Source organism: Aphelocoma coerulescens, chromosome 5, assembly GCF_041296385.1.
Source record: "Aphelocoma coerulescens isolate FSJ_1873_10779 chromosome 5, UR_Acoe_1.0, whole genome shotgun sequence".
NCBI lineage: Eukaryota > Metazoa > Chordata > Aves > Passeriformes > Corvidae > Aphelocoma > Aphelocoma coerulescens.
In genome coordinates this window covers 54,031,547-54,103,635 of record NC_091019.1, presented here as the reverse complement: position 1 = coordinate 54,103,635, position 72,089 = coordinate 54,031,547, and the positions used below count along the sequence as shown (strand labels likewise).

General features: G+C 39.1%; 2 long non-coding RNA genes across 2 annotated transcripts in view; both read right to left on the bottom strand.

The window, feature by feature from the left end:
* Window positions 1–4,126, bottom strand: part of LOC138110863 (uncharacterized) — a 5,278-nt gene extending 1,152 nt beyond the window's left edge. The window contains exons 1-2 of the long non-coding RNA XR_011151121.1: window positions 4,001–4,126; window positions 1–66 (exon numbers count right to left, since the gene is read on the bottom strand). The exon at window positions 1–66 is cut by the window's left edge and continues 36 nt beyond it. This is a non-coding gene — a long non-coding RNA (uncharacterized lncRNA). The remainder of the gene's footprint in view (window positions 67–4,000) is intronic.
* A 30,363-nt stretch (window positions 4,127–34,489) lies between these two features.
* LOC138110861 (uncharacterized) lies at window positions 34,490–67,089 on the bottom strand. Its single transcript, XR_011151120.1, has 3 exons — window positions 66,944–67,089; window positions 65,931–66,031; window positions 34,490–34,544 (listed from the first exon to the last, which is right to left on the bottom strand). It is a non-coding gene; the product is annotated as an uncharacterized lncRNA (long non-coding RNA).
* Window positions 67,090–72,089: the final 5,000 nt, after the last annotated feature.

Below are 72,089 nucleotides of genomic sequence, written 5' to 3'. Positions count from 1 at the left end.
TTTGTGGATCAGGTAAACTACTCATGGGACAAGTGAGTCTCTCCAAGCTTGACAGTTGTGTTTTACCTTGGTAAGAAATACAAGGAAGCTAAAGATAACCCCTCTCTACTCATTCACACACATGTGCACATACTTGCGGTTCCTACCTTAAACTGAAAAGATACCTAGGCGGGGAAGACAGACAAAAAGAGACATACAAAACTGTAATTTACAGCTGGCATACTGAGGGCACTGATGAGCCTGATAAGCTCTGGTGATTTATGGCAAGTATCAAAGAGATTATTTTTCCCACCTGCCTACCATCCTTACCATACAAAATATCGGTTCGTTAGCTACTGCCTCTGTTTTAAGGACACACACAGACTGGGAACTATGGTACTTGCAAAATAGGCACAATGACCCTTCAGCTTTCTTCTCTATGACATTGGCAACTTCAGTCCCCCCAACAAGTACCACCAGAGCTCATGAGTCGTAGCATCAAGACACAGAAAGAATTTGCTGAAGAAACACCTGCTGAGCTCATCAGTGCAGAAGTACAGCAAGACAATATCTTGCAGAACTAAAAATATAAGATTAGTTTTCTAATTCTAAGTCCAGGACCCATTAAAAATGCATATTTTCTGTTACAAGAATGAGAATGATGTATGATGACACCTCCAGAGATACAGATATGAAAGAGGCATGAAATTTATACAAGTTTCATTCTTAGAATTAAGACTAAACCTTTCCAAAATGAAGGAGGGAAAAAAACCCCAACAATCAACCACCCCCCAAGAAAAAAAAAAAAACAAGAAACAACATAAAAACAAGGCACTCCAGGACACTGAAACAGATGGAGCGTGCCAGCATTTGCTTCAGCAAGGAAAAAAAAAGTTTATAATGGAGGCGCTGAAACAAGTTTAATTATAGAAACATGAATGGCATCCCTATAATAAAGTAAACCAACAAGTCAAATGAACGTCCTTGCCCTTTATTACAGAGCTGTGGTCATTTCTTCTCTGATATGAAAGCTATGGAAGCTTGCCTCCCTACTACTGGTTCTTCTTACACTATCCTGAGGTTTAGAAAAAATGCAGAGCTCAGAGGCACAACACTCTTGTAAAATTGAAGAGCATTTATTTCTCATTTTTAAGCCTTGGTTTGCCAGGACAGCCTCACAAAATAAACAGTCTTGTTTTCATAAGGGCCTTGGTACAGCAGGAATTATATTCATTCTAAATTTCAGTGCCATTATGCTAACAGTTCACATGAAGCAAAAAGTGCTTCCTCAGATATCAGTATGAAAACGTGAAAGACACCCTGGCTTAATGCTACTTTAAGAGATCAGAATTCATCTTTCAACGTGTATCACTCTCTCAGTAGCATAACAGAGTAAAATTATATTATTGTTCTGTGCCCAGGGAAATAAAAAAGGCATCTCTTTTTTAGGATATAGAGTAAATTCTGATTGCATCTTATGATTTAGTTAGAGCATGATGCAAAATCTGATTAAATCAATGGGATCCTTTGCATTGATTTCAAAGGGTTTTCAGACCTGCACTGTGGTAGGAAGACATTTGTGAATTGTTTGCTCTTTTTTATCAAAACATTAAATCACAAGAATCTTTCAGATTTTACAAACCTCTACTTGGTTGCAAGGAATTTACATTGTTGTAAATCTCTCCACAATTTACTCAATAAACTGGATAGATGTGATCCAAGTCAGAAAGTATGTATGCTCATATTTATAACTCAAACCAAATACCCTTTTACTCTATTATCTGTTTTGCCACTTCTTTAATATAACAAAAATATTTCTGTTTCAGGTGAAACATTTGAGAAACACCTCTTCCAAATAACATGCCAAGCTTCCAAACCCAACGTCCATCACGAAGCACGGTCACTAAACGTTCATTTGTGCAGTAACTGGAAAGTGCCATTTAGGATCAGAGCTCCTTTGGTCCTCTAAGGGCAAAAAGTCTTACCTTCAGATGCTCACAGCCTCAGAAAACGGTGACTCACAAATAATTAAAGCAAGGCAGAGGTTTTGGGCTAAAATGAGAGGAGTTGGCTAGTGGCAAACAGAAAGACAAGTTGCTCCAGAGGAGTCCAAGCAGCTCATAGAACAGCCCTGGCTCCTAGAACAGCCCTGGCTCCATGCAGTGGCAGCACCCCTATGCCAATAATGTTTCTGAGGGGACAGATGTGGTCCCTATCTCATTTCTGGTAACATCCTACCTAAAGCTTTGCCCTTTAGTTCACCTTGAACATTCCTCCATGGGCCAAAAATAATATGACCCTTAGCAGAACTATTTCTTCCTGATTAAGGCTGTAACACAAATGGACCAAAGCCAGGAAATTTAAAATTAAGCTGACACTTTGTCCTTTAATTCTAGCTGCTAAAGAAAAGAAGAAGAAAAAAGAAAATCAGCTTCACAGAACAAGTTCTCCAGCCTTAAGTTTTAATGAAGTTTTGGTGTCCTGTTTTTTATGGGTTATGTCCCAAGCCTATCATTATTCAGTTTTTTTTTTTAATATTATATTTTTTGCATTTAACTTCCTCACTTTTTAAAGTAAAAAGAAGAGAGGAAGAAGTCTTTAATGGAAAGTTCTCCAATGCATATTAATTATCTAAGAGACCAGAATGACTGCTTTGGTTAAATATGTACTTACAAATCTTTTCATATGTACATTATTTACTAATAGACTAGAACTGTTCTAAAGGCATCCATTTCTGTCTGAGAAGGTGTAGTGGTTTGGTCCAAAATACTCAGAAGGTAAATATATCTTTAAAGCTTTTAATTAAGTGACATTATTTGAGAAAGAGCAACTCTTCTGATAGAAGCCCCCAGTGTGTAGTTCTGATTTCCCTGTTCAAAGAACTCACCCAGAGACACTGGGAATTGGTCCCTTTAGGTAAAATTTACACTGCTCAAGAGTCACAAAAAATGTTGCACAAAAGGCATCGCTACTTCACAAATATTTAGGAGAGAATCTCCTTTTCTCATCTGCCACAAAAGATCTGTGCCTTCAGGTTTATGACTCTCATTCAGCACTGCAACTCCTACTGGTTTCAGTTCTTAGATCAGCTGGCAACTTATAATATATACACTTCATACTCCTCAAGTTCTGCTCTGAATAGTGCCTGACCAGGACAGAAAAAAAAATCTGACTCCAGTCACTTGTATTGTGAGTGGAGAATGTTTGCAATCCAGAACTCAAATTGATCATTTGGTTTATGTCATTCCTCCATCTTGTAATCTTCCAGTTTTTGGGTTTCAAACTTTGCATTAAAAACTTGTGGATTTGTTGGTGATGTTCAAAAGTATAGGCATTGCTTCTCACTTCTTGTTTTGTTTAATCCATGTGCCTTCCATGAAAGCATATAAAACCAGGGGAGAAAACCATGGCATTAAGCATTAAAAAATAATAATAATCCTTTTAGTCTAGAGAAAAAGTTTTGAATTTTCACTCAAAAGTTTGCTAGTGAGTCAAATTCTACATAAACCTCTTCTGGATTTATTTCCACATTCAAACTGCAAACTACTAGAGGCTTTTGCATAACTTCAGATTTTGTTGTGAAGAGCTTACGCAGCTCTAATCTGCACATGAAACTCAGACTGACATCAACAGCTGGTTTATGCAGGGATCAAGGGCACAATATGCAGTCAAGATCCCCTCTGCAGATAACCCAAAAGCAGAGCTTTGACCTTATAGCTCAGCAGAGAAAGCTAGATGCCAGTTGAGATACTGGTGATCTAAAAATATTCACATTCAAACCTCAAACAAATGTTTGAAACATAGAATAAAACAAAAATTCTTGCTTGGAGTTTATATCCATTTTACTTCTTTGTGCTATCATGAAATTTTATATTTTTTATGGAGACCTGTTTAAGAGACATCATTTGTGAATTTAAAACAAACTCTCAACCTGCTTTCCATCTTCATGCTAGTGATTTCAGCCAGCAAATAATTGTGGCTACTCATTCTGTGTCTGCAGTTTTGGGAACAAGTGGGATACCTTTGTCCATGACTGCCCTGAAGCAACAGCAACATATCCGAAACAGCAGGCTCCGAAAGGCATTCTGAAGCATAACTTCACCTTACAGTGTCCACTTCCAGAAAGGGTGATTCTCTGGTTTAAGGCCCGAACACTGGAGAGAAGAAGAAGGTCTTTTAGACTAATATGCTTTGTTCAGTCTCATTTTCTTTTGTTGGAAACTGAGATAATACTTGTATGAACTTCTAAAGTTGTGCTGTTGAAATACTGTGTTTGCCTGACAGAACATGCAGCCCATTTCCCAGAAATACAGTGTCTTGTCTGCCCTTAGAAAATAGGGACCAACTGATGAGTTAATTTTAAACTGTCAGCCCCAGCCAAAATCCAAGATTCAATCGCACCTTTCCTTTGGTGAAGGCAGGAATGAGGGCCCAGGCTTAGTGATTGCTCACAGATAGTCTCTACAATAAACTGAAAGTTACATAGAAGAGGGGACCAAGGTGGGCCCGGACTGGGAAAAACTGTTATCTGCAAATTAACTTCACTGCAGGTTCTCTCTCAAACTAACCAGGCCCTGATGATGTACAAAGCAGAAGTGCTTCAGGGTTTTATTCACCAAAAACTTCAGGAGATAACTTTGTTAACACTTTTATTTTAGGGAAAATATAGTTTGCAATAAGGGAACAGTCCAAACAGATTTAAAATAATCAGTGTCCTGTGCTTTTAAAGAAAGAACAAAAAACCTGCTATGAATTTTGCATTAATTATGAATTAGGCCTTCTTGTGAAGGATTTTCACTACAAACTGGTCACTGTGGTGTCAGATTAGACTATACAGCATGATGGCTTTGAGTACAACCCATTGCACCCTTTCTATTATTTTTAGAAATATTCTTCCTGAGTCAAAATCATATTTATGAAAAGTCAAAAGGCTTTTTAGTGAGTGAGAAAGAAGTTCTCTGCTTCAGAAAAGAAAAAAATATATGAAATTATTATTAACATTAGTTTCCATTTAGTATTTTGCACTGTAATGGTTTCTTGACCAAAATAATTACATGTGGCAATGTGAACCAAAGGCTTAATATCTATTATACAACTTACATGCAAATTAGAATCTGAATCTTTGTTTGGTTTAATGCAAATGACTGCATAGGATATGGAAGGTTATTTAGAATTGACCACAAGTATTGCCATGTCTATATGCAAGAAGCAGATTTCAGGTTGTTTAACAAGGCTGAATAATGTTTGTTGTATTTTTTTCAGTTGGGTTTCTAGGATGTTTTTATTTTATTCTCAGCTGTTAAATAGTAACATTCCCCTAATTATTTCTGTCATAGTTACAAACTTCCTATCAGCATTTTACTGGAATTTTTAGAATGGAAGATTTCAGTGTATTAAAATATTGTCACAGGATGATGATCCTCTGTTAACAGATAAATTTACAGAATAGAATCATAGAATGGTTTGGAAGGGATCTGAAAGATCATCTAGTTCCAATCCCACTGCTGTGGCCAGGGAACTTTCCACTGGACCAGGTTACTCAGAGCCCCATCCCTGGCCTTCAACACTTCCAGGGATGAGAAGTTCATAACCTCTGTGGACAACCTATTCCAACTGCCTCGCCACCCTCAAAGTAAAGAATTTCATCTCAATATTGAATCTAAACCTACCCTCCTTTACATTAAGGCCATTCACCCTTGTCCTATTTTCAGTACATGCCCTTGTAAAAAGTGTCTTTCCAGCCCTCTAGCAGCCCCCTTTAGGTACTGGAAGGTGCTGCAAGGTCTCATCAGGACCTTCTCTGTTACAGCGGGGATACTGCAACACATATATCAATCGAGGCCCGTGGAAAAGAAATATATATGGACAGATTCTTGATAGATGTTTCAGAGATGTTTATTTCCCCAGCCGCATGGCCGGAGCTCTGCCGAGGAAATGAGGCAATCACGGGGACCCGAGGGTCCTTGCCCGTGCAGGGGAACACAAAACAACCACTGGGGAATGAGGCTGACCAGGGGCAGGGAAATCCCATGTGTCTGTGCCCTCAGGGCCCCTCTCCCAGGACCCCACGGCGAGGGGGGGGGGAGGGCCACAACATTTCACCCGTTTATTTTTAACAAAAAGAGATTCAGAACTTAACACTGAAAACAACTGGATAAACATGAGATAACAAGGACAGTTTCAAAACAAAACAAGCCACCCTCCTGAGTCTTTAAATGTCCAGACAGATTCTCTGGAACATCTTAAGGCTTACAGAAGTGCGACAGGACTCTCTGGGCATGCTTTGTGGGGAAACTGAGGTAGGAGAGGTTTTCTTCCATTTGTACATGTTGGAACTCTAAACAACAATAGTTAATTTCTTCCCTTCCCCTCTTCATCCCCCACTCAGCATTGGAAAGGGATTTTTGGGGAAACAATTGGCAAAGGCATGGTTTTGTGAGGGAAACCATGGGTGAAAAGATGGATTGGGAATACACTAGGGGTAATAGGATATAGGGTAAAAGGGAAAGGTGGGATTAGGAAAGGGAGACTGTAGGGGGGGCTTATAATGGAGATATTGTCTAACATGACTACGATTTTTAGCATATATACTGCCTTTTACAGGAACACCATCAGGCCCAGTGACCTCTGCTGCTTGTAACCCTTTTCTACCTTGCACAATTTTGAACTCTCCTACTTCTCTATCTTCTAAGCTTGGGATGTATTTTTCAGGGTTATTCTTTTTAATAGCAGTTCTATGAACAAATATGTCTTCTTGGTTGTCACATCTTGTTATAAAACCATAATTTTGTTTAACATTATACCATTTTACTATTCCTAAAACCTTAGCTACGGTGATTTTTTCCTTTTTCCGAGTGGCTGCTGTTTTCTGTCTCACTGAGTTTTTGCCTTCTCTTTCGTTTTCGCTCACGTTGGAACTGCCAGGGTTGTCAGTGCTTCCGGGGCCGCCGGGGCTGCTCGTGCCTACGCGCTCTTCCCGGGGTCACATTCGGGGCCGCACGGGCGGGGCCGCGCCGCTCAGCTCCCTGCACGCCGCCGCCTCTGCTCTCAGCTGTGCTGCCGCTGCCTGGGGCTGCACCCACGTCTCAGCCGGGCCCCCGAGCGACGACCCCCCCGCGCCCTGCTCCAGCGCGCGTTTTGGCTGGGCGCGGCTCCGCTCCACCACCGCCAGCCGCCGCCCGCACGCCACTCCTCTCACGGGGCTCGCTCCACCACGTGCTGCGCGGGGCTGGGCGGGCTCCCGGCGAGCCTCACTCTGCCGCCGACACTGCAGCTCACGTCGCTCCGCCCGCATGCAGGAACTACCTTGCTGCTGCTCAGAGGGGGCTCGGTCCACATGGCCTGGGTTGCACGGTCCCTAAAGCAGTTTTAACTTTGCAAGGACACAGCTGACATTGTTCAAGAGTCTCGGTAATTAAATAATATTCATGAAAATATTCTTCCATTGGCAAATATTTTGACTCAGAAATTAACTGTGCCCAAATGGCCTTCCAAAAGTCTTTGGTAAGAATCAAATCCCAAGAAACATAGAAAAAGTTCTTAAACAACCATGCCAGGAAGTGTTTCAGTTCCTTTAGAGCTTGAATTAAGCTAGAATTTACAAATCGTTGTTCAAGAATCTTTTCAAGTTTAAGATAAATGTCCATATGTGGCTGAGAGAGCCAAGAGTTTTTCCATGGTTCCTCCATAGTTTAGAGATGGAATAGCCAAACAAAAACAAGAAGAGAAATCCAGAGTCTACTCACAAATCAGTCACTGTCCTTAGGGATCGGGGATTGCTCTGCCTGCATTACCACCATTTGTTGCACTGTGGATACTGCAACACGTGGATCAGACAAAGAGGCCTGTGGAAAAGAAATATATATGGACCAGTTCTTGATAGATGTTTCAGAGATGTTTATTTCCCCAGCCGCATGGCTGAGGATCTGCTGAGCAACTGCAGCAATCACAGGGCCCGAGGGTCCTTGCCCGTGCAGGGGAACACAAAACAACCAGTGGGGAATGAGGCTGACCAGGGGCTCGGGAAACCCCGTGCCTCCCCCCCGGGCCCCTCTCCCAGGACCACATGGCAGGGGAAAGGGACCCTGAAACTTCTCCTCTCCAGGCTGAACAACCCCCACTCTCAGCCCGTTTTCACAGCAGAACTGCTCCAGCCCTCTGATCAACTCAGTGGCTTTCCTCTGGACTCATGGCAACAGGTCCACGTTTTTCTTGTGTTGAGAGCCCCAGACCTGGATGTAGCATTCCAAGTGGGGTAAGATGGATGCTGGTAATAAAATGAAGGCAGTCTGTTGGATTCATTGGAGTGGTGTTTCTCTCTGTAAGTCCTACTTCATACCAATCAGTCTTGGCCTGATCGCTTTGCTTACTTGCTTTGCAGAGAATAAGCCCAGGACTCAGCTCAGTAAGCCACTTTCCCTAACCACTTTTTCAGGTCAGAAAATCATTCATTTCACAGCAAACTTATTCTGCCCTCTCTCCCTCCCTCAATACATACACAAGCACAGAGCATGTCTCTCCCTGAGTGCACGTTTTACAAGCTTAGCAAAAAGCCCTACACAAACTGTCCAAAGCATGCAATTCCTAAAGGGTCATAATTCAGTCAACTGAAAACTGACTTTTTCACCTGCAGAAGTGCACCTCACCAGTTACAGTCTTTTTCTGTAGCTTTCCACCACTACCCTTGCTTAGAAGGCTATTCATAAAGAAAAGAGTCACGAGGCCTTCATGTGAATACACAGAAAAGTATTTCTCTCCCCACTTTTCTGAAAGAAACTCAAATTTCACCTCTGCCCCTAACCAACTTTTTTCTTTTAAACCATTTCAGTATAGGAAAATTTTGGCCCAAGTGGTGCCATTTTCAGAAACCTATGTATGACTGAAAAGAAGCAGGGACTAAGCACAGAATATCAGCATTGGTATTTTGTTAGCTGTGACTTGACCTAACTTGACAGATTTATATTTTAATGTGGATTTCCTCCCACCAGGGAGATTGTTATGCCCCATAAATCCAATATTCACAGAACTCCAGTATTAGGTAGGACTGAGGGATGTAAAATACTAGTGACAAACAGTTTGCCTGGGGTATCAAAAAGAGAAACTGAAGTCTCTAGCTTTGGAAAGGATCCAGCCATCCTCTCCACACAAGGAAACAACTGTCTCTCCCAGCCACAAATTCCCAGCACCATCTGAGGCTAAAAAGCACATTTAAAATTGACAGGGTTAAGAAATCTGGAAGCAACAGGTAGGGGTTGTTATCCACGCTTCTGTGGTTAGCAAGCTATTGCACCTCTGCATTAGCTTGAGACTGCCAGAATTGAATGCACTTGGGTTCTCCACTTCCTTGAAGATTCGAGCTTCAGTTTCCTTCTCAAGAGCAAGGTATAAAGAGATTACTAGCAACATCATCTCATACCTTCTCCTATCCAACCTTGTAAATCTGAGGCTGCCCTTAGTTTAAAAGCACTGATGTTAAAATACCAACAGTGCTTCTCTCCTTGTGTCTTTCCCACTCTTCACTCTTCTTTGCAGATTTCAAGGTGATGACAAAAGAGAGAACAGTCTTAGCATTTGTTAATACCCACTTGACCCACAAAAGAAATTCACTAGCATTCGCAGCTTCTAATTTAAAAACCATTAGACCGTTCCGCTTGGCGGACCAGATCTAAATATTCTTAAAGGGGTGGTTTAATTTAATCATTACCTTAACAAGCCCCCTTTTAAAATGATGATCCGCCAAATTCAGGGGATTTGTTTTGGAATCTGATCCAATAACTGGCTTTGTACAAAGAGAAGCATAGCCGCATCTGATTTGGTTCAGAACGGGGTGATAATCATGAAAATTACTTTGCATATTTAATCACTGTGAAAACATGAGTACAAACTACTTTCTAGAGATTACCTTAAAAAAAAAAAAGCTTCAGGCTTTGCAGCAAGCATGCCAAGTACTTTGATTTACAGAGAATTATTTGGATTTTATAGAAAGCTCAGTGTTTCAAAGACTTCAAGCTAGTCAGCCACTGGCAAAGAAAAATTACTAAATAGTAGAAGGAAAAGTTTTTCTTGGAAAAAAATTATGTTAACACCAATTGTGGAGGTTTATGTTTGTGGGATTTTTTTAAGTTTGTGTCACTTAACAACCTAGGTTTCAAGCAAATACCTTACTCAAAACCTCTCTGATCTTGTCAAGAGGGCAGAGACACAGTCTCTCCAGGTTTTACCTGGCATGTTTCCTCACGGCCAGAGGTGAGTCAGAAGCCAGCAAGTCAGGGCTGTGGTCAGGACTTTCACAAAGTTTAAGTTAGGAGAGTTTGCATCAGGACTGCTCTCTGGTATGTACACAGGGCTTATGGTGGGGAAAAAAGGTCTGGCAAGGCACAGAAGTGTCATCATCATCTAGCTTCAGATTTTTATCTGGATGTCATTAGTTGAGGTTCAGCTACACATAGAGAATTTAGAGACAAATGCCTAGAGAAATTAATTTTTCTCACCTAGATCAGACAGATAAATAAAAGTACACTGAGCAGTAGTTAGCAAAAAATACATATACATATACATGACTTGCAAATATTTCCCCAAGCTGAAGCAACTGGATGCCAGATGAGTATTCCATGGTATGTAAAACTAAATTTGCTGCTGAGATAAACAGGTATAGCTCCACTAAATCTGTCTGAGTTGCCTCTGCTTAACACTTGAAGTGAATTAGGCCCTACTTTTACTGTCAGTTGCTTTTAAATCCTTACACTGTGATACAGTAATGTTTGTAAATAACCCAGCATCTGAGAGCTACAGTGTAGGCAGAATATCTGAGGGATAATTGTCACAGGCATCTTAGATAATGAAGCCTGCTCTAACAAATATTTGTAGAAATCATCTTAGAGGTGTCTGCCTGTCTGTAGCTACCATGTGTGTACAAAATTCATGAAAAAGCATGCCTAAATTTTCTGTGGAAACTGGTGTAATATGTACATATACATATGAAATATATGTCATACAGTCTGCTCTATTATAGACACCCATTTTTATATGTTATACACACAAATATATACACGTGAATATATATATATACACACACCTGTACCTTTTTGCATACTTTTCTTATATAGTACATATTCCTCTAAGCATTATATGTTCCACAGCTTCAGCAGACTAGAGGTTAATGAACAGGCTTTTTCTCACATATGCACAGAACAGATAATTTTCTTTACTGTTCACGATAAGTTGAAGGAGCATTTGAGTGACAGACCAATTTGTCAATCAACTACAAAGTGTTGAAGAAGCTTCCTCTGCATAATTTTACACGCAGAGATCAAATGTGACCTCTGATTGTACAGTGGGTATGGACAGTCAAGGTTACGAAGTCCAAAGGAGTCATGCAAATCAGTTACCTTTTCTGAGTGCCTTGACTTTCTAAGGTTATCTGTGCACTAAAATAATCACAGGATTTTAAGAGAAAGATGAAAAATGCTTCTTTATTATTTTATGTGTGTGTATGCATGTGTGAGGAAGGCGTATGTATGAATTTATTGTGGAGCTTGACTGTATGTGTTTTTACTTTATAGCCTGAATTATTTTTTAAGGTCTCAACACAGAGCCCCTGGATCTGACATCTCACGCAGTTTCTCTTGAAAGCTATATTTTAATAGCAGCTCCGTTCATTTAATGTTAGCCACTTCAGATGATTTCTTTGCTAAAACCTGAATTATGAAAATCACTTGTCAATTACCCTGGGTAGCTGTGTAAAAGAATTATTGCACATTCACAGTGAAAAGAAAACTTTATTTTCACCACTTTCCAGTAAAAGCTAATTCAGAATAACTCCATTTAACAGTTATTTTATGCTGAAATACTGAATACCTCAGGGAGTCTTTTAGGGATTTTAAAGTCTCTTTATTTATAAATGATTCATGCTGCATTTTCAGAAAAACCTACAATTAGTGTGGGAAGCACAGAGACTCCTTTGGGAAAGGTAAAAAAACTCAACAAAATATACATGCATTATATACAGTCTTTTTATCTATTGTTGTTTTGCAGTGGACTATAAAAAGAAAAGAACTGGAAAAAATGGCTAGGAGATATTTTGTCTAACCTTTTAAATATATGCCTCAGTGGACAGTATGTTGTGAAGTAGTTACCCTTATGATTTGTACAGCCCACAAAATTCTTTTAATGCAGATTTCATTTTGGCTTGCACTTTCCAACCCCAGTTATAAATGAGCAAGCTAGCTAAGAGGAGAAGCTTTCTGTGGTAAAACAGGAGGACAAACCATCTCTTCCACCTGCCCCTTGTGAGAGTGATGGTCACTAATGTTTCCATATTTGCTGCCTGGGGTGGTGCTATAAGTTCAAGGTCTTTGTAATGCTCACACCAGCAAGCATCAAAGATCACACAGGCTCATTTGGCTTCATGGGGAATCCTTCTGCTCACAAGCCGGAAGACAGATACATATTGCTCTAGTTGCCAGCACTGCAGGAGTTTATGCAACCCCTCTCCTTGTCACATGGGTGGGAGGAATGAGCAGGCGAAGAGAGTGAGTGGCTCAAGACCCTCAGCACACACCCCTAAGGCTCCCATGGCTTTACTCTTGATGTGGCTGCCCTTGTTGGAGCCCTGGATTAGCCTGGAGTCCTGCTTTATGCGCTGGTGTTACGTTAGAGACACACAGGATGGCACCAGGTTAAGGGTCATGCTCCAGCATGTCTACATGCCTTAATGAAATTACACTCAGGAGCACGTCTGGAAGGGGCAGAGTGGCACTAGGGTTGAAGGCTGGATATTTTACTATATATATATATATCCTTATCTTCTTTCAGACAAAACTCAATAAAACCCCATCCTTAAGTATTCATTCAATCAGAGCTTCTCTGTGTTGATGAAATGTTCATGACTTCCCCTCAGTGTAAACTCTGTGAGATAGCTGCACTCCCATGAACTACAAGGAGTGGTGAACAAGCAAAATCAAACAGATGCTATTGGCTTCAAAGAGACAAGATCTGCTTAAATATATTTTTCTCCACCTCCATGCTGAGTTTGCAGTGGTGCTGTTACAAATGACTAAATATCAAATGCAAACAAAATTTCTCAGGGGTCAGAAAGGTCATCCACAGGGTTTTTTTATAATTACACCAGCATTTACAGTGTTGAACTTGCAGGGAGCTGAAAAGGTAACCATCTGGACCTGCTCACTGACCAGTCCTGGTACCCAGAAAACCTCCCATGAGACATACAGAAGAGATGGCAAGAAGAACACCATCAGATACTCTATCTCATTGACCAAATGTGCAAATGACATGGGGAAGAGGTGGTGGGTTGTTATTATTTAGCTAAAAATGGGAAATCTCAGACTGACTGACTTAAACCTAGAGATACACAGAATCTGCATCACACTCTTACTGGCTTGAATATATTTGATGTTTCTCAAATTGCCATGATAAACATTGTTCTAAAATAAAGAGAAACTCATAGTTTGCAGCTAGGCAGTATTTTAATTTTCTTTTTAGTAAAGCTCAGTGAATAATATAAATGAAGTAGCAGACTGCACATGTACCAGGACTTGCTTTGGCACTGCCCCAATTGTTTGGATATCAACAGGTGGAATGCAAAAAACCCAACTTGAATAAATTGGAATACCAGCAAGAAGAACATTACTACATAGCAGATAAATCAGAATACCATTACTGAGATATTGTCTGTGTGTCAGACTACTAGAAATGAAAACAGGACCCCTAAGTACTATGACTTTTTAACATGTTGGGCTATATTTTTTGATTCTCTACATAATACTGCAAGACAGTGCTATAAAACTCAAAAGATGAAGCTTGTTCAGTATCACTTTCAATGCAGTATCAATTGAGAAACTCCCCACAGACTCTTGCACACTGGGTTTTCTATCACATCTACCAAACAGAAAATACACAGGCCTCTTCTTTCCACTATTGAAACAAAAAAATAGCTAAGTACATCTAGCATACTTCAAGCAATAGATCTGATTATACCTTCATAATTAAGAGTAAATTATCTGCAAGACTCTCCACAGCTGGATGACCTGAGTTGTATTAGCATGAAAAGAAGGAAAGGGAAAACAGGAAAAGAAGGAAAGGGAAAATGAAGGAACAGGTTTTGTTTTAAAACAATCTACAAAATTAATACATTCCGGGTAAGTTTTCCCTGCTCTAAGATACCAAATGATAGTTTGCAATTTCCTCAATGTTGTGGACCTAAAAACCAGTATGATTTCTATAGGACACAAGGTATGTTCATTGTTCCATTTATATTGCTACAGAACTTATCCTAAGCAAACAGCAGAGGTGCATCAAGGTTTGTTTGATTTTCAAGCCGTGGATGCTTCTTAAGATTTTTGACTTCATTCTGAAAAGGAAGAAGAGACCCTCTAAGTTCTGAGAGGTGGATCATTAAAGTGAGGCAAGACTGCGTGTTGGTGCCAGCTGCACATCCTGGTAAAGGATGAAGAATCAAAGATCATAGGCTTATTTTTCAGAACAAAATATGACATTCATAAATAGGAGCAATGCACTTTCGTATTTCCAAAGCAAAACAAAAATTATTTGTAAGTGAGTTAGCCATTATCTGCCATCACAACACCACATGAGATCCTGTGGTCCTTTGGATGGCCACAGTTTTAGGTATCTCATTGCCCAGGTCTCTTGTATTTGTGTAGATCCCACAAATTGCTTTGCTTTTATACAATGCTAGTGGACTATTGACATGACAGGAAAAGCTCAGAATAATGCTATAAAATAGTAAGATCACAATAATACTATGTCAAGGGATGTAGAAGTAATGTTGAGTTAAAACTAAACTTCTTATACTTCCTCTTGGAGAAGTGCCATCATGACTTCCACAACTACAAAAACTTTTATTGCATTGTTTCATTCATTTTTCTTTCTTATTTTTAAAGTGAAATGCAGGATGTGTTTTGGTCCATTAATGTAACATGAGATAGCAATGTAAAAAATTAAGAAATAACTCTATGTAAAAAATCCTCAGAAATATATAACATGGGAGGAATAATTTTGCTTGTTTCTTCTCTATAAATAGGATGTGATGATTATGCCACAAAAATTGGCATTATACTTGAGCATGTGGAATCCCTGATATTATATATATATATCATATATATATAATCATATATATGATAATATTATTATTATCACTAATAATAATAATAATTTTTAGTTTCACAATGGTGTCTAAGAAGGAAAAGATTTATTTTTGAAGTGTCTCCACCCTATTTTTTTGCCAAACATTGGAAATAATGCTTCAGCAATAAAAGTGCAAACCTTAGACTGACAGCAAGTTATCCCTCTTTTAAGATGTTAACTGGTATCAAAATGCAACAGTGTATGGTTCAGCTTCTGAAACAATGGCATTCACAATAAACCACTCAATAATTTCATTGACTAAGATGTGGCTTAAGTTAGATGCCAAGTAAAATTCAAGAAGCAACCTGGGATTAGCTGTTGGATACTCTGAACAAGATGGCAAAGGCTCAGGATGCAGTTAGGCAATGCCAGTGAAAAGCGCATCAGTTGTTTCCTTGTCAGTGTTTCCAGCACCTCAGGAACCTTTATTTAAAACAAATAAACAAACAAACCAACAAGCCCTCAAAAATCAGTTTCCTAGTTGAAAAGGAGGCCTTTCAAGGAAGCTCAGTTCAGTGGCCTTCAAGTTCACTATAAAGCTTCTGTATATTTCAGGCCATGGGATTAATGACAAATCCAGCAAAGCATACAACTAACTTTAAGCCTGTATGTAATCTCAGTTAAGTCAATTAGTCTGCCTGCATGCTCAAAGGTAAGCAGATCCTGAAGTACTTTTCTGGTCTGGTATGATTATCCCTAGTGATGTGTAGACATGGTAACTGCTAACCCATACATTGAGGAAACCTGCCTTCTGCCTCAGCTCAGAAACACATCTTTCTGCTGTATCTACTACATATATCATCAATTCTACTGTAAGCCATTGGAGTCTTGAGGAAAGATTAAAGAAGGAATAAATAAGTGATGCTCCTTTCTCATTCTGTACAATATATAATAGAGGTGTTAGTTGTACAGCTCAATTGTATAACAGGTGACTAACATTCTCCTTCAGTGTCTGTCTTTAAATGGCAAAACAAAACAAATTTTCACTTGTGATTGTTAATTCATTTCTGGGCAGAGCTATTGTTGGGTTCACCCATGTTACATTAACACAGTTCCTGTACATAGTACAAGCATACTAAGGTTTAACTCAGAAGAAGCTCAATCTAGGTGCATTACTGGTGAAGCTATGAGTTCCTTACATCCAGCTTGAAAGTGCTGGCATGCCTAGAGATAGTAAAATAAGTCATGAATGTCACAACCAATCCATTTCAAAATCTCCAGGAAGATTTATGAGGGCAGATTATGGACTCCTAAAAGCAGGCTCTCAAAGCTCTTCTGCTTAGTTTCTTTGTCCTCTGCAGCTGCTTCTAAATTACCAGACATCCCAGCAAGGCTGTTCAAGCTTGAGTGTGTCTTGACCTAGAACACCCAGAGCTTCTTGAAGGATGAACCCAGTCTGAGGTGGAAATACCCTTTCTGTGCAGTATACTGCAGGTTATGAAAAACCTTGCCTGAAAATTGTGCAAGAGCTCCAGAGCAAATCATGTAAATCTGTCATGTAAATATGTATTTATGGGGGTTTTAGAGTTTGGATAACTGCCACACAGACAGCTCCCTATCTCCGAATATATATTTAAGGACTTAAAAAATATGAAGTTTTGAACTGATCTGTTGCCATATATCTCATCACTGCTCCAGTGGCTGTGCAAGCATAGAATGCCATTCCTGCATTTTTCTGTTCCATGTGCCCATGTGTAGCCAATCCTTACAAACAATGCAGAATTGTAAACAGAGCAAGGCTCCTTCTTCAAATGGAACAACAGCATTTGCTCAGGAGAAAGGGCTACTGCATCTCCTAGAAAATGCCAGGTTTGGACTGGCAGAGTTTGCCTGTTAGAGAAAATAAGGCATTTTCTGGTAGTGTTGCACTTCAGGGGAACCAGGGGACATCATGGCTTGACACACCAGTATTTGTCTCTTGCACTGTGTTAACTTGAAGTTAAAATTATCTTGCTGCCAGCCCAACAGGGAAACAAATGCACTTGTAGGGTTTCACCTACATCTGCTAGTATAAACAGCAAAAGGGAAAGATACCTTATTGCTTCACAGCTTCCCTTCCACCTTTTCCATTGTAAAAGGCAACTGGAGTCACATGGATTTTCTCACCTCTAGATATTAAGTGGAATTTGGACTTCTTGTCGAGATTTTCTCTTACCCTGTGGAATCCTCTTTGCGTTGTGTTAGAGAGCTTACAACATGATTATAGGTAAAACCATATGCTTTTTTCCAAGGGAAAGGTTAGATCAGCAGTACTATACCCTAGCAACACGGTCCATCACAGAGCAGGATGATATATATTCAGGTCTGGTTCCTGATTTAAACTTGTTTTCAAACACAGACCCAGTTATTAGAGCTAAGTTCATCCTGAGATATCTGTTTTCATGGACTGTGTGCTGGTATCTCAGAATTATCTGCTTTTTGCAGGTATCCCAACCTGCTAATTAATAACATGAATTCATAGTACGAGGTCTCTGGCTGAAATCACAGGTACAAATAGATAAGAAAAGAGTGTATATATCTTTAATTTTAAACTTTACTTTTTTAAATAAACTGCATGCAGTGGTTCTATGTCATGTGTTGTGATGTGATATAAGGAATGACATGATGTAACCATTAACATGCAAAATGATCCATTCTGACTAAGCACATAATGATTTTCTTATTATTTTTCTTAAGTCATACATTCTACCTTACTCTTAAGTGGTTAATTATATTCAGGAACCAGCTGCAGGAAGCAAAACTGTCCATTCACTATCAGTAGCAACACAATATAGAGATATGCAGAAACATAAATATTATGCTGAAGTGATGCTAAGGCTGCCTCTAAACTAACGCCCCAGTTCTGTGTTGGGAACTATATAGGCATGCTCTACAGAACAGAAAACCTGATGTTAAAAGGTTTTAAACATGATCATGGCATGAAATGTGCCTGCATTTTTCTATGTACACATCTTTGACACCAGCTGGAACTGTGCAGTAACTAGAAAAAGCTCTTGAGGAAGAATATTAGGAAGACTGCATGAAGTACAGAAAGTTAAGGCTGTGAATCTTTATAAGTCTGTCATGGTCTAACATACTAAAGTGCTCATTATCAATATAATGCATCAGCTCTCTAGTCTGATGGTTGTAAAGGTCAGTTATCCTGCATAGCAGTCCACAAAATGAGCATTCTCCAATTAATTGTAAAAGCTGGTACTATAATTCTACCTTCCACACTTCATCATGACTAACAGGTGACATGAGTAAATGACAGACTGTACAGACACCTCTTAGTCATATTAATAGTCAGGCACAGTAGCAAGGGTTGAGGACAGAGTGTCAGGTTTAACTTCCCCTCATTACCATTCAGAAAACTATCATTTAATATTAAGTTAATTGTAACACAAGGATATGAGTCATGCCCTTGTGTTACAATTACCTTTAATATTAAATAATAGTTTTTGTAATGGTAATTTCCTTTGGGGATGTTTCATTCTACATTAGGCAGTTCTGACTGATGTCTGTCTTTGCAGATATCTCTATCAGCCACTAAAAGCTCTTCTATGAGTACATATCCATAATCTACAGGAATTTGAGACCATGAGTATTGTTCCATTGAAGTCATTGTCCTTTATACTAGATGTTTCTTATCTATTAACTGTTTGACTATTTGACTGTTCCATAACTGTGATTTTCCTTTTGAAATCTACACAGAACTGCACTCCTCTTGCTCTGCTCTGGTAGGACTTCATCCATATCCCCAGCTGCCTTGTTACATGGTATATTCATGAGGTGGGCAGTCTAGAGGATGCATAGGGTCTGACTTGTTATAGCCATGGTGTTTTAGCTATCTGAGAGTGTAGTGGATTCTAGGAGCTGGACAAAAGTAGTGAGAAGAGTTTGAATTAGACTTTTAATGAAGAACAGTGTGAGCTCAGAAATTACAGCAGCTGTAGTAAACCTAACTGCCCCATGAGCAGAGTTCCTCTGTTAATGTTACAACCATACAAAGCTGTGCATTTTATAAAAAGTTGTTTTCAGAAAGGTATCATTTAAAAGAGAAAAGGACAGACACTAAAAGCTACAAGATCCTAGATCGATTGTGAGTGGAAAAGTACTGTCAGTACAGTCTCAGGATCCTCTCTGAGGCTTTAAGAACACTATGGAAATCCTTTCATTTAAATAAATCCTTCTGCACTCAAGAATCATAGCATGAAAGCATAAGGCTCTCCAGAAACAGTCTGGTTGTCCAGCTCTAAAGAAGGTATGAAGGACAATAAGTTCTGCTGATGCACAGGAATTCTTTTGCCAGTGGCAGGGAACAACACAAGTATAAAAGTAATATCCCGGGGGAAAGTTTTTACTCTACTGCCCATGGCAATTTTGCAAGGTCAGCATAGGGAAAGCACCAGGATAAGGTTTGAGTCCAGCTGTTTCCACAAAACACCCCAAACTGACAATAAGTGGACAAACAGGTCCCCCTACTGCTATCATTCTTGGTCCTCACAACACTATCAAATGAACTCTGCATAAAGGGGCAATGTTGAACTCCCTAGTACACACCAGCCAGCTCAGAGAGTTCTGTGGTGGGACTAAAATCTAAGCCTAAGTGACTATAAAATTTTTGAAAACTTCCTAAGTTGCAGATTTCCTTTTCTGATTAGGATCTGGGACTGAATGTCAAGCTTTCTCTGCTTTCACCAGTGGAAGATACATACATACAGCAGGTATAAATTCCAGTGAAATTGAGTCTCATAAAGGAAATTCTATTTGAAATTACCATAACTTTGGTGTAGAAGTACTTTAAAGAGCTCTGAATTTTATCTTCAATATTCTTTGCCCTTGTCAGCAACAGCTCAGCCAACAATCACTAATCTTTTCTCTCTTTCAAAAGTTTGAAGCACAGCAAAAGGCTAAGTGAGACCACATTCTCAATGTGGTTATCACTTACAAATCTTCCACACCAAGCAATCTTTATACAGCCTCTGTACATTTGAATAACACAGGTTATGAAATATTGGTGCTCCAGATCATTAGTCAGGTAATTACAATTTTTGTTTGCTTGGCTTTAATTAGAATTACTTTTGGAAAGCATCCATTACAAGAAGAGGTCCGCACTGAACAACTGATATACAACAATCCTCGATTAGCAAATTAAAGAACATCCACTTTTACCCCTAGCTTAAGAAAAAACCAACTCCCTAACTGCTCAACACAACTTAGAGATTTCAAGTCACTGGTGAGTGAAAGGAAGGCAGTTTCACTCTCATTTAATCAAGTGCATCTAGATCAGGAGACAAGAAGGAAAAGAAACTCAGTTCTGTGACTCATACCTAGCCATTATCCACCCTAGATATGCCACAAAGACACTCAACAGTGTCATAGTAGGAACATATATTTGCATATTTAAGGACAAATGCTTTGTGCAATTCTGCACAGCTTCACTGAATTTAACAGTTTTGTATACACTTAGACCAGGCCCTGACTTTTTTCAGATGCAAACCATTGCATTTAGACAAATTTGCTTTGCTCAAGTGCCATCCTGCATGTATTTGTGGCAGAGAAACTGTACGACAGCAAACACATTCATCTTTAATCTGATGAATGCTTCACCACATGCTAGGGTGTGTGTTTCAAAGTATATTGTCTGAGAGATCTGTTCTCAGAAATCATGGTGTGGGGGTTTTCAAAGAGACAGATGTAGAAACGCTTACATGTTCTGACTCAAATCTGATTGGCCCAAGTACATGAAAATATACAAATCCAAAACTGAGCCTAGCACAGACTTAATGATGCAAATTTCCATACATTGGTTTTATAATCCTCACCAATTTCCAGGAAACAAAGTAACACAGCAAAATTAGGGGGAAGAAAGGATTTCTCAGTTTATTAGGTACATGATCCAAATCCTGTGAAATTCAGAGGGAGCCTTTGCATTAAGAATAATGGACTTTGGAGTAGGCTCTGTGAAAAGGAGTAATTTCTGGCTGTAGAAGCAAAAATGCCCCCAGCCACAGAGCCAAAGACATGTACTTTGTATGCAAAAATAGAATTCCTTGGTGAGAACTCTATACATTATGCTTATAGGTAAAAGTTAAATAAAGCATCCCTCTGCTACTGTTGTTTTTCTTATTAAGCAGAAAGGAATGAATGCAATATGCAATTCAAAAATAAATTTGGAGAGAAGGAAAAGGGTGGGGGTAGGTGAATAAATATATGTAAAATCACAACATGATACTAATGTTCAATTACAAAAACTTTACAGAAGTCTATTTATTTATTTATTTATTCTAATTCTAAATCCCTACCACTACACAACAATGTCACATTTTAATGTAATATCATGTCCAATGCATATTCATGAAATAAAAATCTTGGCAGTGGCACAAGAAAAGTGGGATGAAGTGTGTTTGGCGGAGTGCGTCACGTTTCCAGACCAGCGGATTTTTTGATTAAAGTCCCTTATCCGTTTTATCATGCATATCCACTCTCTGATTAAAGTGATCTGGAGCTGACACTCACAATGTCAGTATGCACTGAGACCCTTCACACAAAACATGGTTGGAATTTATATGCTTTAAAAAAAGGGGGGAGGGGGGAATGAGAAATAGACCAACCAAAGCTGCTGCATTAAATTAAGTATATATGTATATATCTATCTACTGAAGAAACACACTTGGACTTGCTTGTTTTAATCTTACATATTTCTTTTCAACATTGCCAGGCTACAAATACTGCATGTTTTGCTTCCATTTCAAAAAGTATCTGTCGTGCAAGTTCTTCATCTCTGTTACACTCAGCTTTTGATCAAGATGCTTCCACGCTGAGGTGAAAAACATAGCTGAGGTCTCCTACAGTCACAAATAAATAACAAATTGCTCCAAATCTACACATGCCTTCTCCCTTCTTTATTTTCTCCTAAAAAAACCTTTAATTAATGTACCATATCTCAACCACAGGTTATCTGTTAAGAAAACAGATTCTGCCACAGCAGAAGTACATGGGTGTTGCAAGGGGAGGTTTACCACAGATCCACAGACCTTTTCTCCAGGTCCCATGCCCAGAAGCCTCCATGTATGTGTAGGTTATCTGAAAACGTATTTTCAAGCCTCACGACATTGAGAGGATGCAGAATACCTGAGGTAAGTGTCATATTCATGAAAATATGGTAGCCATTTTTCTGGTTTTCTGTGACTTGACTTTAAATTTTCCTTGACTTTAAAGAGCTTGTGGTCAGGCTCTTCACCTTGATTGCAAAAGGTGCTTAAATATAAGCTCAACTTTAAGCATAAGAAAAATGAAATTTAAGTACTTCAAGTGTTTGTCTTACCTGCAAATAAAGGGTTTTTAACAGCTCATTTAACAGTGGTGTTGTAAATGTTCATTCTCACTAGCAATACAACAGTATTTTACATTTCTAAATGCTGGTCTCCAGTCACTAAATACTCTTGAAAAGGTATCCTTGGTTTCAGAGATCCACAGATCTCCCAGGGCCTGCAGTGTTCTTCAAAACCTGCCTTTAAACTTAAGAATTCTGGATCTTTTGGTAAATTTTAGCTGGGTAGGAAGATTTCAGTAGCTTATGTTTATTCAATTTATCCAAAATATCTTTCCATATTTAATAAATAGCTTACATAAAGTCCAAATGTATCTCAGCTCCTAGGGATTACCTTTTTAATTTTACAAAAATTTTAGGAAATTTTAACTGGGAAATTTTTTTTTACTGAGGAAAACAACTGGACCAGTAGCACATGTAGGGACAAGTGTCTTCTCACATCCTGCTGAGTTGTGTGTCTTAATGTCAAAGTTCAATCAACGTGTTTTTCCAATGCAGGGCTTTTTCTGAGCTGTTAATGCCAGTCATGCTGAACTGTTGTTATACTGCAGTTTTGACAGACATTGAGTTGGAATTAATGAAGGACCGTCAAATTAATTTCACGTGTGAATTAAACCTCTCCTTTCTACATAAACTTTAGTATAAGAAACAGAGTGAGAGCCTAAGGTAACACATTAATTTCTTTTTTTTAGTAAGGCAGATGTTTGAATATATACAGACTTCCTGCATATAACACCACCCTAAACATTCCACCAAAAGAGCAGAGGTTTCCTGTACTTCTTTCATCACAGTTCTGCAAGGAGAACAGTCAGAATTTGAGAATAAAAAAGAAAATAAGTAGAGATTTTTAGGACAAGCATTCTGGAAAAACTTTACCAGGCATAAAGTGTGTTTTCATCAGCATGAACATAAACTGCTGGGCAGTTTCACAGAAAAGCACCCAGTAGAGTTTCCACATTTGCAATAATTTCTAGCCCTTTTCATCATTTCCATGTTTACTCACTACTGCTAGTGGCACAAGAGCCATCTCAAAAAGGGAGGATAAGTAAAACTGCCACATACACAGCTGAGGCTCCAGCTACACTGAGAGGCAGTTGCAAAATCCTTCACTGACTTTTTATTGTCTCGGAATCAAGCATGGGCTGGAAATGAAGAGCTGCATCTGCATATGGTGCCCAACTGAGCACCATTTGTCCTGTGTGGACACAAGGGATTTGGAAGGCTGAAACCAAAGCTATAGCTGCAGTATGGAGAATTTGTATAGATTACACAAAACCTGGCATATATGAAATGCACATGTTTTCAAGTAGCTGTTTACAAACGAATTATTACCCCCAAACAAAATTTGTAGACATGTCCAGACATCCAACTGCATCTGAAGATCTGGGATTCTGTTCACAGGCCCCAACATAAAAAGGCAAATAAAAGATTATTTAATAAAAAAGAAAGAGTAATACAACTACTTTGCATGGATTAACCATTCAAAATTGTTATTATTACCAATGTTATTATTAATCTATATGCTCTTTAATTTGCACCCAAAATGGCTGCCTTTCAGCCACTTCTGATCCAAGACTGAGCAGAAGCAATGCTGTAGTAAGATCTTACATCACTTAATGTCTCATATTACAATTTCCTTACATTTAGCAGCTATACAACAATAGTTAGTAGTATATGAGACATTATGAATAAGAGATAACTTACTACATTTTAACTGCCAAAGTAAATGAATGAAGCACAGTGTCTGTTCCAGTATCCTTACTTTTAAAGATTGCATTCTCTTACTAGAGGGAGAAATGAAAACAAATGTTTGTGAAAGATGCAACAGCAGGAGTACTGGGAAGAAACAAGAAAAACTATAAATGCATCCACAGGTCTAATTACACAAGTGAGAAGAGCAACAAAATAGTAAGTTCAAATTTGAATCTGATGGGGGAGAAAAGGAAAAATTCAGATATTTTGGCACAGGCTAAGTTGTGCAAGATGATAAAAGTTTGCAAACCAGTTTACTGTGCCCAGAGAGGGGAAACTGTGGCCAGAAGGACCTCCCTGCTTCTGTATTTGGGCAAGTGGATATTCTCTGACATAGGTGCTCTTCTGAGACCTGTGCATTAAAAGAGAGACAACCACAAGCCCACATCCGAGGACTCCTTAGGTTATTCTTAAGGCAGAACAATAGTTCAGACCATTTAATAAAATGGGTTTAAGTATGAACAGTAGAATCTTCCATTTTGTTTCTAGGTGAAATTCAGAGAGTGATACTTTCCCTTGGCTGAAGTTACCTCTCTGCACTCTTCAGAAGTAGAAGGCCACTTTTACTTACGTGACCTGAAGGCAGGAGCTGGAGATAGGCCTCTTAAATTCACATCAAAATGCATATCCTGCAGCTGTTAACCACTTAACAGCACAGATAGTCCCCTCCCAAATTAATTTGTTCATGTTGCTCCTATTTATTTCAGTCATTATGTAGACAGGAAGGCAAGGGTGCAGGCTGGAGAGGAGACCCTGGCCGGTGATACCTGCTACAGCACAGATGGGAAGGAGGCAATAAGAAAGGCAGCAGCAATGACAGTAGGACTTCAACATTTGCTGCCACTCAGAACCCCAGAGCACTCCCTTGCCAGGAGCTGCTGGCCTCAGTGGGTTTCCAAAGCTGCTCATCCACACCTCAAGCCAGATGTGCTGCACCACCCCACATGCAGGTGTGAAGCAGCTTCTTTGTAATACCTAGGGTCATGTCTTCTCTGCAGAAGCATTGATCTGAGTGGAAAAACACAAGCTTTAGAAGAAACTTTTAACCTCTATCACTCCTTTAGACCTTGAGGATTGATTTAGTGGATCTCAGAGTGTATTTTTTTGCTTCTATGAAGGACTGAGTGTGAATGCAACTGGGAATGGCATGTGCCAATGTGTTTGTGGTAGAGCAGAGGGGATTGATTCTGCTTTAACCACGGTCCATCTCTCTCTCCAACTCTCAGGTTTTTACTGCAGTTTCTGTTCTGGGTGTCTGCTCCACACATTAAGAATTACAAGAGAAATCCAGAACATTGCCCATGAGCAGGGCTCCTTAGCCCCAGTAAAAACTGTATGCTATGCACTAGACAGTCTGCATAATAGATACATGTTATGAATACAAATAAAATACACTGTTTCCAATTAATGGGATTTAGGGCTGGGGCCTTTTAACTTAACTCCCATGGTTTCCTTTTGAAACTTCTGCATATATTTTCTATTTTTGAGGGGGGGTTATAAATCCTGTTTTAATGTTTTGCTGTTTATGCAAATTTCCAAATATAAAGGCATATGGTGGCAAAGTGGCACTAACTATCTGCTTTTCAGCACACATTCCTCTGCTATTACAAGAAAAGAAGGCCTGATGGAAAAGGAAGGAAAAAAAAAAAAAGAAAGAAAGCGGTGTACAAACAGACACTCGGTATAAGCATAGCATTGATTCACATTTCTTAGCTTTATTCTTGACCTCTGATTCACTAATTGCTCTAGTGGCTCCCGTAGGGCAACTGTGGATGCTCCTTCATGTCATAAGGTAGAGTGGGTGCTCAAGTTTGTAATTATAGTTTTAAACTAGCAGAGAAAAGGAGAATAATAAAGGAGAACTTTTTTGAGTCAGAGGTTCCCCCTCACACTGGCAGCCTCACTGCATGGGTTTCATGTATCCAGTTTGCATTTTGCCTGATAACATAGAAGGCACATCATGCTATTCTAAAACAGCAGGATTATTTTCTCCATCCTAATTGATGAACAGCTGTGCTGTAATAGACTACAAAGCACAGCATCACTGATCTCTCCTCAGGCCACCCTAGGAACTGAACACTCCACAGGGAACCAGAAAAGAATGAATGCTAAAAAAAAAAAAAAAAAAAAAAAAAAAAAAGAGACAGAGAAGAAAAGGAAAAAAATAAGAAACACCAAACATTTCAATACATTGTCCTTTGGATTCCGACAATTTCTTGGCATCTCATTCAGCAATAATTAACTCCAATTTTCCCCACAGTAGTTCTAGTGTATGACATGACCCTAAAACAGTCATACCTTATAAAAGCTAAATATCAACATTTTTGAAAGAGAAATATTGGAGTTCAGAATGTTTCTCACTGAACATCAGTGTTCACAACATTCAAGTCACTTCTGGGGTCATGTGTTCCCTAGAACAGTTCTTTGTCCCAGGAAGTCCACATTATCCATTCATTTTTCTGCTGGAATTCATTCTACTTTATAGAAGTTATTGCTGTTATTATCATTATGTGCCTCAGTATAGAATTGCAATGCCTTCTTGAAAGATTTTGATCCCAAAGGTCAGAAGTCTCAGGGATCACTTGAAATACTTTGTATTTTTGTATGGGTGGGGACTTCATAAATTCAGCAGTATTCCTCAACTTTCTATTTTCTTGTACTTCTAGAAATGGCTGCTCCACTTGCCTTCAGAGTGAAATAGGAGGGTCTCCTTTTTATTTTGGAGACAGTTTAGAACTAAAGAGGAAAAATCACTCTGATGTCTTTTAAAAGACAGATATGTTTCTCATCCTTTCCCTCACCAGATTCAGTGGGGTAAGGAAAGAGTCATAATCCTCATTTAAGACCTTTCCTGTCTTTACTATGTTTTCTGTGGGCATGAAAGTGTAAGAAATAGTTAAATGATATTTCTTGTTCTATCAGTAAACCAGTTCCAAAAGCACAGACTCAATTCAATCAAAATTTGTGACAAGAAAGCAATCTTCCCATTCTGCTCATTTGTTCTTCTTATTTTGTGTTATTGGAAGTGATTTGCTGAATCTTTCCTATAGGTAAACCCTGTGCTTATGTGTTCTTTTGTCTAGATAAGTGTTATCCTGTAAAATGAACACAATAAGACTTCTGTTTACCTTAATGCTAGTTAAAAAAAAAAAAAATCTCATAGATATAAGAAATCAATAACCATCCACAACAATTTACCAAGGATTCAGTCTGGGTAGAAAAATTCAAATTGTATTGATTTTTTTACAGGGGAAAAAATCCACTTGACAATAAGCTTCAACTAAAAGAAAATGCCATGTGTACACAACTAGAAGAGGCTCAGAAAGCCAGCTATTTAAAATCTGAGCCGCTAATTAAGACAGGTAAGGCAGGTTTGAATACAAAATCGGGCCCTGAACACTGGCACATTACTTAGTTTCCACACCTTAGTTGTCCATTAATAGTAGGAAGGGAATAAAGCTTATTTTGTGTCATAAGAAAAACTGTGAAGAATTTTAAAAGGTATGTTCCAAACAGAAATAACATTTAGTGCAGAATGCCACCACACATAAGCTCTTCTGGTCCAAAAAAGTGTGTAATAAGTATGCTTACCAGGATAAGTGGGATGCCATGCTCATTTTGGGTATAACTTCAGGTGTTGATTTTAACCCACCAAGGCCTTTAAAGACTATTCTAAAAGCCACCCTTCTTCTCAATTTTCTAACTGCTAAATTCTGCAAAAGGACACAAAATAAAAGCCCCAGACATAAAGTCAGCTGTCTGCCAAATGAGAACCACCGGTGAAGAGGTTGCTCACAGCATCACTTGTCTGAAGGGCCTCAGGTATCCCAGCAGGCTGAAAGATGCATTATGTGTGTATAAGATCATGAGTTATAGTGGATTTAGGAGTTTAAGGGGGTTTTATGGGGTTTTTTTTGTGTTTGTTTTAATGGCAGTTTGCAAATTTGATTGAGATTGTTAGCAGGCATGTGGTCAGCTTGTTAATTATTTTTATGTGCATTGTTAATCTAGAGTGATTTGTTCTCACTCACACTATAATGTCATAAGCACATTTTAAAAAAATAATTTTAAAACAGTAGCAGCACCATGTGTGTTTTGTGAAAGCAAAGCACAAGACATTTCCCACACTTTCTCTTTCAGTTTTCTCTTCAGCTTCATCTCTATTTATTCAGGCCATTTCCCATTCCAACTGCATAAAGAGTTCAAATAAACTCTGGACACACCTTAGTGGGTCACATCTTTCCTTTTCAAAAAACACACAAAGCAGCCTTTGAAGACCTCATAGCCCATACAAAATTTTTGTATTGCCTGATCAGATACACCATGCCTGAAGCTAAGAGGTTTGGTGAAGGATGTTACTACAAGAAACTGCTTCCTAGGTCTGGGCTTGTTATGGGAAAATTTTCACACCCATTATGTCAAGTGGTGGAAGTGGGCTGGGTTGGATTTAACAGCTAGAGAAAAGAGCACGCTTGTCCAGGAAGCATCAGCAAAAGGACTACTATAATAGGATCAAGTGACAGCAGCTGGCTGTCAAAAAGGAGAAATGACAATGCAAGAAGATCTTGGTGAAATATAGGAGTGGGCTAATCTTGACCTCCTAGCAAGACAGTTATTTAACCCTGCTGAGGGGCATCAGTGGGCTGGATCACAAGAGGAGACTGAGGTCCAGAGCAATGCTGGTCAGATTTTGCCTTTGGCTGCTCTGTCATCATACATAGAAGAAGCATTCTTGAGCACTTGCTAGAAATTGTAAGCCAAGGAAAGATTCATCCACACTCTTTATTACAGCAGTTTGATCAGATTTGTGAATGAGATAGCAAAATCAGCTTTCTTCTGTTTTGTAGGTTTCCAGTAAGGGCTTCAGGGAACTCCAACCTGGCAGCCCACAGCCAGTAAACAGAGACTGAGGCACCTGCCAGGTAACACATAGATTTGGTGATTTCCCTTAATTTCATTTTAAAATTTAATTAGATATGGTTTAGTCCTAAATACAAAGGAGCCATATTCCAAGTTAGTCAAACCTCCCACATCTTGGCTGAGTAGGGAAGAGTAACAGCACTGAAGAAAAACACTTGCTTGTAAATTTCTAGAGTCAGAAGCCAAAACAAAGATTTGAACACAGACAATTCACCTGATTTATTTTCAAAGGGATCCCTGAGGTAGGAGTCATGTCCACAGGTCTATAGAGAATACAGTCTTGTTTTATGGGTTCATGTTACTGTTCTGTGCTGGGGTCAGAATCAAAAAAAAGTGGGTTCTTCTAAAATAGCCTGTCTATAAATAATTTCTACTAAAATTCTGAATAAAGCACATACACTTCCTTAGAAAATCCCTGCTCACAAGAGAGAAAGGGAGAGATTTCTCAGAGAAGTGAGCCGACTCATGTCCTTGTAGTTATGTCCAATATTTTGACAGTGGAGTAGTAATTAACCTTGCACTCTGCTCAGTATCACTGCATTTCTGCTGTGACCACTATGAAGTGCTTTTTTGTGAAAGGAAAGAATGAATCTAAGTGGGAAAATTACTGGAATGAAAGAGGAGCTTTAATGGCAACCTTGGCATCCTGCAATTTCACACATTAAAATATATTTAAAAAAAAAAAACAACAACCTACTACAGCGCTTGTTGCATAAGGCTAAGCTTTCTACTCTTCAAACTATTAATAAGGGCTTCCCATTGAGAAGACAAATACATGCTTGATGCATTTTTAATTCTGTGCCAATACATTTGACTAAAGCTGTTTGCTGTTTCAATGACAGGATTTAACTTGCCCTTCTGTATTCAACATTTCTGATTATTAATAGCATGTAGAAAACACAGACAGAGGCTGTAAAAGTTATATTCTGGTGAATGTTTTTAAAAAGTAAAAAGATTAGCAATTAAAGGTCCAAATCCTTTTTACACAGTAAATTTAACCATTCAATGAAATAAAATGTAATCATTTAGTAGGTGCAATGGAATCTCTACCACATCAAGGAAAAGTATCATCTTGATTAGTTATTGATCTTTGATGGCAACTGAAGGCAAAAAATTGTAGCCCTCTCAAATCAGACATAAATGCTATATAGATAATCTATATATGTACAAGTCCAATAGCCTTTTCAAGATATGTGTCAAAAAGCATTCTTGTCTGTATTTTCTAAAGTGAATACATCCCATGCTGAAATGAAATCAGAAATAAGTCAGAGGCCATTGTTGAAATCTAAACTGTTTTCTTTTTGAACAGCTTTGAAGTTCCAAGCAGTTTCTCTCCTAATTTTGCCAAGAGTGTTTCTTTGAAGAAAAATGGGATGGAATTGTTATCAGTATTGAGACCGATATAGGGATCACATTGAGTTAATTTTTTACTGCAAGAAATGGAAAAAGAATTACCCTTTCCCACAGACTGATTATTATTTTGTTATTTAAGTGATAATGTAAACCTAAGGTTAAAATGAAATTATAGATACTGATGATCTCCTAGTGACCTCCATTGTGCTGTTCCATTACAGCACATAGTAATAACACACTAAGTGCACACACTTATGGTACTGTCAGGTACCAATGCAAATCAAGCAGCACAGGAGGCACATTACTTTTGTTTTAACCATTAAAGACTCTAAGAAATACAATATGACAGCCAGAAGAAAGCAGGCTTGGATTTTCTAAAGGTACCCAGGAGTGGCACTGATTTGTGTTTTCTTTGGTATCCTTTTAAAAAAGGCCTTTAGCTGTGCCAATATAATAGATTTGAATCCTGACCTTTCTCCGCACAATGAAGATACTCTGTATATCTTACCATATAACACAGGGAATCAATACTGTATTTTACTAAATGTGAGTTAATTTTACCCAGGGAAGGAAATGACTGCTCTTAATAGTAGAACACTTTTTTTTTTCCTCCTCCAAGTCAGTGAGTTTCAGGTTTGCCAAAACCTATCACTGTTTAAAAAAGGGTTTGAGAGATTTTAATAGCTAATAATAGGAGGAAACATAAAAGGACAAATCCAATTTAAGTGAAAGGGTTCCTGTGTAAGCATTACTTGTCAGTCTTTGGTCGTACTGTATAGGGACCAGCTACAGAGCAGTGGCAGCAAAGAAATATAAAGTCCAGATTTAATTCTGATACAGAGAAATACAATTTCAAAACCGGACGTCTTATCATAGGCATGTCCCATTGGAGAACTCATTTCCCTAGCAAAAGGCTGTCACTGCCATTATGTTGTACAAGGAACCAATTTACTACTACAGCTAAACAGGGTTACTGGTGCTGTTGGAACTTAAGCATTTGAAGTTATCGCTAGAAAAAAAATAGCATTTCAAATGTCAGTGAAATGGGAAGGTATAATTGAAAAGTATCAATCAGAGAAGCAAAAGGGTTTAGAAGGCTAAGACTGCAGTTTTAGTACTGCCTTTCCCCCCCCCCCCCCGCTTCCTCTTTTTATTTTTTTAAGCTTCTTTCTCTATTTCCTTTTCCCTTTCACATGTAACTTCAGATTTAGTATTGTGAAATAAAAGATTTTGGCTTGATACTTGTTCTGTGTCAAATATGAAATAAATTTTGATGATTTTCTTCTACAGTCTAAGTGACCATAGTTTAATGACACAAAACTCTCATCTCACCCTGCATCCAGAGCTGCCAATCTGGAAGATATCTAAATGAAGGAGAAAAAGCTGATCTGAATTTTAGTTGCTTTGTTTGTGTCTTTTTATTCTCCCCTCCTTCTGAAAGAAGACCCATTCACTTGAACCTCCTTTATATAATAGAATCTTTTCCCCCATCCCAGGCTGATCCTACAGAGAATTAGAGAGTGAATAAACCTTTGAGCTTTCAGGACTTGAAAGTAAAGAGAAATGGTCTGTAAAATAAATTGAATTAATTTGGTTTCAAGATATCCTAATCATGCCACTATTGCTAAATTCAGTATGTCTCCACATAGAACAGGAGGGACTTTTTCAAACTGCCTCATTTTGCTATATTTTATCCTGAATCAATGTGTGGCAATATTAGGAGCATGTTTAACTAATATCAGAATCGGAAGGCTGGATTTACACAATCTGCTGCTCATATGTAGAATATCAAGCTTTCTTTCATTATTACTTTCTTTGCTGTGCATAACGGCTCCAGGGGCTTTGAAAAAAACAGATTTTAGTCAAATAGCAATTAGTAAAACAGAGCTTGTGTATAATCATGCTAAAACTTGCTTATTTTACCCCTTAAATAGGTTGCCAAATTGCATGTAGTAATTTGTCCTTTAAGCCCAACATCACTGCCTGGGTCCCAGGGACATCAGTTACTCTGAAATACCAGCATTGCTTCTGGCATTCACACACAAAGCAAATTTATCTGTTGCTTGCTGCAACTCCATGAAAGCAAAACTGCACAAGAAATTCCAATTCAGAGCATTGGCCCTTATTTGTATTTTGAACCTGCTGAAAAGAGGTAAAAAGGTGATGTTAGAAAGTTCTGCTGTAGTACTGTAATGTATTGTGAGCATATCTATTTACAGAGGAAAATATCAGCCCTGTGTTTCACAGCAAGGAGATGAGACCTGCAAAAAGAGTCAGGCTGGAGTTCTGTGGTGATGAGTAACAGAGCCCCCATATATGGCATCCTCCTCTTTCCACAAAATAACTCCTATGTTAAGGAAAACCATGTACTGCGTATTTCTAATGCAGTTGGATTTTTCAATTTTAAAAAAATCATCAAGATGGTGTACAAAAATTAGTATTTTTTTTTAGTGGCTGAAGAGTTTAAAAAAATTCTTGGTCAAGAATGAAGCCAGGCTGTAGAAACAGAAATTTTTATCTAAAGTTGGGTTTAGGATCTGGTTGGAAAAAGCTGAGAGTTTGAGCTGAGGCTGGGAGAAAGGCACTCTGAAGATAAAGTTGCATGTCTTCTTTAGAGTTTATTTAAACTTCTCTTATTTCAGAAGTAATTTTACCTCACAGAAGATCCTTTATCCACATTAGAGTGCAGATGTATTCCTCCTCCACCACCTTTTTGATGAATTTCAATTTCAAATAACTTAACGGCTAACAGCTCACAATTGTTCTTTATATTAATAGAAATACATGGTCTCTTTTGAAGTTCAGGTAGTAATTCAGTTCTTCAAATTCTTCTGCTGTTTATAAATGATTTGAACAGGGATGTCATAGCTTTTGATGCACCATTGCAGCCCCTGTTCAGCTATGTTCTCTTATTCAACTGGAAGCAACTTTTATATGCTTAGGAATCAAATTAAATGCTGTGCTAAGTGGAACCACTGAGTTGTCAATTACATTTATTTTGGACCAAGGGTGCAAGGTATTAATTATATCATGTGTCCACCGCAGGAAATTAATGAGAATGACTGTGAGAAATCAGATTTTTTGACTTAAAAACATTTAGAGAATTTTTTTGTGTGTGTTCGAAAGTATGAGACTTTAAAGATAATGCCTTGCTCTCAAACATTCTCCAAATTTTATTTCATTAAAACACAACAAATCAGTAGCGTGGGAAAAAAATCCAACAAAACAAAAAATTCAATCCATTTCAAATAATCAAAAATTATTAGATAGAATGAAGTGCAGTTCTGCAAATCATTTGTTGATAGACTTCTGGCATAAAAACTCTCTTCCACTGCAGATGTAGTGTAGTTCATGTACCATATCATAGAGTGCCTTGAGCCTCCCACAGTAGGAACAAGGTAAGTCAAAGTGACTGAACTGAAATGAGTCACTGCAGCTAGAACTGAAGGGAAGGAGGGATTGCTTATTTCATCAACTAATACTGTGGAAACCTGCAATTTCTACTTGGGGTGAGTGCGAAAATTTCATAGCTCTGGTTATGTTTCATGAAGCTGAAGAACTATAGATTGTTCAGAGGTGTCTGCCCACAACCACCTCAGTCATGCAGGCAATGAGGGGCAGCTGTCCCATGTCACAGCATCTTACAAGCAGAGCTTACAAAAATAAGCCAGATTCTGTTTGAAACTCCAAAAATGAAATACAGCCACCAGGAGGTTATTAATAAAGAGACAAAAATAGAGGAAGACTAGACTGTTCACTGACAATTTCCAAACAAAAAAGGGACTTAATTTATGAGTAATTTTAAAGTCCATCCAAATCTGAGCTCAGAATGGTGATATTTCTTAAATACAGTGTGCAGACAGTTGGTAAGGCAAAGCCTGTGATTCTCTGATGATAATGAAGGGAGGGGGGAAGAAGGCGGGCAGAAGGAGACAGAATAGCAACAATACTTAAGGAATGTTTCTTTACCTTTAAAGAAGAGAAAATGTTTCCAGTAAAGGTATATCTCTCCATTTTATCAGCTCTCTAGCCATTTCTTGTCACCAGATGAATACAAGAGTGTCTAGTACAAAAGACAAAAAAGAAATATACATACTTTATATACAATAATTCATTAAAAAAACAGAAAAGAGATGCCTAGGTTTTTTTCCTAGGATAAAAGGAACCAACGAGTTTTTAAATCAAAACTGGAAGAGAGGGAAATTAAGAAAAAAGCCAGAGGGAAAAACCAACCCGATTAATATTGATGCAGCTATGGCAAAAGCAAACAGACAGGCAGGGACAAGATTGCATCCAACCTCCAAAACACATGTAAAGTTGGAGCTAAAATGTCATATGCGTATGCAATTTATATGCAAAAATCTTTTACATAAAGCTACTAACTGCCAAGTCTTCTTTCACAACTTTTTCAAGGCTTGCAGTAACTCTGGGATTTTATATTCTCCCTCCATCACCTTAGTGAAGGCATGACTGTCTGTGAAGAACACGGAAACTTTCTTAAGGCCATGGTATTAAATTCTTTCTTACATTGCTGGGCTGGTGGCTCAGCAGGAAGACCTATTTTTTGCTTGTGTTCAAGCAACTTCCCTGGCAGTTATTGCCTGCAACAGACTGTAGGGAAGTTGCCAACATTTAGAAGCTCTGATGATGTGAGCCAACCTTAGACTAATAATTTTTTTATCTCAATATAAGTGGAAGAATTACATAAAAATAGACAATTTTTAACAGTATGGTATTCTGTTATGAGAGAAGGCTAAATAACACGGGTGCCATATGAACATCTTTCTCCTATCTACAGCACCTAACTTTAGCACAGTCCATATGTCTATTTGTCTGATAGCTGAACTTATTGAAATAACATGAGGTTACAAAAGAGAGTTCTAAAGCTTAGTGTCCCCAAACCTTTCAAGGTGAGACATCCATGAGTTGTAAACACTTTTTTTTGCATAACCCTGAAAATCAAAACCAATTAGTGAGCGCACTGGAATTTTACGTGGGAAACCCAGACACTTTTTTAAGAGTCCAGAAATCAGGATGAATGCTGCAGCCATTTACCACCGTCCTGTGCCTCTACCTTGGAACATGCAAGAGCTTCTGCCATAATCTCTTAAGAAGCTGCAGGATGGCAGCGTGGGCTGGAGAAGCAAGCCCCCAGAAAACTCAGCCTGCACACACAAAGGAGTCAGCGGTCAGCAGTGGGGATGGTATACAGAGGAACTGGAAACAATTATTTCATTTCCAAGTTATTTTAAACTCAGTCAGAGCAGTTCCCTTCAGACAAGAAAGATAGGCAAAGCCACCAGAAGGAGACAAGCAATGGTGTTACAAACATTTTGTTTTCATTTCTCGTCTCTGTGGCTATTGTACATTGTCAGACTGTTTCGTGAGCGTTTCCAGAGCAGAGGCTCTGACATATCTGCTCCCAGCAAACAGTTTAAATGTTGGCTTTAAATTCCTTAACAGATTCCAGGCCATCATCTTTTTTAATTAAATGCAAAAAAACTATGTTAATGCAACGTTAATGTTGAGATTGTCATTGGACAGATGTCAAGAAATTCAAAGTTATGGTTCCCACAGCAACCATAATTCAGCGACCCCCCTCCCCCACTTCCACAACCACCCTCCTGAAACATATTGGTCTCAAATTGTACAACAGGCACAAGAGTGAGGGGGAGCTGTGAGAGACAGAAATTGTGTATGGGACCTCTTGGAGCTGCTGCGGATGGGGTGGACATCAGTCCTTTTCCCGGAGGAGAAAGTACTGCTAGTGGCAGCACTGGGACACAATGGCTCCTATCTACACCTCACAGTGGTTAGTTATATCCTTGTGTAGCAGGGGTAAACTGGGCACTCATTTCACCCACTTCAGCAGTATATCCACTAGCACACCTCACCCAGCACAAACCAGCTGTACTGTGCAGTTACAAAAATGACCCCTATAGTCCATGTTAGGGTATTAAGCCAAATGTTGAAAGGCGGCAGCTACTGCCACAGCACAGCCAGAAATGCAAACGTATCACTGTAGCCACCACAGCTAACACTGCGCAACAAAACCCTCCTTTATTCATCCCAGAATATAATACACTTCATCACTATGCACCAGAGTGAACACTGAAACACACAAAGCACAGAAACAATAATTTCCAGTGAGATAACATTTTTCACAGTACAGCTTTTCAGACCCTGATCTCTCAGGCTTTGTATGTAAAGGAAAACTACAAATTGCTTTGAAAAAAAAAGAGCCTGTAAACTTAAAATATAATCCAATACAGTGCTAAAAATCATGAGTTTGGAAGCAGTACTGGTTTTCTGACATTTATAATTTTTCTTATATGCCATCCCAACTAACTTCTCAAAATTCAATAAATTTAAAAAAAAATCCATTCACCCAACAATCTCATCACCTCTCTCTTGCTAATGTCTCCTCGTGCACTACAGTTCCCAGCTGCCCTTCTTCTAAATTGTCTAATTGGAGTTAACCTAATTAAGTTAGCCAAACAATTACCCTTAATATGTACTTTTAAGTTTTCTACTTAACCGTCAGACCTGTAAAAGCACTTACATTTGTGTGAAAGTATAATTGTTTTTCCCAACTTTCTAAGTCTTCTAACATCTCTCCCTCCAAAACAATTTGGAGGTATTTTGGAGGACTGTTACAGCTACATAAACTAATCTGTCATTTTGTGCATGCTTTTTTGAAGATATGGGGCCTTTGAATGATTCTACATTTAATCCTAAAGTGAGTGAGTTACATCAGTCCACCATTACAGCAGTTACTACCTCTTACATTACCAGGTCCTCACCTGAGTGGGAATGATATATTTCTAGGTAAAACACCATGAGAAAAGAATACTTGTATTACTGGTGTTTCCTGACTATATAAGCCAGTGTTGGGGCTAAGCAGAATTTGGATGCTTTACGTTATTTCACAAAACATGACGATTGACGTGGTTGGTGGTTCTTTTCTTACCAGGTTTAAGACTGATATGGATGAGAAAGTATGCTTGCAAGAAAGTGTTTACATCTGCTACCTCTGTGTCCTGAGTCCCCACTTACTAGTCTGGGTTTTAGGAAGCTTGCTAAAGGCTTGCTTCCTAGGTTTTTTTCCTAAGAAGCACGTGATGTGTGTATGGAAGAGGAAGAGAAGGTGACAGAGAGAGGGGAGAAGGCAATCATAACCCTAGGACACCCATCAAATGATTTAAGTCTATATACATTACTGCAGTTTTGCCTTTGAAAGACAAATCAAGTAATGCTGCTGACACTTCCTCCTTCCTTTCAAACACTTCTTTTATTCTCAAGCCTTTCGATAGCTTAAAAGTTACCTTATATTTTCTCCAGTGTTAGTGCAGCAGTTTCCCATTTGATTTCATATTCAGTTCATATTTGTGGAAGCAGGAGGAGCTCTTTACTTTACTTGATAAATGGTAACATCTGGCTTTGTGATGGGCCATCACCAGCATGTTTAAAGAGCTGCTGACGCTTCAGGGAAAACTTGGTAAAACATTTCATTTAGAGGCAATTCTAGTTATTTATTCTATTTTCTGCATTCCTTGTCCTGCACTTTATACTAGGGACATTTGCATGAAAACAGACCTCAGCTCCTCATCTTCACACAGCGTTTTTTTCTTCTGATGTCCTAATCACTAATCATGTTTGTGTCACAGCAATCATATCCATAGCAACCACTTATGATGTCATAGAAAATTAGAGTTTCTGGGAAGGGCAATGAATAGGGCATAATGATATTAAGAGGCCAAATTCTGTATTACACTGCAGCAGTGAAAATTTGTTACAAGTCCATAACAGAAAACGGAATTGTGCTATTGGTCTTACATAAGCACACATAGGACTTGACCTTTTCTTTTGACTACAGGAATACAATGAGCTAAACATTCCTGAAAATCACAATATTTATATAAATATATTAGCCTGTCTATATATAGAGACCTTCAGCAATTGAAAAAAATGAACAGGCAGTTTCTCAAATAACATTTTTGCACATTCTCTCAGGACACTTCTTTCCTTGAAGTCACAGCCGGTCAGAGGTGTAGACATTGTACAAACAAGGCTTCTCCAAAAGCCAAAATAAATTTTTGACTCTTATATAGATTCTTTAAGTTTTGTGCAGTTATGTGCTGGATATTTGTACTCAAATAAGTATTCCCCATTTCTTAAGCATGTGTTCAGCAGCTTAGCTATAGCTGGAAAGCACAAATAATAAGCAGGAACACAATATAAGAATGGCGATCTGGCCCAAGCTTTAGAATGGCGATTTATTTATATCCTATGTTTAAATACTAAAACATTCTTATTTCATGCATTAAGCAAAATGAGACAAAGCGCTTTATCATGTAAACTCTGTACTTTATCCATCAAAACACCCATCAAAAAAGCAGGAGCACAAATTATTTTCCTTAGGTCACTGTTAGAAAATATATATTGTAGGAATTACACTTCTGGCGATTGCACAAACATACCCACAGATGAAAGGGCAGACAAACTAAGGTTCTTAATGGTGAAAGAACTAAGCTGCGAACTTGTGAACTTTTAGGTATTTCCCAGGAAGTGCTGTAGGGATAGAAAAGCTGTTGATGTGTCCTACACTACTCTGAGCAGTGATCTCATACCTTGTCGTTGCACAGGTAACAGAGTCCATGAACACAACATTAGATGCGGTTGTTTCCTGACCTTTAGTTCCATAGCCTCATACAGTCAAGGAAAACACAACTGCAGCCATGAGAGACCGCTCTTTTCACCATTTTTGCACAAGTAAGTATTACTGCAGATGAGCTCTGCCTGAAGTTTGATACATACTGCAGCTCTTTTCATCTCTGCTCCCAACTGCACTGTCTGGAAATGCCCATTTGTGCACTTATATATGTTATTATAATGTGCAAAAACTTGGAATTGAAAAGAAGGTAAATAGTGTATCTTTATGCTATGTTACATTTTCTAGAAGTGCAATTGAGGTATCAATCATTCCATTCTGGCTGCATTGATCGGTAATTTTCATTTTGTAATTTCAAATAAAGCTTCTCTCCACAGCAGCAACGGCAGCACTTTCCAGCATATAACTTCAGGTCGTTTTAGCTTCATGAGGTAAAGATCCTCTCTCCCCATCATTCTTGCACGTCTTCTAAGTGGTAATTCCACTTTTCCAATTAGATTACTGGAACAAGCCAAGTAAACAGTCACCTTTTCCTAGAGCCACAACATCTAACTAACAAGCAAATTTAGTCCAAATAACAGCTTGGGCTGAATCCCTACATTCCCATTGTAGCTTCAGCATTTAGAATGTGGATCTTTACATACATACATATAGATATATATATAAAGTGAACCTTAGACAGTACTAACGAGAGTGATTGCTCAATTTACACTACTTTTCGAGAAAAAGGACTTGTGGAAAAAAAATTAAAATGTTAAGTACATAAGATGCATACATACAAAAGAAAAAAAGAAAATATTGTAGAAAAACCAGAAAATACTGTAAGTGGATGAAGCCAGAAGTCAGACATGTTCAAATCCTTATTTACTACATAGCCCAAGGCAGGTTACTTCTCTCTGTCCCTCAGTTTGCTCATCAGTAAAATGGGCATCATAACCACTTAATTCAACAGGCTGTTGCAATGACATACAAATTCATTGCTCTTTCAAAAGCTGTGAGTTCTCCTAATGAAGGGTTTCTTCGAGATACAAAGAATTCATAGTGGCAAATTATTAAGTAATTCATTTTCATTTAAGTAACATTTCATTTAAGTGACATTTCATTTAAGTAACTCATTTTCATTAGTTCTGACCAACACTTTTCTGTGATAGCAGGTTTGGTTTAGACATAAAAGCAGAGCATTCTTACAAAAATGACTAGAAAACTGACTGAAGGAGAAAGGGAGTGAGAGTGCCATTGTCAGGATCAGTATTCTATTTTTGTTAATTATTCCTATTGTACTTAAATACATGTACCAAAATACTTCAGGCACATCAGAAACATTCAAAACAGAGAAACGTCAGAGAAGCTTCACAAATGACAGTAAAGCTGAATTAAGAAACCAGGACAATATCACCTAAAAGCTCCATGAATTCTGCATCAGAGACCATGTTAAAAATTAAATATAATACTTATGCAACAGTTTACGTATAATTTATGCTACAAGTGCACTTTGGCATGAAACTGTGATCCAGGCCACACAATGCTATAAAGAAAACATTGCTGGAGAGCCATATTTGAGGTGGACAAAGGGAAGAAAGAGGTGAGGCACAGAGGGAGCTGGTGTGACTCATGAATGATCACACCATGGCAGGAGCCAGGCAGTTTGGTCTTCCAACCCATCTGGCTAGAAGGCCATACACACACATTTACACACTCTTTAGGAATGTGCTCTGACAATGGTTGCATGCCTTCTTATATCCTTTTTCAACACATATTCACAAAATAAATGTTCCGTTCCAAAAATACCTAGCAGAAATAAAAAGTTACGAGCTATGTATTTATGGGGGAAAAAGAACAGTCCAGAGATCATCAGCACATGTTTTGTAAGACCTGAATTAACACACAGACCATTGTGTTTTCACAGAGCTAATCCACATAAACACATGATAAATCTTGTCTTTTGGGGCCAGAGTTCAGCAGCTGATGACAAGGGAGACTACAAGCTGTCTGGAAGAGTTGCAGCCACAGTAGGGATCTTACAGCAAAGTTTTCTCACCGAGGCAGCAGAGTACAGGAAAGGAGCTCTAGTCCCAGCTCTGCCACCACCCTTCTGATGATTTTGGTCACATCATTTCATGACAATCAGCACTCCCTCCCCAGCCTTTGAGTCTGTGCAATCTACTCAGGTTACATATTCCATAGGGTCTACTGAGACTTCCCAGCATCAATCTGATACCACCATCATTTACTACCACTGCAGGAAATGAGGGGCAACACCATCCAGAGACAGACTCCCAAACACCCACATCCATGACAGCAAAAATGTACCAAAGATGTAACAGCATTGTGGTAGATTACAAGAACAGAATTTTGGTGGTGGAGGGCGTAAGGCTCCATCTCTCTTTCTCCTCAGGGACTTTCCATTACTCAGCAGCTCTGATGTGATTTTGCACAGGACCATTTTCCCTGAGGGACTTGATCCATGGGCTAGCTGCAGCCCTAACTACATTTCAATCCTCCTGCTCTTCTTTGTGTGTTAGAGGACATGTTACCCCAGAACTCCCTCCCAAAATCCAGTGGCTCCCACTGACCTTTGTCCCAACCCACTCCACTATTTTCTCAAATTATCGTATTCCTCTTTTCCCTGCTAAAGATAGTGCTGGGCAGAAGTGTGAAGAACTGCAACAGATGATACACCATGCAAGTCAGGGATGGCCCAGAGGCCAGCAAATTATGGCAGCCTGGCCTGGGTTCACTGCAAGCAGAACCAGAGGCTACAGGCAGTGGGGTCTGGAGCAGGAGTTTCACACTGTGAGCCAGCATGAAGAGTCCCTGTGCCACCAGCAGCCATGAACCCAAGCTGAAAGGTAAGATCCATCAAGTGCAAAATCCCTGCCTTCCTATAAAGAACTGCCATGTGCCATTGAAGTTTTCCTCAAAGTAATAGCATACTATTATTAATCCACTTTGAAAAGTATGATCATAGAGAAAAGTATGATAATAGACTTCTGGTAGCTTAAGCTATTATTGTTATAAGACAACAGGACTGAGGACTAACTTTACGCTGCAGCAGGAGTGTCCTCACAGTCACACTGCAGGAGAGGAGGCCAGGTTAAGTCCTTCAACTCCTTCGAAGACCAGAGGAAAGTTTTACCTGTGAGAGCAGTGCCAGCACCTCGTGCCTTGCCACTGGTGTGAGGGACAGGGCCTGAAGGGCAGAGGTCCCTTCACTTTGGGGCACAGCAGGGCAGCTGGGGGAGGCATGAATGGGATGGGTGGACATGTTTTCTCCTTTCCATGGCTAGGCAGCAGCAGCTGACAGGAATGGAGGGGCAGTGATTCAGCCTGAGCTGATCCTTTATGCCACTGCTGTCACTGAGAATTGATGTTCACACACACACACACACAGACACACATACACAGAGCCCTCAGCCCACTGCCACAGCACACCCAACAAGCTCTCCTGTCTGTGCTTGCTGTCCACTGTTTTACCTGAGGAATGTCTGCTCCAAGCCCTGTGTTCTGATTCCAGCCTTTCATCAGGCAAGAGTGGATAACTGAGGCAAGAAAACAGAAACTTGACCCATTCTATGGGATTTTCCTATTGCAAGCTGTACCTAAATGGATTTTAAATGGTTCATAACACACGAGTGAGCAAGGAAAGCACTATTTAAAGCTTTGCCCATTAAAGCTTTGCCACATCACTCCTGATCATGGAAGAGTCCAGCCAAGGGATAAAACCTCCCCACTTTTTTACTTTCTTTCAAAATTTGGCTTAATCCAAAGGTAGGAAAGTACAGTTACTAACTTGTATGAACCAGACGGAGTCTCTCCTTATTTTGTGCAAAATTTCCTTCAGTTTGGCCACAGCTAGCAGCATACAAATGACAAAATCTACTGTTTCTCTCAGCTGAAACAAGACAAACATTTATCTACTTAACACACAAAGAAACTGGAAACATGGAGAAGCTGAGTAGTTTTGCAGGCTACAGCACAATTTTACTGAAAGAACTTGACAAAACCAGTTCCTCTGCAACCAATGCTTATGACAAGACTACATACATTCATCATTTTTTTTAATCTAAGCTTTGGCATATATGAAATATTGAAATAAACTGAGCTAGGAAACAAATAAAATATGCACAGAGCCACAAATGGGCCTTCTTTTGTTTTCTTGATTTTTTCCCCCTACTTCCCACCTCTGCGGTGTCTGCCTGCAATGATTAAGTTGACAAATGAAGTTCTGACTACTAATTAAATTGAAAATAGCAGATATACTGTGACAGTGATCTCTCTCTCCCTCATACATCACCAGTAACAGTGACTCTGCATGGTTTTCCCTGCTCAGCTATCCCCAAGCCCAGTGGCACAAAGCACGGCAGCTCACTTACACCAAGCAGGGAGGGAGGGAGCCACTGAGTGTATCCTCTTGCTTATCGAGAGAGGAGAGGAGAGTTTAAATGTGTAACTACCAAAGCCTGGTGTCATCACTGTGCTGGTGTAAGCACTGAGAGACCTCTACTTTAGCTTGTCCTTTTTTTAGCCTGGCAGAGGCTGGTTTGTTCTCTAGGACACAGCTCATAGATGTGGTGACTGGGGATCAGTGTGATGCTCTGTACATCTGTATGCATACGTTTCTCATGTCAGCCTCACAAACCTCCTCCTGACATCCCATGGATTCTATGAGTTCCATATTGGGCAAAAGGCACTCCATACAAGAAGTAATGGCAGGAAATGTCTGTCATCCATTGGGATAGCAGTGAAGGGATCACTTGCCCTCCAAGAGCACAAAGGAAGGAAAGATAGATCTGGGCTGCAGTCATCCCTGCTTCTACCACCTAACCTTAATGGCCTTTTCTAACAATTGTAGCCATTCCTCAGACTATCTACTGTCCTAATGATTCTTCTCATTCTGTGATGTTTTATTTTTACTCCCTTGGTGCAGTCCCTTTCATCTCTATAACAGCAGAAATTTGAAAGCCACCCTGAATGCTTTGATTTTAAAGAAATGCTTGATATATATGAGCTGTGAAAATTCTAATCCAAATCATCTCTGAAGTTTATGACTTCATAGTAAAAGAAAAATTTGTTGAATTGTTCTCATTGCACCACCTCTCATTGCTTTTTTGGGATAGTCTATGGGCTTTCTTTCAATATGTTTGCAGGAGATGACTCTCACAGACAAAAAAATGCAAATATTTGAAGCAAAAATATCAACATGTTGATTTACCTATATAGAATATACACACATATAAAAATACAAACATATTTTATGACTGGTAATTTTATAATCCGTGTTTCTATTTGAGTTAGCTGAGGTTTTCATTTTTTCCTCATTTTGGGTTAGTTCATTTGATTTCATTATTTAAGTATTATTTTACAGAATTACCTTTCTGGTTTCTTTTTCATTCACAATAAGCTATCCATACATTTCTTTCCTCATGAGAGAAAATACTTCAACAATGTTCTCCAGGATTTCTGAAAGGAAGAAAATTGTAGCCAGCCAAACCCATTTTGATTGAAGTTAACAACATCAAGAACAGTGATAGAATAAGAAGCTCTTACTAAAAAACCCAACTACCTCTTTTAATTTTTGTCTTGTAGAATTTCCTTTTCATTTTGGAAAATGTAAGGAGTAACCAGCTGTTTTTTGTAAAATACAACTTATATTTATTTCCAGCAGGCCTCATCTAACTGAAGCCTTAAGTGAAGCTTTGGGAGTATTTAGGCATTCTTAACAAATGAAGGGCAGAGTGACACATAATCACTCTGACTGGAAGGTCTTTGGGTCAACAATTATTTTTTCATTCAGTGTTCAACGAGAGCTTCACACAACAGGAGCTGTGGTGGGCAACCAAAGCAGAATCATAATGGCTAACTTAATCCAAGCCTTTTAGGAAAATACCAAGTGAAAGCCTATTGTTTGCCCTTCTTTTCAGTCTCACAAGAATGATGGACTCCTTTCACTCCAGGGAACTTTTGCTGATGTACAGGATGGAAAGTTGATGAGACAGCTGGACCCATCCATGAAAAGTTAGAGAAGTGTCTGTGCTATAAAATGCCCCCAATCTTCCTCACAACTCTTTCTAAACAATTTAGTTTGCCTCACTCCTATGCATAGAAATATACTTTGCCCTTTATTCACCCAATTTCAAGGTTATACTCAAACATGTACTGGAAGATAAAAGCTTTAAATAATGTACATTCTCTCATTGTCCTTTTCATGGAGATCACAGGTGCATGACCTCGTCCCCCAGCACAAAAAGCTGTTGTCATGGAAACAGCTCAGGATGCCAACTTGACAACAACTGACATTCAAACCAGGAGGGACACCTTGTCTCCTGCCCTCCCCCACCAAAACAGTGAGTTACAGCAGGGGCCAAATCTGCAGTGTTTCTTCCTTGGCAGGGCTGGGATGTGTTCTGCTGTGAGGAGGAGGTGCAGCTGGCTCCAGCTCTACACTGCACTGCTGCACCCCAAAATTGCCTTGGTAAAAGAGCATCTGAGATTACAGCTAAGAAGAGTATCCTTTGCTTTCAATGCTTGCTGAGATGTGTTAAAGGGAAGAGGAGGCCACCTTTCTTAATGGCTAGAACAGAGAATCTCGTACCAGATCTCTCACAGTGCCACTAAATCTGTTCCTTTCAGAGTGCCAACAGATCACTGTCTTCCTAGAGGAAAATCTCTTCAGCATTGCATTTCCATTTCCTGCATGTAAAATGGGAATAACTGTACCTATGGCAAGCCTCAGATAAAGAGCTTTCAGTAATCAGTATTGTAATCCATTTTTTTTTTCTTATTCTATATCCAGCTGTATCGATACTGTGGTAATTATTCACCATTTAGCTCTTCTAATTGAATAATAAATAGTCCAGGAAGCAGGAGATAGACTTCTGGGCAAACATGTTGAAAAAGTGGATGCACATTCCAGAGAGAAATAAACTCAAGGGAAAGGTCTCTTATTTATGTTTTGTCCCCCAGGAGATTTAATTGGAATGAACTATACAGCTAAAACACACCCGCTCTCTTTGCCTCCTCCATACCTAAGCACTGCAGAATGTGTGAAATGTGGTACACAACTTTAAAGGAAAAAATAAACATTTTTGTGCATACATATATATCTACTCACATATATATAAAAATAAATAAATATGTATCATTGTGGCTGGGGGAAAGGAAACAAAACACATACAACAGCATTTACTTTCCTGGAGGCTTGTGCATATTCTCGTGCCTGAATGCTGTCTTGTGATCTCTACATAACCTTTGAAACACAAGTGCATATTTCACCCTTGCAGACTAGCACAACCATTTTTTTGTCATTCCAATTTCATTTCCAGTGCGGTGTGGACTGCGGGCTCAGCAGTCACTGGAGTCTGAAGTGACTCTTGGGACCTCCTCACTGTTCTATATGCAAATGGCCCTGCACCTGGGCAGCCGAGCGGGCTTGCCGACAGTTTAGTTATGCAAATCTGATTGATCGAGAGCATATTGCAGAAGAACACACGCAGGCCTGAGACACTGGCAGCTATATTTCACTGGCTAAATTCCCGAAGAAAGAAAAAAAATTAAATGCCAAGCATTTTGATGCATATTCCTATCAACCCCTGAAGTGCTCTAGCATTTATTTCGGTATGTTTTCAACACTTTGCTTAAATGTTGTTAATGCAATTTCTTGTGCTATTGCTGAATTCACAGAAGGGCTTGTTTTCTGTGGTTTTGGTTAGTTTTTTTTTTTTTAAAAAACAACCCCCAAAAAAACCCAACAACAAAGGGACAAATAAAGGCCTGAAACAACAACAAAAAATAGTTACTATGATGTCGCAACACAATAGGTCTGTCAGTTTATTTGAAATAATTCTCCAGGCAAATGGAGTAAATGCAGTGTTAAAATATAATTAGCTCTTACAGTACAGAGGAGTGCAAAGAAACTGATGTACTAGCACAAGTTGCCCAGACTTTATTCTTTCTGCAACAAAAGGTAAAACAAACAGAGGGAATGTAGATTACATACTGTCACCCAATGTCGAAAGCACTTCTTTCTATTTACTAAACACTCTGTATAAAAAGGCAGGGAAGGAAAAGAAAAAAGAAGACAGAAAATAAAAGAATCATCTGGGATCAGCTTAAAATAATAAATTCTTTATAAAATAATAAATTTTTTATTTAACAGAAAAAGAAGAAAATAAAAGAAAAAATGACAACCCACCTATGTGTGAGCATGTGGAAACCTCTAATAGAGAACATGCTTCAGGCATCAACTTAATCTTGGTTTATTGCATACAACTGATTTATCTTCATTTACAAATGAGTGGTGAGCCCTGGTTCTAATATTTGCATTTCTTGCAGTTGTGTTTATGTACTTTAATGCCTTGGGGAACCATTCATGGTGTTGAAATAACATGATTTTTATTTTCTTTTCCCCATTTTTCCAGCAGCAGATAGAGACTATTTCAATGTTTGGACACTCTTAAAGCCACTGGGAAGAGACTTTTCAATCACTCATTTCATCTTTTCCAAGTCATATTGCGATAGAGGTTTTCAACAACAAGAGGGCTAATCAGTCTAAATTCAGAATATACATTTTTATTGATTTGATGTTGGGGGTTTTGTTTGTTTGTTTGCTTCTTTGTTTGAAACAGTCTCTTCTCAGGCAAGTTTTGGGGTTGGTGGTTCCACAGCTAAGGACTTACCAGTTGCACAGATCCCAAAGCAGAGAAGAGAAACTGTCTCAAATGGTATGCCTAAAATGACTAATGAAGGAGAGTCTGGTCTCAGTTGGAGCCACAAGGCATTCCACAAAACAAATAGTTACAATAGGACACTAGACAAACACCCATTAGTCTGGTCCTACAGAATATAAATTCAAAGAAACTCTCTCAACAAGATATATTTCCATTGTGAATCAGTGCATAAAGTTCCATACTTCAGAATACTTTTACATAAACAGCAATTAAAATATGAATTATTTGGTTTAACTGGAAAAGAAAAAGTATTTGATTTTTAATCTCAGACTTAAATCTGCCTTAATCTCAAGAGGACTGTGCACAGAACAAAATTCCTTGGAAACAGAAGATTGTCCGAAAGCACTCTTAGAAATCCCCCTGAGAAATATAGTTAAATTTCTAGAGAGAAACCCAAGTTATCTAAAGGACTTGAAAAGCCAAGCAACCCTGCTGGAGCAATGTTAGAGCACATCTTATTGAATAGAAAACATTTCTCTGCACGTTAAGTTGTATTGCCTTTGGCAGAAACTCTTCAGCTGCAAATTTGTCCAAGGAATGACATACAGTACACATCAGAGGAGTAATGAAGGAAAGAGGCTTAGATGGGCACTTTGCAGCTGACGGGGAGCTGTTATTGAGCCTTGTCTGCTGCATTTATCAAAAGGGGGAAGAAAAACCCAACTGAAACAGAGGTACCATCTTTGTGTGTCCCCAACTCTTACTACCATCTCTTTTAAACAAATAATTAAATAAATAGTTAAAAAAAAATAGCCATCTGACAAGCAAAGCCCAGCCAGAGGGTCAAAAATGAAGATCCTGGGAAAGGTCAAGTTTAATCTCTACCCACGATGCCCTAGTGCATCCCTCACAACAGCTGACTAACAAAAGGGGCTCAGCACTGTGACTGACAGAATTCTTAATTGTATCCACTCATTCATGACAATTTGATTAAAATATTACGCCAAAGTCTCACCCCCTGTTTGCTTCGATCCTCCAAATCTAATTTTGAATTTTCAGAAAGGAGATTACCTCCACAAGCATGACTGGGATGCTATTAACTTCTACTTAATCTTTATTACTGATGTGAATTTAACATATGTATGGCTTCGTCTCGCTCCTGTTGTTTTCTCTCTAAAGTAACGTCTAGGCAATATACAAGTGGCGGACATTAATTTTCACTTTGATATTCTGTCATACCAAAGCACATACTTTCATATGAAAATTTAAAGATGTAGTGTCTTAATACCATGGCACAATTGGACTGCACTAAAAAAAATTAAAAATCCAAACATGCATTTGCTTCCTCCAGTCCCCACCAAAGAAAAGAACAAAGGCCTGCTGAACAGATTTCAAAGTATTATAACTTTTCACTGTTATATCACCTTCATTATAAGAGCTGTTCCAAGGACTGACAAGAACTGGTAAATTCTACTTAATTCCAATAAATGCAGTTGTGAAGAAGTCAAGGAAGCAGTCAAAATTTCTAACTAATTTGGATTATTCCCCAATTTATGAAACTAGTAACTGAATATGGCCATTGTTACCTGTGTCCCCATTTCCAAACATATTTGAATAAAAGATGCAATTTAATCTTCGTTTACTTTACTCCCACAGTCCTTTTCTCCCCACAAGTAACACAACGAATTGACACAACCAGCTGCAATTATGTTTACAGGAGTATTCACAAACCCATTGAAAATGAAACATTTCTAATAAATAAACTGGTCTGGAAAAGAATTCCACTGAAAATGTTATTTTATTTCCTTCCCTTTCCCCCAGAGGATCAGAAAAATATGTTTTGATATCTTCTTTTGCAAAATATTTTTCATCATTTCTGTCCATGTCTACTTACTGTTAAAGTAAGAAGAGAAGCAATAAACTAATCTTCCTAAATTCAGATGCAGTGACTTCCTAATTTGCCTGTCCAACTGCTGCTCCCACCAGCAGGGGAGTATTTGGACTTGATTCAAACTTAAGGGAGGATATCACCTCCAGTCATTTAACATGTATACTGCATACAAGGAGTTGTAGAACTACCCTAAGTGTCTCGAATCCCATACTACCTGGACAATGAGTCATAGACTGATATCTAGAAGTAACTTCTGGGAGAGGTTTCTCAGAATCCTTTTCCACATTTCATACACTTGACTCAAATAAAGAATTGCGGTACTGTTCAGAATTTGGTTTTTTCTCCAATCAAGGAAAATAATCTGTATCTCTGTATTGAAACCTTTTTCAGCGTTTCCCCAGAACTGAAATTATACTCACACTCAAAGTATTTAAGACTTCTACCACCTGTGTGTATGGGACTACATGTATATTCTCTCTAGCCTGTTCTTTCTGTTCCTAACACTGTCATGAGACTCAAGAACCTCTAGATAGGGGAACAGCAGCACAGTAAAGAGCTTCCATGTCTTGCAACAACTTTCAAGTTTTTCAAAGTATTCCCACTGCAGTTTCAGAAATACAAAAACTGTCTGAAGTTGCATCAGGACTGTGACAATACTAATGAACACTGAAAATACGAATCTCACTGGTCCATTCCAGAAAAATCCCTACTTTGACTGATTTCACCATAGCTTTTACAGGATGGATACATGAAGGACCATGTCACAGTAAGAAAAAGAAATGTGCAACAGAACTGCCAATCTCATCCTCAAGGAGGACACTCCTCCCCAACTCCAAATCTCACAATTTGTTTAATCCTTGGTATGACAGTACAATGTATCAACACCCAAAAGCTTCTCAATGCCATCAGGAGTACAGATGCAACAGATTGAGCACATTATGGTCAGCTTTGTTACCCAGCAGTGACTCAGGAAAGGGTGGATAAAAACTTCAAAATGTGATAGCAACCTCTGCTTCTCCCTTGCAAATGAACAGTAGAACTCCTGCACCCTCAAAGACCAAAAAGCCAGTTTCTTGTTAGAAGTGCAGGAAAGAAAAATGTATGTGTTTCATTCTCTGAGGACACAATGTTTTCAGGGAACTTTCCAGACTTGCAGACCAGAAGCTGAGCAACACAGCTGTATTGCAAGGGCAGACTTTGCAGGACAGCTTTAATAGACAGTAGCTTTGCTTTGTTTAAGGTCACGTTACCTGCTTATGCAGCGATATCACTAGACGTTCCTCTTTCTTTTGCCAGATTTTTAACAATTGCAAAATAACATCAGTTTTCCTAGCTGTCTGTCTCTCAGTTTTCAGTAAATAACTGCTGGGAAGACATTCACTGTGCAGGCAGAGCAACACAGGGATCTCCCCCATATCCCATAAGCATAGAGTCACTCAGCACACTTAACGACACTAAGAAATGCTCCAGCTGGCTTTGACTCACTCTCTCCAAGAAAATGCATCCCCAGCCACCCATCTCAGCCTTCTCCACAAGTTTTCTACTGCCCAAAAGTCAGAAAAGCAGTTCCTCTGTTGCTACGGGACTAAAGTATCTAGACCCAAACTTAGCTCCTAGGTTTGAACAAGGGTGATTGCACCAGGGCACGGTGATAAAATCACCAGACAATTTCTGACACTGTCTCAATAATTCAGGTGAGGGAGAAAAAAGACTTACTGTCACTGATGGAAGGGAAGCCTCACGACACATAGCCCCTGTGAGGCCACAGGATCTGCCTCAGGATTCCCAAGTGAAAAATCCCTCCAATAACAAAATTAAGTCCCTTGTAGTGTTTCACCCTAATTTTGACACAGGCAGTGCTATGTCTTTAAGTTAAATCTATGTGCAACACAAAAATTGCTAAGTGTGGAGGGAGAGATGGCCGCTAACAGCATGACAAACCACATTCCTCTGACTGTGGTAAATCTCCATGGAACGTGGACACTTTGCGCTTAGCTGCCCACAGTCAAGGATATCAAACTGGAAGCTACTTCCAACAACTCCAGTCTACTGAATGCCAAATGGAGTGTCCCACATCACCTAAGACATGTCTCTAGAGAGCTCTAGACAAACGGTCACAAGATCTGGTTCTTCCCCCATCTATCAAATCAGAAAGGGGATTTTTCCTTGCTGTAATCTTTGCAGTTTTCTTCCTCATCTCCTAAGGTCATGGAATATTACAGGACTTGTGGAATTACAGCAACAGAAACACGGATATACACTTAGTCGTGCTGAGCCTTGCTGCAGCCAGCAACCACATTAATACAATGCTTGCTCCAACATGCCTGAGCTCCCCACAAGGTTTCTCCACTGGGCAACTGGTGGTGAGAGGAAAAATAGTCAAAAAGCTAAAGGAAACATACATAAATAAATAAACAAATAAAAGACAGGAGACTGAAGAAATTAAGGCCTAAATAAAGAGGTAGAGCATCTTCCTATATGGTCCAAAGACAGAGAGTGGAAGCTGAATATACCAGGGTTTTAAATTTTCCAGATGATTATTTCTAAGTAGGCATAACAGTACTTTGAAAATATATTTTACCACTGTATACACAGAAAAACTTGACTCATTTTCTGAACTGCAGGGAGCAGCACCTCTTTCTGTACCTGGAGGTTGCATACTCTCATTGGAAGAACCTTAGATGTTAACTCTTTTATGGAGTTTACTGGAAACAAGGAACTAAAAACCAAACCACCTCTCTGTCCCCACACAGATCTCTAGATGTCCATTCCCAGTGCAGAGGCAGGACCTTTCTTAGGAGTATGTGTCTGTTCGAAGGATAATACCAAGCAGTCATTGCTTTTCTAAATATAACTGGGAGTTTTCAGTTTATTGCTCTGGTATCCAAAGAACTGAAACCAGACTGGGGCAAAAGAGAATAGGACACCCCACAAACACTCCAAGACCCAAAACAAACTTGGCAGCTCCTTAGGAATCCAACCACCGTTTGATAAAACCAGCCTGCTTTCTCTTCCCCGCATGCCAAATGGTTTCCTGTCATTTCCAGTAGGACTTTTTTTTTTTTTTTTGCCAGTTCACAACTGCCTTCTATTGTTAATGCTATGAATAGCCAACAACGATTTAAAGTAGTGGGCTCCTATCAGCATTGTTCTCCTGTACAGTGGCACAGAGAACAAGAATACATCTATGTTTTCCATACAGTGTAGAAAAATGTAATTCTCTGTTTAGTGTCATATCAACAGCTCGTGTCCCAATTCACTGCCATGGGCAATGAATGACAGACTGCGCTGTCCATCCTGACAACGTGACCAAGATATCTGTGGTCGAGAATGCTACATCATTTTTCCCCTTTCCAAAAAATGTTGCCAGAGAAATCTCCTATTTTTGTTCCTTTATTTGTTTCTTTATCTAAATACAAAGTACAGATAAAAATGAAATTGAGTTCATTAAACAAGCTGCAAATAATGTCTTGATAGCACAGGAAATGTTACATTCCCCGCAATTTAACATTGCAGCATGTGCTCTCAATGGAGCACGGATTTCTTTATAATACTAATAAAAATAGCTGTAGTCCCATTCTTTCAACAAAGGCTTCCCCCCACCCCAGCAATTCAGTAGAATATATCTTATTTTCTAGTATAAAAAGAGGCTTTTTTTTTCTTTATAGGTAGCAGGCACATCACAGTTAACAATATGTAGCTGAAGGGTGATTAACTCCAGGTACCATAGGTCTGGAACTGGCAATAAAGAGGTAGCTTGGAGCTGTGCACTGAAAACAGCATTTATTCAAGAGAAGAGGAGAAATGAAACAAAAGTTTGACAGTGTTAGAAAAGAAATGTAAGAAATAGGTTGATGCAGCTACGGCACAGCAATGATTTACATGCCATTAACGTACAGTGGCTGAATGTTGTGTTCAGGACAATATTTAAATAAAAGCAGCGTTAGCCTTGGCAGCCTGTGTATTAACACACTGAATTTATGTTGCCTCCAAGGTAAAGAGCATCTTCTTATTGTAACATATACAGGAATTACAATGTCAAGAGCATTTTTGGCAGTACATTCTACCTTAAGCAGGGCTTACTGGATTTGTTTAAATTTATTTTTATTTTGCCATCATTTCTTAAGTGTTTTCATTTGTTTGTAAGTTGTTGAGTATGATGATAATTTTTTCTTTCTGCTACTTCAGACTTAAAACCTTTCCAGCAGAGGAAAAATGTAAATTTACACAGGCAACAAAGGAAAGTAGAGGTTTTAGCTTAACAGATGGTTGGAGTTGATGGAGTAGGGGTATCCAGGCTGCAGACCTGTAGCACAAGAGTTTTCCTATCATGCAATGGTTACTTTTATATGAGCAGCAGACTGGTGCTGTGGAGAACACAGACAACGGCGATGTCTCCGAACAGGCCTTTTGACACTCTGCCAGCATCAGTGTCATCTCTGTCTTGATCCTCCTTTGCTTCTTACATAGCTCTCCCAAAACTATCTGAGTTGCCAGGTAATGTTGGTCATAGGGGGATCTTAGCAGCTGGCTGTTTTGTGACAAATGACACAGAATCAGCAATAGTACATGACCTTTATGGATTCTGGCTGTCTCCTAGAAGTATTTGAAATATTCACAATGAAATACAAAACCTACTTGAAATTCAAGTTGCTCCTCAGACAATTACTATGGAACCAAAAGACCTAACTGCTCTGTATTGGTAAGATATTTATATTTCTACTGCCCCCATAAAGTTCTCTACCTTGTGCATCATTACAGAAAATAACAAGAAGTCAGAGCTTTTTAAAGTATAAGGCCTGTCCTAGATGACTGTCTGAAGTACAGATGAATGACAGTGAAAAAAGCAATCCCAATGGTAGAAATATGATCTGGAGGCATAGCCTTGGAGCTGAGGTGTGAAACCCTTCAGACTCAGCCAAAATAAACCACTGCTACTGTGGGGGGGATGTGGGGAAAAGGCACATAAAATTCAGGCATTAGTTCAGAAAAGCAACTGCAGCATTTGCTACAAACTTCTGAACAAAGCACACTGAATGAACAATATAAGTAAATCATAACATCTTCTGCCTCCCAGAGCAAAAACGCTAATCATGTTAGGTCCCTCTGAACATCTGTCATCCTCCACAGTATGGAAAAGGGTGAGTTTTAGATCAACAGACTCCAACTCTGTCAGATCAACTATTAGGAACTCAGTGACATACTTCAAGGGCCTCTCCTTCCACTTCTTTCATGTGACATGTCCCCTTCCAATCTAATTGAGATTAGGCTTTCCTGCCCAAATTCCTTATGCTATTATTTAGCATCACAGGCAGAGGACATAGTTCTGGACATTCAAACATTGCTGTAGGGAAATTAGCAATCCCACTAGGTTTAAGACCTCTCCATGTGCTGTAATATGTCTAGTAGGATAACAGGGAAGAAAACAGTAAGACTGGAGTTCTGTATTTGGCACTTATAATTCAGTGGGACTGTACAGTCTCTTATATAACTTGATAAAATGCCACTACAGAAAGTGAAGAATATGGGCCTGGGGCAGATGAATTTTTTATTTAAATACATCAACAGTAACATGAAAAAGGAAAATTTAAAATTTTAATAGATAGCTTCCTCTGCAAGAGAAGAAAAAAATATCTTCCGCATCTCTGATGACTGGTAAGCAACCTGGGCTGCAATCCAGGGCCACACAATCCCTCACCTCCCCTCCTTCCAGCAATTAGGAAGATGTAAAAGACTATGCCTTTGCCTTCATTGCCAAAATAGTTGATTTTATTATAAAACAATTAACATACTTCAGCAACGTTCTCCCAAAAGCATGGGACAAGTTTCTTACTTAAAACACAATACAGGCAAAACCATAGCCATGATCAGTGGTTCCTCTTTCAAGAAAAGCTTCATTGCTTTGCTTCCAAAAGGATTTTGCAGAAGAAATAATAAATGTTCTCTATGGCATTACAAACATAATCCATGTTTATATTGATCTGTAAGCTCCAGTCCAGGCCTGAGAGCACTTCGGATGCTGTTGACATCAGCAGCTCCTGCAGCCACTGAAACATTTACTCCCTCAAATAAAGTAAGGGTTTTCATCTCAAATCAGGTTCAGTCCATCAGACAGAGGCTCCTAGATGCTTGGGAAAGGTGCAAAATCTTACACTGGAACAGCAGTCTTTTACAACTGTGAAGAGCACTGACCTCTGAGGTAAAAATTGATGTTGTTTAATTCCTCTCTAATTGTATTTTCTGTTTCTGCAACAGACGAAATGTTGTTGCCACATGCAGAATGCATATGACTTACTGTAGTTGATTGTATATTATCCACAGGCCTAGTCTTCCAAAAAAAACACACAATTGTCTATGACTCCTTAGATTTTTTCCTCGACCAGTTCCTCAAAGCTAAAAAAAACCAAACAAAAAACCACTAAATCAAAAAAATAAAACAAAAAACCAAACCAACCAAACCAAAAAACCCCAAAGAAACAAAAAACCTTGTTAGCAAAACTTTGAGAGTTCCTCACACCAACAGAAAGAATAATTTTAAATGAGCAAACTACTTAGAGTATGTAAGAGACAGTTCTGGTAACATGTCTTGGTAGTCAGAATGTAAAAAGTTTGTAGTTTAAAAGGCTGCAGAAAAGAAGCCTGTGCTACTGCCAGAGCTGAAAGATATGAGTACCGTGTTTAGTAAGGAGAGGGATAATAGAGGGCTTCAGTCAGATTATAGGTATGCATAAAGGAAAAAGACTTCTGATTGTAAAAGTAGCCTAAATCAAAAGACAAAAAATGGTATCAGATGCCAGGCAGAATGTGTATTGACACTGATAAACGCAAAAGAGAAATAAGATGCAAATTTTTAAAGCAAATAAATATTGAAGCATCTTGCTTTATGACAAGGTCTCATCACCTATAATCCTTAAAACTAGTTTAACCAGACAGTTTTGCTGAAGGATATTCTTTGACTCAGGAATCATCCAATAAAGTTCTGCAGCTCATGCTATGTATGATCAGTAGGATGTTAGACTGTACTGCTGTATTTCCCCACTGCTTTTCCTATTACATTGTCTGTCTTTCCCACGTTGTCCCTCACTTCCCTGATCCTAGTCCTGGCCACACCCTTGGGTTCTCCCTATTGGTTCCAGTACCCCAACTCCGCCCATGTACCGCCCCTGCACCCTGAGATCATTAGTCCATGTGCTCTCTCCGCCCCCCTCATCTCCAGGTAAGACCCTCCTGCTCCCTGACCGTGTGGTCTCTCTGCCTCTGGGAACAGGCTCGTCATCATGTAAATAAAGGTTCCTCTGAGGTCGCTATGCTGGGACCCTTCTGGCTCCTTTATCATCACCGTGTTGCGGAGCCCAGCGAGCCGGAGCAGGAGCGCGGGGCCGCCCGAAAGGGCTGCGGGAGAGCAGAACAGCCCCGCTGCCCTCTCTGGGAAGGTTGCAGCTCGCTAAACCAACGCAAGAACTAACCCACTGCAACATTAGACTATGTTGTCACAACAGTCCCTTCTAGACCTAAATTCTTTAAGAATTTGGAATTATCATAGCAACCATCCTCCTCTCTCCACCTGATGGTTATTCTGTGGGAGAATGACTTAACACATTTCTGAGAGGTACCAAAAGCTATTGCCTGGTCACAAAAATCTGTGAAAAGGCATGAGGTAAGGAAAAATCTGTGCAGATAAAGTGACCTCCAGAGTGAAAGTTTAAAAAAAGGATTTTCAGATAAACTGGTGCAAGAGCATATGATGTTTGTGCACAAAGTGCATGCTGATTATGATATGATTTTAAATATTCCTTCAGGTGAGGTTTTAATAACACTTAAAAGCTCCAGCTCCCTGTCAAGGTATGTCCATGTTATTAAGTTGTAAAGCAACTGTCTTGCTCATAAAACAATCCAAACTGGAAAACACATGGTGGACAAAGCCAAGGACAACAGCGGAAATCAGTGCTGAGCTTTGATGATGTGTTGAGATGTGCCTCCTAAGAACCTGCATTAGCTTTGATGGGCTGCATCTTCATGCAATTCATCTTCATCACGCTGAAACATGAACAAATAAATACCAGCCAAATAGAAGCTCTGCAAGGAGGAGGCAACACTGACAAGAGCATCACTAGGACAAATTTCCCAAGTCACTCCCAGAGCTGAACACTAGAGCTACAGCAAGTGAGAGACAAGATGACTATCTGTAAAAACCTTCTGTCGCTATGTCAAGTGAATGCAGTGCGACCATTTCATGCCTGTGTTCCAGCCAGTCTTTGGGCTTTTCTCCACCCTTCTCTGAGGCAAATTCTATGCTCTGCAATAACTTCCTGCCCTGCTCACCATACATCCTTTACATCCCTTCATCTGATCTTAACCTGATACTAATCTATCATTTCTTTTCCAGGAACTTCATCATAGTCATGGATTGATATTTTAGTACTCTGCAATTCAGTTCTTCATTCTTCTGTTGTTTCACACACTCTCCATCTCGTTACTATACTTCTCAGCCTTCTGGTTTTCCTTCTTGCACTTCAGCTCTGTATTGTAGATACAACTGATTTTGTTTTCATCATCTTTTCTTAGGACCATTATTATGTTTGCTACATGGTTTTTTTTTTACTTTTCCGGCTTGGTGTGTTCAAAAATCTTACATTATGCAGCCTTGTATTTTCCCTGGCAAACTGGCCAAGCTTATTAAGATTATACTAAATTTGTCCCAGCCAGTCAGAACAAAAGCCTGACTTTACTCCTTCTGTTATCTGAGCTAGTTCCTGGTTCACCTGTATATAAGAGCCTACATAATGAATTTCATTACAGCCCGTGAATCTGGTTATTTTCTAAAGTTTCTCTCATCTCTGTTCTAATGGGATAGCAGAATGCTTGAGACCCTTCAATATGTTTAGACTAAAAGTTTTTCTTGGAAGTCTATCTATCTCCTTCACAAATACTTACCATTTGCATCTGCTCTTGGTTACAAAGTGCTTTATTTAAAAAATTCTAAAACTAAAAAAATTTCAATGGACTTTAAGCAGTTCCCAGTTTTGAAGTGCATCACAGATTGCAGAAGCACACTGACAGACCTCAAGACAGTTTGCATTAGTCCACTCAGCCCTCCATGCTGCTATGTACAGATTACACAGGACATGTTTAAACTTCACTTGTTGTATAGCCTGAGTTGGGAAACAACAATACCCTAACTTGCCCCAAAAAACTGAATAATCACGTCAGGATTCAAAGTGAATGGAGCATGTAATGTTTCCCTCATGTTCCCATTAACTTGTTGTCTTTTGTCTGAAAATTCAGGCAAGTTTGAAGCCCCATTGTTCTGACAGCTCTGTGTGCTGCATGTGACTCCCTCATGTGATCCAAGGAGAAGTAGAAGGCAGTAGAGGTCCAAGCCTTTTCCAAGTCCTGTATTGAATGAATGAGACAACTTCTGTGTGTTTTGCTGCCTGCAGGGCAATATCCCTTACTGCAGCACTGTGTCTCAAGCTCCAGGATGCTTTCTCACACATCTTTATTCTCTCCTTCCCAGTTGCCAGGATGATACAGAGCAAGATGTTAGGTACTGTTGAGAAACTAAACGGGTTGGAGGGGCAAAAGGGGCTACACAGTGGTTATACTGCCAATGGCCAGCAGCTGTAATGAGAGAGAAAAGACAGCTGAGGTAATAAAAGCTTAGCTAAACTTTCTGCACATAGAATAGTTAACCTTTTTAAAGGTTAACAAAAAGACTCTGAAGAGGTAAAACTAGGAAGATGGATATATGTCTTCAATAACAAGTGGACTGGCATGACCCTGGCAACATCAAGCTCCCTACAGTAGCTCTTTCTCTGTCATCTTGGATATCACTTATTTTAATAACATATTTACTGATGAGAGTAAAACTAATGTAGCATGAAGAGAAGGATGGAAGAGAAGGCACCTTATTTGTCAATACATCGTCACTGTCACCCTGCTTTGGTAATAAGGTGAGATATGAACAGCAGTCTGATTTTCAAAAACACCATGCAGCAGCATGTCTCTTCATTTTCATCTGGAAGTGTGGGACATCAGAAGTGATGAAAAAAGTTTTCATTTATTGCTTTTATTCTCCCATAACTTACACATTTGTTGTCAATAACTTTATCCATTTGAGATGAATTTCAGAATCTATTAAAATAAAATATTTTTGTAGTAACATCTCTGATTCTCAAGATTCTACCTTTATAGTGATATTGTTAGGTACCTTCTTTATAGTACAGCTCATGCTAATAAGGCTGCTATTATTTTTTTAGAAAGCATAAACTCTCCAGTTGGAAAGAAGAATTTGGACAACATTGAAAACAGGTAGGATGATATGTTGCTGCATGTCTTGGGAGTAAAGAGATTTGACTCATGATTTTTGAAAATCTGAGGTCAGGAACAATTTGCAGATTGTTTTACTAAACCACAAAGTAATAATAATAATCAAAATCTTAGACAAAAGTTATTCTGTTTCTGCTACTGAAGAGAGATTTACCTCCGTTTCCCAGGGATTACCGATAAAATAGTCTTTGATAACCTGCAATTGTCAGACAAGCATGTTTTATTCCTGCACTTTAACAATAGCCCAAAACTGCCAAAAGCATTTGCATTTATCTTCAGCCAGTGAAGTAGATGGCAACACCAGAAGGAGCTTTATCTAACAATAGCTCTGGTGCCTTACAATTGTCTTAAATATTTCAACAAAGAGATACCTCAGTGTATTTCCCTAGCTACCAATGATTTGCCAAAGGTCAATAACTTTAGCTTTAAAACCCAACTGATTTCTAAAGCTTTTCTTGCAGTTGAGAGATTAATCCAGACTCTTATAAACATATTTATGAAATAAGAGCAAGGGACTTCAGCCTGGCAGTTTGGAATGTAACACCATTTTGTATCTATATTATTTTTGGGATTAGAAACCATTAATTTCTAAAATTGTGCTGTGGAGCATAAGTGGCAACAGCTGCAGCTATCTGTTTGCTGTCTTTCCACATGGGCTATTTTCTGTGCAAGATATGCATGAAGAACACAAATAAATGGGTGCTACCTCTTTAGACAGGGCCTGGCAAATTTAAAATAAAAAACTAAAAAGCATGAACCATGTTTGTCCTAAAATGATGAAGTTAGGTGTTAATAAAAATGGCATCTTAAGGCAAGTCCTTATACACTTCCTGTTTCTATAATCAATTCTTCTTCATGCACAAACTAATACAATGCCTCTTCTTATTATGTCACTACTGTACACGAAACATTTCATGCATAAAATATTAGTCCCAGACACAGGTCTTTGAGAGAATGATTGTACTGGCTAAAGAAAGAGAGAGAGAAAGAGAGAGGTTTCTGAATATAGCTTCAGTAATGCTTTCCAGTCCCAAAACAAAACTGCAACTATATTTAAGCCCATGGCTTTTCAATAGCACATAAAAGCAAATCTTTGAACAGTTTAATGATGTGGACAAGATGACTGAGAGAATCAGAATGAGACACACCATGTGTCCCATTCAAATTTGATCTATAAAACCCAAAATAAACCAAAACTCAGTTACCTGGGTATTCTTTGTACTTTACTTTTCACAAAACTTCCCTTTTTAAAGATTTTATTCCAAAGTGAATCTGGGAAAAGGAAAATTTTTGATTCTTGCTCACTAAGGGTTGGTAGGGAGGGGGGGTGGGAAAAGAGGGGGGAAAAAAGAACAAAAATAACCTCAATGAACTCAGCCTTTAAGCCTTCAAAAGATTTTTATAGTTAAGAAATTTCAGTCCTGATTTCACAAGTTCAGAATATTGCACTGTCAGTAAACCATTCATTCAAATTTAAATATCTAACAACAGGTAATTTAATTAGGAGGATCAGGCATGTCTCTACTTCTATTCCTTCTTGATAGTCTTGTGGACTACGTGAGCTGTGTCCCATGCCAGGCCCCTGCTGCCCCCTGTGTCCAGATCCAGATCTTGGCTGGAGCACGCTTTTCCCCCGTGGTTCACATTCCCTTGGCAATTGAAGCCGCAATGCAGGGGGGGGGAAAGGTACAACTATTTCTTGCCATAATTCTGAGTCAGAACATGGCTGAGGTTTTACAGTATTAGAGCAATTTCAACTCCTTCAGTTTAGTCCTAACCTTAGATCTACTATTTGAGAAAGGGACTCATTAAAGTCTTCTGCCTTCCACAGAAAGACCATCCTCCAGAGTTAATTACTCAGGGCTTCATCCAAACCATTACTAAATGTTTTCCCTAGTGGAACCTCGTTTTCTTTTCTTGCCAGAGAATTTTGCAGTTTAAGAGACCTGAAAACTATGTAAAGAAATCTTTTTAAAGTAGTCCATCTGCTGCTGGATAGTTCACCTGAATAAGGAGTCATAAACACAGTAGAGCTCAACAGAATATGTTTTTCAGTAGGTACAATTTTGCTAGACTGTAATCCTTCCTGATAATCCCTCTGTGGTGCGTTGACCCTGGCTGGATGCCAGGTGCTGACCAAAGCTGGTCTCTCACTGCCCTCCTCAGCTGGACAGAGGTTTCCTTGGTCAAGATTAGGACAGGGAGCCTGATCCAGCACAAGCTTCACAGGGTCACAGCCTCCTCTGGGCACCCACCTGCTCCAGTGTGGGCTCCTCCAAGGGCTGCAGGTGGATCTCTGCTCCCCTGTGGTCCACCAGGGGCTGCAGGGGCAAAGCTGCCTCACCATGGTCTACACCATGCCTGGAGTACCTCCCCCCTCTCCTTCTGCAGTGACCTGAGTGTCTGCATAGCTGTTCCTCTCACACATTCTGACTCCTCTCTGCTGCTGAAGTTGCAGTTGTGCTGAAACTTCCTCCTCTTCTTAAATACATTATCTGAGAGGCATTACCACCATCAGCTGATGGGCTCAGCCGGTGGTGGGTCCAGCTGGCATTGGTTGTCCTGGACATGGGGGAGGCAGCTCACAGCTTCCCACAGAAGCCAGCCCTGTAGCCCCCAACTACAAGAAGCTGGCCACACAAACCCAGTATACTCCCTTTGGAATATGCCAGGCAGTTATTCTTTTGTCTCATTGCCTACAGTTTCCAAATCCTTCTTGATATTTATTTTACTCTTTTTTCTTTATAAGTGATTCTCTCCATCTTCCTCTTTCCATCTCTATTATCCTCCACTTACTGACCTCTGAGGTCATACACTGCAGTCCCAGAATGGTTTGTGGTGTAGCAGTTGTGGTCTCACCTCTGGACTGTGAAGTAGTGCTTTGCACACACAGGCCACAAAAAAACCACGTTAGATAGAAATTAAAGGCTCTTCTGCAATACCAATAACTTTACATTGAGAAGAGGCATGTACTCCTGGAACACAAAAAAAACCCCCCCACTTGTTCTCAGTATTGGGTGGGAACTTCCAATTACAGGCTTCTCTTGCAAAATAAATTAGAACTTTGATGGGGGTATCAACTAATTATCTCCCAGAAAAAACGAGCTTTAATTTGATGTCAGTAGGGCTAAAGGAATATTTAGCTCTGTCATTTCTGTATGAAATGATGCTATAAGTCCTGCAGTATCAGGATGCTAAAAAGTGCTTACATAGCCATAGTCCCATACAGTAAACTTGCTACCTTTTGCCATTTGGAATAATGTATGGAAAATTGCCAAAGATGCACCACAGGGTTAATTAAAGACTCATCACAAAATTCTAAAACCACAATACTTAGGCAGGTAAGTAAGCTCTCTAATAGATTTAATCAACTGTAGGATAAAGCCTGAAAGTAGTAGATGTGATGTAAAAAGAGATCAGTGAATTTGAGTAGGCTACGATTCTATTCACCAGGCTTTTTTCTTGGTGAAAAAAAAGCACTGATTTATTACATGCATCCCCCAACAATATTCTGAATAAAGTGTTTAAATATCATTTAAAAGTATTTAAAAGTGAAAAAAACCTCATGATTCCTTTATATTAAAGACTGAGAATAAATAGTTTCTTAACCTACTAAAAGTGATCTTCCTTGCCAGAAGGACTCCTACCAGGAAATGCAAGGGTAGCTTATCTGAAGGTTTTCTGTTAGATGCTATAAATGTCACTCCTTACTGTTGGCACCAGGCTGCCATTTAGGTCTCAGTACAGAGAAAAGGGAGTGCCCTTTCCTAAATTTTTTTAAGTGTCAAGGCTGTTACCTTGGTCTCTTGATCTCTCTCACACAGAGTACATTATTTGATAGCACAAACAAGTGCACTAGCACGGCCAAACCCTCTTAGAACCAATTACAAATAAATAGGGCCTGAACAAACTCACTGTCAGTTAGCAAGTAGTTGGTTGTTTTGATAAGCACATTACAGAAGGGGTATCCACAGAAATTCAACTGCTCCAAAAATTAGTATACCAAAGGCTAAAGACGCATAGAAAAAGCAGTTCTGGAGCACAGAAAGGTTAATTTTCTCTCCCTCTCAGTACCCACTCCCCTCCCTCAAGAAAGGGAGATAGAACCAGGCCATTTCTCCCTCTAACAAGCTAAAGCTTTCAAATAGCTCCTAGGCATTTCAGAAGCAGTTGTACAGTGTTTGCTTGCCACTTTCAATTAAACATGGTACAGCAGTCTGATGTCACTAGGATCTACTAATAGGAAGAGTTTATTTAAGAGTGTTAAAACTCCAAACAAAGAACTGTCCACAGAGGTCTGCATTTTCTGGGTAAACGCTGAGGCACTTTATAGAGACAAGTACAGGGAGAACAACATAAAGCACTACCTCTCTGTCTTTAAACTCTCTCAACATTTGGTGAAGGCAGATAATTTACTGCATAACAGCAAAATCCAGATAATTTACTGCATGTCATCAAAATAATCAACTTGTGGGATTCCATAAAATTGCAGCTAGCTTTGTGCATCTCCTTGGAAGCAGGTATCTTGAGAAGCAAAATTATTAGAAGTATTTGAGCCTCTAGTAGATTCAGTCACCATTGTATTTAACCAAGTTCCTTTCTCCATATGCTTTGATTAAATGGAAGGGTTTCTGGTTGGCCACCCTTCCATTTTAACATTGTGTTTTCAACTGTTTTAATACACCTGAAGTGATTAAAGGTAGAAAAAAATGCAATTTTTTTCTTGGGCCTCTCAAAAAGAGGCAGAGTGAGCAGCTTCAAGGTGGCAATCGAGATCACAGAAAAAGTGGGTAAGAGGAAAAACAACCTGACTGATCGGGAAACTGGTGTGGAAGGAAAGAGATAGTAAAAGTAGAATGGAAGGGCTTGATAACTAGAAAGAAGCTGTCAGGGGAAAGGGTTCTTAAAAGTCCATGTTTTTTAAAACAAGAGTGCAATCAACTCTATCCGTGAGAGAGCTGAACTCCAGTTCTGTACAATCACTTTTAAAGTACATTAAGGTTCTCACTAGAGTCAAGTATGGATACTTAACAGAGTTGTTACTTTAACTAGGTATTTATCATGTTTATCCATAAAGTTTGGCCCCAGCATCACATACATTGATCTATTGGATGCTACTGCTTTGACTTGCAAGGTGTTTCAGGATTAACTGAACAGCAACATCAAACACATCTGGAAGATCTCTAAACCTTTTTTATCAACCCCAGGTATAAGTTCTGATCAGTTCCTTCCTTTTCCAAATAGTGCCTTCAATAATCTAAAGAACTGGTGGCCAAAAATTGTTTTGAATTTTGCAAATGCAAGAATAGAAAATATTTGCAAGAAAAGTGATGACATTAAGACTAGTAGTCTCATTTATATACAAAGAAAAAAATAAATATCTCGGTTTTATTCAAAAGGCATAGGATTATCACAACAAAGTCACATCTCAGGTACACATTCTATTTAATTTTTGTATGTTACTCAAAGACTGAAGGGGGGATCGATCTCACTTTCATTGATTTTGCCTCCTTCTAATCAGGTTCCCTGCCTCTTTTTCACACGTGAATATACAGCGATGTCTGAGTAACAAACAATGGAGAGCAATGCTGCTTCTTTAAAATTAAGATTCCCCCAGACTTTTTTTAATATCATGGATGTTTTTCTATTGCTGCCAGGCTTTATACATAATTGATTTACAAAACCTCTGGTTTGATATTAGATTGACTGGACAGTGTCTCATATAATGAGTAAAATATAAAAAGCAGCAACAGATTACACTCTTGGCATGCAGACCCAAGCTTGACTGGAAGCTGGAAAGAGAGAAGTGCTTCCTTTCCACATAACTGTGGCCTCTTGGGGTGTTTCAGGCTTGGTTCTACTCAGAAAAGCCTATAAGTGCACACTACTCACTGCACGTAGCTACTGTCATTTCTGCTCCACAGAGGTAAAAATCCAGTATCTTCTCCATTGATTTCCTGGTGGCAGAGGGTTTGCACGGAGGTAGCTAAAGCCTGCAAAATTTAGGGGCCAGAAAATTACTCAGCTTTGCTCTCAGATGCAGTGGGACTGGTCTCCAGTGCTTTGAGCACTGGACAAGTAATTTAATTTAAGAAATGTGCCTATTTGACAAAAGGCTTTGAGAGACAATAGAAAGCCAAAATCCAAGAACATATTTACAAGTTGTTTAATCAGACTTTTTTTATGTAAAGGGCTTTGGAGCTCAGCCCACAGCCCTTCTCTGATATACATCTCTCATGTCCTAGAAAATTTCTTCCCATTTCACAGATGCTCAATTGCTTCTCAGTTTATTCATTAATACTTCCAAATCCCAAATCTTAAACTATCAATTATTCTAATATGTGCCCAAATAGATATTTTTCTAAATACTATGAAATTGCAATAATAGATATGTTATGTAAACCTAGACAAAGAGAATTTTATGTATGATAGCGCTAAACAGTCTCGGTGCAAATAGAATGAAGGAAGGAAAAAGGAAGAATTAGGAAGTGGATAGGCTTACAACAGCTTTCCCAAAGTTATTCATGGACAGTAGCAAGTAACATATGTGTAGTTCAACTCAGCAAGAAATTGCCTACTCCAGTGCATAAAGTACAGCTGCCCTAGGAATGCAGCCCAAATCTGTTCCACCTGCCTGGAAAGGACGACCTCCCTAAGGCCCTGGCTGCTTCCACACACAACCAGAACCACCTCAAAAAGACAAGTGGAGAAGCCACACACTTTATACCTGACTGTGGATAAGAATATCAGAATTTCTTACTGCAACGCATGTTTTCTGACATTGCTCACATGTGGTCTGCAATTTTTGAATACTTAAAATGTTATTGGAAAATTATGATGTTTTTTCCCAAATGGGTAGATATTTTTCTATTGTAGAAACAGAAAAGTAAGATTTAACTCCCTACCTTGATTACATTTTTCTGGTCTGCTTTTTCTTCATGCTTTTGTTGTGAATCCCTGCTCCAATTCTGATTTAGGCAAGAAGCTGAAACAGGCTTAGAACCACGTTTTTTTCATCCTTCCACAAAAGCCCTGAGCAAGTATGCACAGCCCCAAGCAGTTACATCACAGAAAATGAAACTCAGCTGTGAACCCAATATATGGAGCTGACTGAGCCATCACACACCCAAACTGGAATTCTAGTAAGATTCTCAGCAGCTGCAGTTTAATGATGAAATAATTGAAAATATAAAAATCAAACACCTTACCTTTTGCAAAGGCAACATTTCTGAAAGTTTTATTTCCCTAATGCTTTTATGTTTTGATATTCTTATGCTGATGTATCTTTTGTGAGAATAAAACTCAATTTTTGATCAGTTTTGACTTCTAGATAACTTCCTATGCTGAATGGCATTCAAAAAATTCAAGTTTATATACAGAACAATTTTTGTGAAATTGTCTGTTTTCCATCAGCTGCATCAGAATGTTTGTGCTAGCTTTTACTTTGAGTTTTATTACTTCTTTCTGAATAACTCTCAAGCTTCCTTTTCTCCAAAGATTAACACGTCTCTCATGAAATTATAGTATCCCAAAGGAGATAATTTAATTACCTGCAATTCTGCCTTTTTTTCTTTTTGAGATTTCACTAACAAGCTCCTCTTTTTCATTCACAGCTCCTCCAAACTAAAAGAAAAGTGGTTAAGTAGGTAGTTTTAGTTGTGATGTTTTGATTCCAGAACTGATTTGTTGGAGGGTGTAGTGGTTCTGTACTGTTGCCTTTCTTATAGTATTAATTCTAAATAATCTACTGTGAAATACTCTCACAATTTATCACAGTTTCTGCCTGTGGCATTTCCCTTTAGCCCAAGGATAAATCTTTCTAACTCTGGCAAATGTCAGGAATGCTCCTGTGATACAGGTGATCCTACAATAATAAAAATCAACAGCTAAAAGCAGACTTTATTGTATTCATTATGATACTTATAGCCTGTAATAAATTTTCATCTCATTCTTATTTAACAAAGGCTATATATTACTATCCTCTATGTCACTGTGACCAAAACCAGAAGACCATCTTGAGTTATGATATGCTATATACATAATCATTTTTACAGTAAAGCTAAATGAAGAAGTTATCATATTGAAATCATACCTAAAACAGTGAAATAGGTGTTAATACTTTTAATATCATTTCAAGGATTTGTACCACAGGAAAGACAAAAGAAATTTAAAGTCTTCAATCAGAGTTAGATCATTAAATATCAGAATACAAGAGCAAATTAACTAAATACTTGTACAAATACTGCAGGAATCCACAACCCACCTCACCTTGGCCAGAATCGGACCCATCATGATCCTGACAGCCACCAGCAGCTGGCTGGTCTTTTCAGTTCCCCAGGTTGCTGGCAGTGATTTTGTTGAAGTCAGTCATGGCCGGTTTGCCATGTTTGTCTCTTGTCTGTAACATGCTCAACAAAACTTCAGCACACATGGACATTGTGTGGTCACACAGCTTACATAGTGCCAGGCTAAGGAATATAGAAAATGAACACTTCTCACCTTCCCAGTATCTTAATGTATCTATCTTTGTTTTCTGGTACTCTTTTTGCTGGGCTGAAATAATATTATTTTAGTTTAATGAAGATAACATTAAAATAGCTGCACTATCATGTTTCTGTGAGCTTCCTACCCCCCACAAATAAACAAGATCCAAAACTTTCCTTTGAAAAAAAGAGAGCTGTTCCCAAACATGTTTCTCAGGACTATCCCCAATCATGTCAAGCATTGTCCAAAATGCCAAAGAGGAATTATTTGTTGTTTTGTTTCCCATTCCTGAGAAAACATTGCCTTTCTCTTTGCATCAAGGAAACCCTTATTTACAATTGCAGCTCTGTTGATTTCTCTCATTACAAGGTTTATATATGAGAGGAGTAGCTTAGCCCACTACTTCTGTCACTAACATGCACTTTTCCAAGAACACAGACTATGGGAAAAAAGCATTGCATAGAACTTCCTTTGATTTTTGTCATCTTTGAGCCAGTACTTAACCATCATCACATTTTTAGATCTGTCACTGGATACTTCTGAAGTACAGAAATAACTGCATTTTCCGAGTTGTTGTGTGTGCAATGTATTAACTCCAGTCTGGAAAACCACCCTGCCAGAACAACTCCAAAGGGAGTATGCAAATCCTTTTTAGTAACACTGCTCACCATAAAACATCAAAACACTATCTGAATACATCTGGGAAATGAACAATAATTTCGTTCTGGTCAGGCTAATCTCTTAGTCTTTAGTATAAAATCACATCTACACAAGTGAGATGAGAAATAGTGTATGCAATGAGCAAGAAGCACTTCAATGAGAACTTTTAGAGGTGTCTATATTTTGCCATTAAAATCACCATTAACAGACACACAGTTTACAGGGAAATTTGTAATTTTTCCCATAACATTTTTTATCAGAAGGTCACAGTTTATATCAAAGCTACTTTTAGAAGCACAGGTTTTACACTTCTTATTTCACAGCAAAAAAAAGGGCATGAGGACACTGACTTCAGAAATCTTCTCAGTTCTGGAGTTCAACCAAAAATTAGAGAAGCTGATGATTGCTTAAAGGAGCCATTTGTTTTTAATGGTGGTCAAATATTTCAGGGTGAGTTTCTCTAGAATCCAAATATTATTAAAATTGCAAATCCATTTAAGAACATCAAATAACTCAGCTTGGCAGTTAAGACAAATGGATACTGCAACACAGCACACTTAATTTTACAAGAATTCAGCCACAAGGCTTACTTCATAGCACGTAGCACACTTCCGGGTTATGTTTTTCTCCCAGAGCTGACTTTTGACTTGGACATCACCAGACCAGCAGCCTGGAATGCTGTACATTTTACCAGTTACTTCAACACTACAAATCCCCACCAAAGATACACTTTCTCATCAGTTATATCATTGGCCCATCACCAAATATTAACCCCAAGAGCTCTTGGAACCACTTTGGCCTTATTGTCATTAACAATTTGCCTTTGTGGAAGCTGTGCACACATCTCAGTGACAAAACACTAGATCTTTCCTATTCCCACAACAGACTTGTTATGGATAAAGCAATTAGAAGATCATTTGTCCATCCTGTGCATTTACCAAAAAGCCCCTCCAGCTGATTCTTTCAATATTCCAAGTACAGATTCCCTCTCTTACCAAAAGTCTTAGGAAACGGCATCCTGTGATTGGAAAAGGCCAGATTCAGTTCCCAGGATAGCCATGCTCTCTGCATGACCTCAAGGAAGTCACGTGTCCTAAAAAATGTCCAGTGACTCAGGAATGTCAAACCTGGCATTTCTTCAGTTTAGTTTTCAGACACCATTCATTTCATTCAGCAATACAGGTAAGTTCTCTACCATCTGGGCAGGAAAACAGGAAGCAGCTCCTACAGAAGAGGAAAGGTAGAAAGTCCTGGGTGCCTCAAGCCAGGCCCTCCAAAGACAGTTTTGAGGCCCTGAATCTCTTTGTCATTCTCCTCAATCTATAAAATGGAGACAAGAACATTTTCCTTCTGCCCAGGGATTGTGAGGATAAATACATTCCTGTTTGTGAGGCACTTAGATAAGATAGCTAAGGGAGTTATGTATGTTGATAGATTCCTTGATCTTAAGGAACTGTACTGTTGAAAGAAGCAGCTTGACTGAGTTATAAATGTCCGTATTATTCACAATATGAAACTGCCAAAAGATAAAAAACATTCTAATGATATTTGAGAGCAGGAACTCCCCTTCGCCCCCTCATACTTTGAGGACTCTGTCCCTTTGGAAATGGTATGCTTTTCAGTGAGGAGGATTCCCTATTGTTTTCTTCCCTATTCTTTATAATGTAAATGTAACCTCATTTATTTATTTATTTTGTCTCCCAGGCCTCTTTTCATCTGGCAAGATGGTGGGGGAGGGGGGTGGAGGGAAGAGGAACCGAAGGAGGGGGGCTATTTAATAATGTCCTATTAATCGCAGAGCACTATCAGCAGGCTTTAACCCTGTTCCAATTCTTTGATTGCTTTTTAGGGATTAGAGCAAACTTCATTGTCATCCATTGCATTGCAAATAGGTAAATTTGAGTGATATGTACACAAAATATAGATAGATGGATAGTGCATCAATATATGTGCAGAGTATATACATGCATTTATATAGCTTGTACACACACATACATATAAAAATAAGCTACATCTCCCTGTATGCCTAAGAGAAAAATCAAATCAAGGCACGGAGAAACTGAAAAAAAAACCCCTACATGTATCATTCACCTGATTTCAATTGTGACTCCCTTTGAACCTCGGCCAAATCATTTTGTACATTAAAAATTGGTCAGGGATGATAAGATTCCATTTTCATGGTTGGTAATGCAGAACCAGTGAAAGAATACAATTACAGACCCCTGAGTAAACTCTGCGAATGTCAACTTGATGTAAATGATCAAATGTCGACAAAGGGCTGGTGGGAGGGGGGCAGGCAGAAATGGAGGGGAAAGAGAAGCAGAGGGAGAGAGAAAAAGAGGCTTCAACTTCTTCAGCAGTCTCACCCAGTGACGTGCCAGCGTCTTCCCAGTCCCAGACATTTGGGACCCGACCTTTCTGAGCCAAAATGGGGCCCCAGTCTCCCACGGCTGCCACCGCCATTGCCCACCTCCACGCTGTGTTGGGGTTGTGACACGAGTGACATGCCCCTGCCTTCAGCAGGCCAACAAAAGCAAGCAGCCAGCACAAAGAATTCTTGCAAAACAATAGCATGCCTCCACAAAAATCCTGCAAGAGCCCAACACTTCAGGGTTTGTATTGAGGGACGGTCAGACCCCGACCCCTGTACAGAGCGCCTGCACAACTGCAGGTGCAGGCCCCCAGGGTCACCCCAAGCCCTCCTGGCTGCCTTCCTGCCCCAGCCCCACCATTTCCAGGGCTCCAGGAAGCCCTGCTTGCTGCTCTCTGCCTTCTCTGTGAGAACTAAGTTGATGCCATAGCAACTTCTTCTCTTTTTATATTGAGCTGACACATAGGAATCTGAGGGCGAATGTTGTGGCCAAGAAGATGTGCAGAGCTCAAGGAGAGAAAAGGAGGCAGAAGTGC